This window comes from Archocentrus centrarchus, chromosome 11 (assembly GCF_007364275.1).
Source record: "Archocentrus centrarchus isolate MPI-CPG fArcCen1 chromosome 11, fArcCen1, whole genome shotgun sequence".
Lineage (NCBI taxonomy): Eukaryota > Metazoa > Chordata > Actinopteri > Cichliformes > Cichlidae > Archocentrus > Archocentrus centrarchus.
Genome location: NC_044356.1, coordinates 22,126,115 through 22,188,848, shown reverse-complemented (window position 1 = coordinate 22,188,848; position 62,734 = coordinate 22,126,115). Strand labels below are relative to the sequence as shown.

General features: G+C 41.7%; 4 protein-coding genes across 4 annotated transcripts; all 4 read left to right on the top strand.

Moving 5' to 3' along the window:
- Positions 1–3,218: 3,218 nt before the first annotated feature.
- Positions 3,219–5,539, top strand: hoxa4a (homeobox A4a). The gene is given in 4 exon segments (XM_030740616.1): positions 3,219–3,717; positions 3,719–3,884; positions 4,410–4,460; positions 4,463–5,539. Coding segments are annotated over 4 exon segments (744 nt in total). The 5' UTR covers positions 3,219–3,471; the 3' UTR covers positions 4,744–5,539.
- Positions 5,540–10,365: 4,826 nt separating this feature from the next.
- hoxa3a (homeobox A3a) lies at positions 10,366–19,615 on the top strand. The gene is given in 13 exon segments (XM_030740611.1): positions 10,366–10,659; positions 12,020–12,080; positions 15,820–16,054; positions 16,057–16,201; positions 16,203–16,402; positions 18,594–18,662; positions 18,665–18,727; positions 18,730–19,011; positions 19,014–19,133; positions 19,136–19,204; positions 19,207–19,257; positions 19,260–19,325; positions 19,328–19,615. Coding segments are annotated over 11 exon segments (1,236 nt in total). The 5' UTR covers positions 10,366–10,659; positions 12,020–12,080; positions 15,820–15,936; the 3' UTR covers positions 19,381–19,615.
- Positions 19,616–21,290: 1,675 nt separating this feature from the next.
- Positions 21,291–25,851, top strand: LOC115787858 (homeobox protein Hox-A2a-like). Its single transcript, XM_030740613.1, is given in 3 exon segments — positions 21,291–23,866; positions 23,868–24,210; positions 24,808–25,851. Coding segments are annotated over 3 exon segments (1,077 nt in total). The 5' UTR covers positions 21,291–23,845; the 3' UTR covers positions 25,521–25,851.
- A 3,750-nt stretch (positions 25,852–29,601) lies between these two features.
- hoxa1a (homeobox A1a) lies at positions 29,602–31,840 on the top strand. The gene is made up of 2 exons (XM_030740618.1): positions 29,602–30,207; positions 30,677–31,840. The coding sequence occupies exons 1-2, from the start codon at positions 29,605–29,607 to the stop codon at positions 31,058–31,060; spliced, it is 987 nt and encodes a 328-aa protein (XP_030596478.1). The 5' UTR covers positions 29,602–29,604; the 3' UTR covers positions 31,061–31,840.
- The last annotated feature ends 30,894 nt before the right edge of the window (positions 31,841–62,734 follow it).

The following is a 62,734-nucleotide window of genomic DNA, read 5'->3' as shown; positions in this document are numbered from 1 at the left end:
TGTAGTTCCCCTTGAACTGCATGTCTGACTAAATTAACTTTTAAAAAATGTGATTCTTAAAACATTTTTGCAGCGGTGGGTCCGTGGATGATATTTCTTAGCTTTTAGGTTCTAAAATTCCATTCCCAGCTGCAAAAGCCCCTTCACGCACAAGACTAAGTAAAATGTCCACAGTCTTTCCAAAGAATGTACTTGCTCATGAACCCATTAATTCCTCAAGAGTTTGAGTTCCCTTTAAGTCTAATCAAAATTAGCAGCTGTAGGTGGAGGTAAGTGACTGTTCTTAGTACTAGTCCCCCCCCCCCCCCCCCCCCCCTCCCGTGTTATGGCTTACGGCGACAGTCACATGGGACATTATAGGCTTTAGCATGCATTTATTATGAGCGTTTACCAATATCCAAATGTTTCCATAATAATGGGGAAAAAAGGGGGGGAAAGCATTTTTTTTTTAACCCGGATCTTTTCACGTCTTGAAGGCAGAAAGATTTTTTTAAACTCCATCGTCATTCAGGGCTCCATGTAGACAGGAGACCTTGTGAGTGCCATCTGCAATCTGTCACCATTGTCACAGCACTTCTCTGATAATCTAAATTTACAGTAACCTGTCAGTAAGATGTATATCGGTCAAACAGACCTTCTGTTCGGTGAGTATGCTCTGAAAGCACCCTGCCCTTGTAGTTTGCTTATTTTGTCCGAAAATAAAATCATGCAACGATTTCTGGAACCCAGTGGGCTTTAAATTTAAAATTATGTTTACAACGTAAGTTGGTGTAACATAATAACCAAATGCTGTCCATTAGTCCACTGCCCACTGCATATGTTGACTTTATACTGTAGCAGGACCTTACAAGGCTGCCCTACATAACAGAGATATTGATAAGTCCCCTTATCTAGGACAGTTATTTACATATTTTAAAACTTTTATAAGAAAAAAAAAAGGTTTTCATAGAGTAATATTAAAATGTATGTAGCAACAAGTAGAATGACCTGCACATCAGAAGTCGTTTTTCACGCAAGGATAACTTATAGTAAGTGGATAATAGCCGAGCTGCCCTGGCCCATATTTATACAAGGTATATATATATAATAGAATGGCAGTGGACTGTAAATTTAGATATCATGTGAAGTCGTCTTACCCGTTGACATTATGTTGACATATTGCCTCTCAGGTGGTCTCTTGGCCATAAGGATACAGTGGATCTTTGGCGTAAAGTACAGCAGCTGCCATTTACAATGAGTTAGGTGCAGGAGAGCCTGAGATACATAAGGTAGCAGCTCTGCCTGGCAGCAACAGTGTGCTAACAAGAAAAGAATGGCAATTTGTTTCAAGAACAAAAACCCGAGGCCTCCGAGTTTTCAGTCCTCTGAAAGAGCATATCCAAAATCTAGAAGTTTGATGAGAAAAGAAAAGAAAAGAAAAGAAAAGAAAAGAAAAGAAAAGAAAAGAAAAGAAAAGAAAAGAAAAGAAAAGAAAAGAGAAAAAAAAGAAATTTTACTGCTTCATCTCATCTGCAGCTGATCTCTGTAGTTTTAGGGTCCCTCTTATAAATGCAAACTTCTATCTTCTGATCTATCTCACGCAGTAGTAGTTGGACGTGTGAGCTTCTTAAATAGCTGTAGGCATTTTGCACATTTTAAACTCTTTTGGGGATCTTCCTGGGCGCTGACCCGCGCTAAGCGCTCCCCCTCGACACCCCAAAGCTGAACAGAGCCTGCAAAACTGAAGTCCAAGTCCGGGGTGAACCTCGGGTCACTGCGTCTAACAGATATGAAAATGTCACTTCTTTGGAAAAAGGGCACGCCTTGTTGTTTAACAAAGACTGTCAATGGGCAAGATTAATCAGAAACAAAATGGAAACGGTGTCACTTTGGGGTCAGGCAGAAGTTATCTCTGTTTAGGGGAGCGAATAGAATAGAGGGGGGACGAGGGAGGGAAAAAAAGAAGTAAAAGAAAAAGGGAGAGAAAAGAAAGCTTAAAATATTTCCGAAAATTTGGCCTGTGGTTTCCCCATGCAGAGGCCTTGTTGATGTGGACAGTGCGGATCAGCTTTGTGAAGAGCTGCTGCATCTTCAAGGAACAGATAAAGTGTGGAAGCCACCTCGATATGGAGAGGAAACAGGACCTGAATGTGATGGCTGCCGGCAAGAACGGTCAGAGATTTGAATATAATCTAACGAGCAGTTAGGAAAAATATTTTACATTTTACGTTTTATGATACCATATTCTTCTTCTTATTATTATTCTTATTCTTAATATTATTATTGATCATGTTATAATATAGTTATAATGTGCTACATCGACGTGACAGTGCGCACACTAGATTTTTCTTTAACTAACAGGCTACTGTGATGCTGCAGGACTGAACTGAAACCTTTGCATATTGTTTCTGACAAAGCTTTTGAAATGATTCCATAATTATTCAGAATTGGAAAAATTGTCTATGTCCTAGATATAAATCAGTTTTTGCTGTGCAGACTTGCTCAGTCTGACAGTTCTCACTGTACGGGCAGGTATAAAATCCCAAGCTTTGTTTTGGCATCTGGCTGTAATGCAAGACAGGTGCCTTCACGTGTTTGTCCGCTGTTTGGACGCGCTTTTCACTGACATGTAACGCGCCGGGACTGTTGAGACACAGTGTGCATGCAATTAACACTTAGTAGGTTGTAACGTGATATTATCGAACAAACAGAACAGAAATAGCTGCCATGTGCCGGCAAACCAGATAAAAGTGCATTTTTGCATTTAATGCATCAGCATTTGCCAAAGGGGCGTTGTGCTTTTATATACATTTGTGCAACTTGATAATCCGGTGCTTTTTTTTGCAGCTTATGTGTGATCATCCAGGTTTTTATAGACACGCAAGCTTTATATGCAGGCTGGGATGTTCGCAGAGAAGCGGCTCGTCGGTGCTGGGTGTAAAGCTTTGATGCACTCACTGCTTTCTTTGTGAATAATTTGAATAGGCTGTAATATGCAGCAGTACAGTTTGCAATGCTGTGTTGGCCTGTTCCCCCCCACAGTGTCTTTTTATTAGGATGCAACAGATTAAAACTCCAACAACCTCTGTTCTCGTTTGTTGGAAGCGGTGCTTTGTTTACGAAACCTTTAGGGTTTGAATATCATGTGCACTTTCTGTTTCAGAGGAGGTGGACTGTTTTAAGCGCAGAAAGCCTCGCCCGCATAAGTTTGGACCCGTGCAGCAAACAAGTTAGTTGATTGGTTTTGCTTTATATACTGTGATTTAATAAGGAAAACACTAACGTAAGCCAGTCCAAGTGGTGTTGGTGGTACCAGTGCCATGCTTTCCATTGGTTCCTGTTTACATGATGCCCACAGGACACGCCGTGATTGGTGGCTTCCTCACACGTGACCAGGCAACTTTGTACATTTGACAGGGAGTAGGAGGGTTTTGTGGAGATCAGAAAAACGACAGCGCGATAAAAATTAGTATTGTTGCACTTCACAAATTAATGACCATGAGTTCCTACTTGATAAACTCCAACTATATCGAGCCTTCCTTTCCTCCATGCGACGAATATCAGCAGAGCGGATACATCCCCAACCCTGGTGATTACTACGAGCGGCCAAAAGATACGGGCTTCCCCCATCACGAAGAGCCATCCTATCCGAGGTCAAACTACACAGAATCGGGATATGATTACGGTAACGTCCCCGCCACCGGACTCGACGATTTCAGCGATGGGCACCACGCACAAACCGCAACCAGTTCCACAGAGCCACGGACCTCGCCTCACCGCGGCCCCAGACGGTGGCGCAAATGCCAGCAAAGACTGCAGCCTCGCCACTGAAGTATATCCCGGCGTAGCGAAGGGCAAGGAGCCGGTGGTCTATCCTTGGATGAAAAAGGTCCACGTTAGCAACGGTGAGTTATCATCACGGTTAAATAACTGAACCACTGAGAAACAACCACTGGAACACACGCAAGCCTATTGAGGCAGCACTAGTAGCAGCCCTTACAACAGCAATTTACGACTATCGAGCAGCAGGGTCGGTAATTAAGGACCCTCGTAAATTTTATTGCCTGTGTTCGTCTGTCGGGGCCATGTGCCTTTGTTGCTTTTTAACCCAAACTACCTCCACCGCTGGAGCCAAGCCAAGGTAATATTCAGCCCCGCTGTTTTTGTTAATCATTTCTAAGCTTGATCTGTCCCTGGATGCGAGTACTTGTACACTCGGCATCTCCACATTAAGGTCATGTCCGTAAACTGAAACAGAGACAGAGTGTAGAACAAGCGGCTGCAAATTTCCACCAAACCCAGAAATATGTACATAATTTTCAAAGCTATTATGTGTCCAGTGGCCGGATTTAAGGGTTTGGAGTAAACGCAATCAACCTGCATGTAACACCTGCTTGCCTCCTTGTGTATGGCTTTTTTCCCCCTCCCAGTCAGTGCCAGTTACAATGGAGGAGTGCCCAAGAGGTCCCGCACTGCCTACACCCGCAGCAGGCTTTGGAGCTGGAGAAGGAGTTCCACTTCAACCGGTACCTGACCCGGCGCAGGCGGGTGGAGATTGCTCACACCATGTGCCTGTCCGAGCGCCAGGTCAAGATCTGGTTTCAGAACCGGAGGATGAAGTGGAAAAAGGAGCACAAGCTTCCCAACACCAAGATTCGCTCCTCAAGCTCGGCCTCAGCCTCAGTTTCGGGGGCCCAACAGCAGCAGCAGCAGATCAAAACAGGCCAGCAGCTTGTTCCCACGCCGTGCACCGCAGGTCTATAGTGCATGAATGAACCCCATCCCCGAAAACCCCAATCCAGACTGAGATGGCAAATGACACAAGTGGAATTTGATGGACCGATTCTCAGTATTTTACACACACGGTGTTATCTCTTTCACCTTGCCTCTGCTATTGGGCCCCTGTCACGTCCTTTGTACCCTTTCCCTTTCCCGGCCGTCCTCGCCCTCTTCATATAAGCTTGAAATTCACCTTTAATTGCCACGGTGGCAAGCGAAGTGTTTATATATTTGTTTATTATTATGAAAGAAGGATAACGCACATCAAACTTGGATGAAATGTATAATTTCAGTTAAAATTGAGTGAGGTAAAAGTAAGTTGACCTCATTTTTCAGTGTTCTCTTTGATATTTTTTCTTTTTTTCTGTTTTTTTTTTCTTTATTGTTGCTCATGGAAAAGTTCTAATATACTTGAAAGATATTTAGCGAGACTCTATAGATGCCAGTTAGAAAACCCACACGTTTTTTTTATTTTTTTTTATTTTTTTATTTTAGAGGCATGGCATCAGTCAGAGTATAGCAGCGTAGTATGTGTGTTTGAGTGGGTTGGTTTACTGTTGAATGTAGTCCAGGTGACTTTCACATCTAATGTACATAGACAAATCACAATGATGGCACAATAAGGAAAGCGTTTCGTCAAGTAAGTTTATGTTTGTTGGTGTCGTATGGTCTAGTTTTATTTGTGCTAGTGCGTCCATGTTTGTGCTGTGTTCTAAACTGTGAATATTTGTATATGTTGTCTCAGTAATGGCCGTTGTGATGTAGGCTAGTTTAGAATAAATCTGTCCTTGTGAAATAAATGTGTGCTTCACTTATAAGGCTGACATGGCTTCGGATATTTTCTCACCGCAAATACGGATTTCACTTCACTGCATTCAAGGGGCCTACTGGTTTTAAAATTCATTCCTATTTTTATTAATTTATTTTAGAGATTACAATTTTGTTCCTAAAATTGTTCATTTGTTTTTCCTTGTCATTTCAATTCAGTGTGTGGACTATAACGCCCTAAAGCTTTTGGTCAGCAATCCAGCCATTTGTGGCGCGTGCACAAAGTGCTCATATCATGTTTGAGTCCCCGAACAATTTACCGTGCAACATGTTGGCAACATATGTTTTCCGGCACTTTTTTAAACTCTGCGAAAAACATTTGCTGTATAATATTGATTTTACACATAGGTTTCTTTTGTTAATATTGCGCACCTCCACTTTAATACATTTATGACGAGGATAAGACATTTTCAGATTACGAATGTGCCAAATCACTTTCGAGTATGTCTTAAAAATGCAATGCCGTGCACAAACTTGGACCAAGTGTAGGTATGTCTAATCCAATTATGCCCTTTTTTCTTTTTTTTTTTTTTTTTTAAAACTGCTCAGTGTTACGAGCGTCATGCGCGTTTTCGTGGATTAGGCTGAGCTGTGGCAGAGTATGTGTATCAGGCAGGTATCAGCTGTTAGCTCCAAAGTTTTATAGGCTGTACTGTCACGGGAATCAGAAACAAACCTAAATTGTTAAATGTATCCGGCTACGCATATTGTTGTCACTTACCATTACAGGGAGTGCACCAGAGTGTGAGTGTTGGTCACTACCTGCTACATCCAAACAATAGAGAGTTCAGCTGGGGGACACGGCCGGCACTGGCCAATCACCGGCTCAGAGTACTTCTTCTGACCCTTGACCTTTCGACACACACAATGTTAAGACCATATATCAGCAGCGCGAGCTCCGAGAGCTTTTTCTTCTCATTTACGGTTTACCCAAAGAGGGCGAGGAAACAAAAACTGTGATTGTGGATGTGAGTCAGAGGCATGACACCGCTCTCCTGCAAATAATCACTGGAACATCCCTGACAGAGCATGCAGACAGGGAGCAAGTATAAGCAGAAACAAGCTAAATGTTATTTGCTCTGTTGGTACTGATGGTTTCGGCTCATGGATTGTGTCAGTAGCTACACGTTGGCTGGATCTGTAATGAAATAAATCCAACATTAATTGGAGTTTATTTAAAAAAAAAAAAATCCAAAAATAAATTCCATAGAATGATAGACTCATACAAATAACTGATGTATATTTTCGTGTAACCATTTTGCTTCTTTCGTGTTATCAGTTACCAGTTTGTTGCAGAAATGCTTAAGCTCACCATTACTGAGCAGCAGTTGCTTCAGATATGAATGCTGTGCAGGAGATGACGCTGAGGCTGACTGGCACCAATTTTGCGCAGACTCCAAGAAGTCCAATTCTGCATAAATTACAGATTTCAAGTCATTTGAGTCGCGAATAGAGGTCACTTCCAATGTACTGAAATTTTAATTCGCCCGTTCACGTGACTCGTTGAATAATGAATGCCCCGGGGTCAGAAATAGATCTGAAATTCTGACTTATTTTCATTTGAAGTGATCCGCAGGGTGCGAGTCAGATCTCTTCTCCTCTGACAAAACTCTATCCGCTGGACCGTCATGACTTGTGAGTAGATTTTTGCGACTCCTTTTTATTTTATCTTTGTAGAGATATCACAATACTGCATAAAATATCCCGGAAGTGGCGTTTGCGCCCTGATCATTGTGTGCGTCTTACTGGATATTGAAACGCTGCCTGTCTTTTTGTTGCTAAATGCAACATTGCTGCCCCTTAATATCGCATTTCGCTTTGTATGAACCTCAAACAATCATAAAATAATTTTAAATTTTATTTCATAAAAATTGTAATTGTTGAAAAAAAAAATACACGTTTGGCGTACAGGGTGGTCGTATATAGCTCAGGTATTAGAGTAGATGGGCCACTAATCGTAGTGTTAGAAGTGCGATCTCTCGACCCTCCACACGTGTCCTTAGGCAAGACGCCCTAATCCCAAGATGCTTCCAACTGCAGGCTAACACCTTGCATGAGATGAGGTGCCAAATTGAAAAACAATGCAAAGATAACCGCTAAGTTTACGGAGTGCTATAAGAGTGCAGACTGGACCTCCTAACACATGATTTAAGACAGCAATAATAATTTTACAGTATTCATATCGTCAAACCAGAAAGAGCAAAAACATGGTCACATTCAATCTACAATTTGTTTTTAAAACTTAATTTTAATGAATATTTTGGAAAATTTGTTGTAAAATGAAATAATGCACATCTAACTGCAAAGGTAAAATCTTTTCTCTCTTTCTCTCTTGCTTTCTGTGCGTGCGTGTGTGTGTGGTGTGTGTGTGTGTGTGTGTGTGTGTGTGTGTGTGTGTGTGTGTGTGTGTGTGTGTGTGTGTCGGCTGAAACGCTTCTATGCAATACAATTTTAATGAATAGCACCAAAATAAACAGCCAGTATTTGTGTTGGCAACGTTCAGCTCCAAATAACTGTATGCACTAAACCATGCGTCCCAATAAAAAAAAAAAAAAATACACAAGTGAAATAATATTAATAGCAGTCTCGAATGATGACAGCAAATTTGATTGTTAAACAGCTTTGTTATTACATTAGGTTAAAGTCTTAAGTATAACAAATAAAGGGACCCTTCAGTGAGCGTGAACACAATAACCAAGTTAGATTAAATTTAGGCTATTATTATTATTATTTTATTTATTTTAAAAATTCTTTTATTTTATTTTATTTTATTTATTGGACTTATTTCCAAAATTTACCTGCAGCTAAAGCCCACTGGGTCATTTCTAATAAAGAGCCAAGAGTCTGTTCAACATGTTAATTAAAAATATCTTTATTACAACAGTCTTGTGCAAAAACACATCAGTCGTCCTAATCTGTCAGTGTCGGTCTGGGTTCATGAGAGATGGCTCCTCTCAGCTTCAGGCGTTGAATTTGCTTTAGCCTTGATGTTGGGTGGTGTAAACCTCGCAGAAAGAGTTATCTTGGTCTGAGAGTGTCGGTAACCTAAGACTGGCTGTTAAGAGCTCCCAGTGTCAACATTGTGGGAAGATATGGCTAACATCCAGAGGTCTCTGCCTCTAACTCCTCTTCGCTGACAGTGATAAGGAGCCTTGATTTGTGTAAATACCTCTGATACAGTTGTTTAATGCGAAAACAGCCGAGATTTAAAACATAATCAATCAGCTACTTTGGGCTGAAAGAGAACGTTTAACTGCTTTTTTTCTTCTGAGCAAAAGGCAAATCTGGAAAGTAGTAGATCAAAAAGTGAAAACAGTAGGCTACCAGCTGAGGGCCTTTGATTTCCACCTTCTCCTTGTTTTGAACTCCAAATAACTTTCCACTCAAGACTCCATGCCTCTGTCCGGGTCAGGGAAAAGTTCAGGTGCGGTGGCAAAAGGCAACGTAGGATTGTCTTCCAGAGCAAGGTCATGTCAACCCATGTAATCCGCTGACAGCTTCAAATCTACAGAAGAAATTAACAAAATCAATATTTAGTTTAAGACAGGAAAAAAAAAATCGCGTATCTCTTCGCATTTATGCTTCTAAAGCCTGTGCTTTAAAGTTCTAAATTTAACCTTCGTTTTTCCACCTTTTTAAATGTGAGGAAGGTGAGCCAATACGAGGGGCTCTGCCTCTGTTCCTGCCTTTCAAAGTTTACCTCTCAAGTTGTAGTTTGAGAGGACAAAAGCTGATGTGGGAGTGGGATGCTTTCTATGTCCGCCCCAAATGATTAATAGTTGTGGTGGAATTTTTCCACGCCGCTGCTCAGTGTTGACGGAAAACAAGCGCCAAACGGTGCCGTGAAGCAGAGAAGCTGTTTCAGGCTAGGATTCTGGCAATACCTGTAATATCTGAAGGCAGATATATATTTCACGGTGCCACACTATGTAGATAGAAACTGGTTTGTACCAAGGCGAAATAAAAGTTTCCCTCAAAACCCTTAACCTTTGCTCCAGCTTGTAATTTCAACCATCACTCAGCTGTTCATAGGAAACGCGTAAGTGCATGTAGGTCTAATGGGGGTCCATGTACTGATCAGCAGGGTCGAGCAGCCACACTTTGGTTACCTCGCCTCCACTTTCCGCTCACTGCTGACTGACAGGCAGCCCTCACAACCACCAGGACGCTCAGCCTTCTTATGTAGGACAGGTAAATGTGTAACGTTTTGTTTGTATTTACCCAGCAGCGTGCAGACGTTGCTGATGGAGGAGCAGAGCCTGACTAAGTGGTGCTAAAGCACAAGTCTGACAATTAGGACGGGGGCGATATTGAGTTGAGTTTTCTGTAACACTCCTCAAACCTGACTGTGTTGTACGGAGAAAGCAGATTCACTGCAGCGAGGAGTAATTATTATTCCACTCTTAAATTGTATTTAGCGGGGGAAAGCCATCTTCATCTCGCATAGCGCGAATTATCATGCTGCAGTGCAAACACTCTCGTTATAATCTGGCTCGGGGCTGCGTCTGCACTCGAAACTCAGCATAATACAGCAGGATTAGCTCTTCAGCTGCTAACAGGCACCAAATATATGGCACTTTAAAACTGACACAACGTCTTACCCCTGAATGGGCGACACGTGGAAAAAGCTGCTTCTCTGTGAGAGGCTTGCTCCTCTGCCAGATACATTGCAGTGTCAACATACCCCCTTTTTTCTCTCCCTCCAAACTGATCCGTTTCTCCTCAGGGGCAATGACTGCCTCCATTAATGATTCACGGGCTCAATAAAGGGATTTAAGTTGACGTTGCGTCACGTGAGCGCGGCGCATAATACTGCGTGGTGTTATGGCACTGGGAAGAAAACCGGAGCCCTGGTCTGGCCATATGATGCAGATTATATGCGGGTTACCCCACTTTTCGCGAGGGGGGAGTCCTGGCTTTGTAGTTGTTTATCCAGGGAGAAAAGAAAGTAGAGGCAGTCTGAGAGAAAGAGGATTCCGGTTTGTGGATGTATTCTGCTGTCACGGACGGATATGTTTTTCCACGCGGACGGATTCAGAGCTCGAGCTTTGGGAGGATGGATTTTATTTTGAGGTATTTCCGCCGATTGTTCATTACTGTCGTGAGTTATTGCTGCGCGAGGCAGAGGTCAGTAACAAAGGGTCCAGGGCTTCTTTGTTTTTTTTTTTTCTTTTTCTTCTTTTCTGCAGGGCGATAAAATAGACATATCAAGAAGCTTCACTTATGTATTAATATCTCAGGTATCACAGCTAGCACAGCAAAGCAAATACCTTAGCTCCAAAAGCATTTTAAACACATTGTACTTATAACCATTAAGGATTTGTCTTGGCCATTAAGGTTGAGACCTTGTTCCAGTTTATGCCTCCTCGTCCAACGCTATGATAAACACAGTTTAATTCCAGTCTAAAGTGAAAGAGAAGTACTATAATGAGGAATATATCGGTTTAATTGCAGCTTTAACAGCATGAGCTACCATTCAGTTAAAAAGGCCTCTGTTGCTAAATAAAGCAGCCATTCAAATATAGGTTTCCAAGCAAAAACCCAAACAGAGCGCGGGGCTCCTCTATATAAACAAAACATCTCGTTGCTTTACGTCCCTTTTTTTGTGCGTAAATCATACATCAAGATGGGCTCCATTAACAAAAAAAAAAAAAAAAAAAGTATGGGAAAGCGGTGGGGTTGTGTCGCTCCGCCAGGGAAACGAGGATATAATGGAAGACGCGAGTGCCATCCAGGACCGGGCGGCCGCTCTGATGGTCACGGCGCTCCTGCTTGATTTATGGGCGCGGGGACTTGGGGAAGATGGTGCGCCAGAGCTAATGACTATTCGATCCATTTGTGGAGAAATTGCTTGCCGGTCAGCAGGGAAACAACAAATGCGTTATTTGCATAGGCCAATTTTCATGTTATTATGATAGTATGCTGATACCCAGCAATTTGTGACTGTAATGCTGTTTGTCCAGAAGAATATCTGAATTTTGGCTTTTATTCATTATTTTTTTTCCCTATTTTGTTCATTAGTTTTTCATAGACTTACATTGTGGTTTTTTATGTTAAAATGAATTAAGACTTGCTGGTTCCTTTAAGCTGTAAAGATATCATTACATAAATAATAATAGTACTTTAATACATTGCCTTGGATGTTGCAGTTTAATTTAAAAAAAAAATCCCCAAATGAAATAATCGTCAAGACGACTGGATAAATTTTTCTTTAGATTTATATTACACTTTTGTTTTTGAGTCATGGCGCGCGGGCCTAAACAGTCACGCATAACAACAATAGCCTTATTATTTATAATTACATTCGATCCTAGCAGTATATTAGACCCTGAATTTAAAATAAAATCCAGATTAATTTAATTTACAAAATCGTTAAAAATGTTGGCTCATCCTCCAAAAGAAATGAAAATTTTTATTCCACTCCTTGTTGCAGAAATCCAGCTCAGTAAATTCTGGCCAACGCACGGTCTCCGAGACACCTTGAACTCCCTTCGGTAAGTCCATATATCTTTATTGATTTGTGTTATGAATGCTTGATGGTGATATCCTTATTCAATTTCTAATAAGTACCACACCACGCCCACCGAGCACTCGCAGGGATAGAGAAGCAGCCTATGGCTTGTACGTTTCCTTGTAGCGGCAATATGACCAGCCCGAGAGCAATAATTCCTTCTCTTCCACTTGTCTTTGTGGTGCAATTTGTCACTATAAAAGTGACGAGAGGAATCGCAGCTCTTGGAGCGGTGCCTTACTCATTTCAAAAACCACTTTCTGTGAAAGCCATCTGCTTCTAGCTGCCATAGTTTACTGCACTGAAGTTTTTTTATTTTTTTTTCTTTTATCAACATTTCAGGCTGCTTTTTTTTTTCTTCCTTCCCACGTTTTGCCCCTTACTATGCACGGCACTATACGACTACAGGCTCGCTGACTTTTAACCCTCTCCTCAGGGCCAAATTAAAGAGAGAGTCGAATCAGCATTTTAGCACAACACAAAGAAGTAAATAATTATACAGACTGGCTATTTTGGTTGTAAAGAGGGGGGAAAAAAAGGCGAGTTAGCTTTAAAAAAAATCCTCACGTGAATTTTTGTCCCACTCCACCTCCCACGCCGTCCGTGTGTTCAACAGGTTTTAATTGTGTCAACTGAATTTTGTCCCAGAGCCTGAAACCAGCAGAGAAGCTGCAGCTCTGGACGTGTTTACAGCCCGGGGAAGCTGAGAGGACATAAATCTACTTTTCTCAGGCTTTCTTTTTGGCTGCAAAAGACAACATTAATATGCTGAGGGATTCCCCCTGCTGCCGCTCTCTTTTCCCCTGGTCCTCGCTGCATGTCCTCCACTTTGCCTTTTGGTGATGAAACTTCGGCCCATTTTTCACACCCTGCTCCTAGTGGGGTTGATATAAATCGAATACAGCTTTGATCAGCCATGCTTTCAAATCTCAGCTATTTGAAAGCACAACTATATATATGTACATATGTGTGTGTGTGTGTGTGTGCACACAGTATTCCCGTGTATTAAGATATTTATTTTATTCTTATGTCAAAAGCCATGAAGGGCATACCTGGCGCAGGAAAATGGAAACGCATTGTTGTCTCCTTTTGCCAAAATGTGCAGAAATTCGGGTTAATGATTAAGCCGTGGATAGAAGCCCTTTATGTCCCATGGAAATGGAAACGCAGCATGGTCGAGGCCTGATTATTCCTTTGTATTCGCCCTGTCTCTCCTACATCTCATTCACTAGGCTCATAATTCCACTGCAGGCCATGGAGTAAATAATAAAAAGATTTAAAACACTTTAGGGAAGGACTGTGCTATTTGTAGCGATGTATTTTTTTCTCTTTTTTTTTTTTTTTTGTGGACGCACTCCCTCATTTGGTTGGGGGAGGAGGAGAGGCAACCACTTGATTTGAACAGGCTTTCCAAGGCGCTACTTCATTTGCATAATTTTTCTTGTCTATGGTGACGCTCTGGTTCGGGGCAGTTCACTGGTGACTGCATGGTACTAGTGAAGGATCACATAGGCCAGCATAGCCTTGACTGACTTTAATATTGCTATGAAGCACTGGCTACTGCTCTATAGCAAGACGATCCATTCAATCTTGGGACTAGACAAGTCTTATCTCGTTGACCCGACAGCTCACGCCTGCTTTCGTAATCTCGGTTTACCCATCCACGTCGAGTAGGGGGAAAAAAGGAAAAGAAAAAAAAAGGGGGCTTCTCCCGGCTCTTCCCTTTTTGTTGTGGCTGCTAATGCTTGGTGTATGGCAGGGCGCAGTCTCCTACCGCTGCTTCACCCAGTCAGCCCTGTCTTTAAACTTTTCTCTGGATTACTGCTTTGATCGATTTCGTCGCTGAATGAGAAAATATTGCTTGGTGCTCTGCATTCGTCGTAAGAGGATAAGGTAAGCAGGCCAGGAATAGGCTCCCTCGGTTGTAAATGGCTGAGTTTGTATGTCGCGCGGTGATTTATCACCGTATGACTTAGATCTCGGTTCAGGAAGAGTTCACACACACAGTCAGGCAGCCAGATTTCTCCAGCGTGGAGCAGAGGGCTGCGCAAAGAGCTCACGTCTGTCTTTTGTCTCTCTTTCTCTGCCATTTATGACTATCGCAATGGTTCGCCTGGAGATACACACCACAAAGCGTTGTGATATCTTTTCCCGGTCATCATGCGTGCAGACACAGTGAAGACATGTGCTTTCACTCTGTGGTTTAGCAACGCTGAGGGCATTTTAAACTGATTTGCTTTTTGCTATTGTATGCAAAAGAGTTTACAATCCACAATTGTTCTACATTTACATTTTCATTGTACTCCTTTTATGATAATGCATTACGTAGTTGTGCCTCTGTTTCGGGGCTGAAGATTCTGAAATATACAAGTTTTTTGTAAAAACTCGATTTTTTAACATTATTATTATTATTTTACTATCAGACATAAAACAACCCGACTCATCTGTTATAATCTCAATAATGTTGCATGCAATATGTATTTTTTTTGTTTAATGTATTTATTTGTTTATTCACTGCTCCCTTATGAGGCGACGGGCCAATGGCTAAATCTATAGAATTTATAGAGCAGACAACAGATGCATGGATTCAGAACCAAATGAAAAGTGAATGGGAAAATTGCATTGATGTTGAAAATCTTTAGGTTAAAGGTAATAATAATAATAATAATAATAATAATAATAATAATAATAATAGTTGAAAAACGGTTGAACCCACTATTTCACTGTTAATGTCACATTAAAAAATATTTCCCCCAAACGAGCAGTTATATGTGTCTATAATAGTTTATAGTCTCTCCAGTACTCCCCGAGGTTACCTGCATGAATTATGGCGTTCTAGCAGCAGCCTCTAGCTGTGCCATCCCCGGGTTTCTGTCTGCCTAATACTTGCTTTGGCACGGCTTGGCTGCTCACCGGGTCGCTCATTCCGAGCTGGCAGTCCCGGCCCACTGATCCCCATATATCACCGCGACCGGCCGCCGCTCAGACAGCACCGACAGCAGCCATTACTATGGGCCTACTGGAACAAAGTTCAAACCATGGTCATAGAGATGCACGGATGCCGGCCGGTTTTTCAGGTTTTTTCGGGGCCTTCACATTTTTTCCATCATTATGAGGAAAGATAGAAAAAAGAGAGAGAGTGAGACTAGGTCGCTGTTGATGCTCTTCGCACACACAAGCTCAGGGTATTATATTCTCTTATAAACGATTTATTTTTTCTAAAAGTGAAAAATAAAATGGGTTAAAAGCTTGTGGATCATAGGGAATGTTTTCACTAGCTATATAGGAAATTAGATACAGTGTTGACAGCCCTGTTGGTAGAATAACAGTGTAAAAGAAATATTATTTTCCTGTGTGGTAACCCGCTAACAAGCTATTTCCACAGCACATTTTCCCCCGCATTTCTCCATAAGGCCTACTGTAACTATATTTTGTTTCACTGTTAGTTAGACTCAAAGATTTAAAACGACATCCAGCTTCTTTCATGTTTCAAAATGATTTGACAATCTGAATTGCTTTTAAAAGGTTTTATGTTTGGCACAGATGGTAATACAAGGTTAGTGCGTGCCTCTGTGTCCCGTGTAAGCCATAAGGTAAACGGTAATAGTCCACAGAATTGTTGGCCCTATCTTGCCTCCATAGTCTCCAGTGTCAGGGCTGCATTGAAAAGTAAGATGGATCGCCACCATTTCTTCTCCTCACAGTGCTTCTTGTAACCCTAGGTTCACCCAAGGAGGCCATTGGCGGAGAGGCGTCACGTGACCACGGGGTGCCAATGTTATTCTACAAGGGTGTCAAGACCCTGTCAGTTTCTGAAATAAATATTGGGAAACGGCGAGATGCAAAAGGCAACCTACTACGACAGCTCTGCAATTTACAGTGGCTACCCATATCAAAGCGCAAATGGCTTCAGTTATGATGCCAATCAGGTCCAATATCCCCGGGCCTCTCATGTGGAAGTGAGTACCATCGACCTGCCTGCTCCCTGCAGTCTCCTGACGGCTCCGTGGCTTTGCAAAAGCCGGGGGAGATGGAGGAGAGCTGCGACAGGACCACAGCCATTCAGGCGGCACAGTCCAAGGTTCATCCCGAAAGCAATCAGCCCGCAGGTGCCGGTGTCAGGCCCACCCCCTTCCTCACAGTCCCCCGGTGCTATCAGCCAAAACACAAGCAACGGGTCCAACCAACCAGCCAGTGCCAAGAACGACTCCCCGACCTCTACTGCTCGCAGCAAGCAGATCTTCCCTTGGATGAAGGAATCCCGTCAGAACACCAAGCAAAAACCCACCAGTAGCTCCAGTTCAGGTACTAAGAACCTAAACACTACTGCCTCTAACATCCTCAGATCCTCCAGTCTCATTGAACATTCTGTATAATGACAACAAAGGCATTCTATTCACACACTTTGATAGTCTCCAGTCAGAAAGTCAAGTCAATGCACAGGTGGTGAGCAGGTAAGGGGTTAGGAGAAAGGGGTGGGGGCAAAACAGAACAATACTTCCCCTGGGAAGGTCATAATGATCTGCTTTCTGCACTGTGACAGAAAGCTGTTATATGTTTTAAAACATTATTAATCCGGGTTTTGTGGTATTATGTTGCTATTGCTGCAAAAATGTATAATCACTGCTATGATCCCAAATACCTTCTAATATTAAAATAATTTATTTTTACACTGCAGTTACTCAGAAACTGCAGTGCAAACTCACAGACTGACTACTGTACAGTGTAGTCAAAAACGGTAAGAATTTAAAAAACAAATCTCTTTAAAGTTTGTAGAAATGTTACAAATTATATATGCAATGCAAAGTTGTAGATACTGAAAAAACTGTTTGCCACATTAGCAGTGGATTCCATTTGTTGTCTCTTTTGCCCTGCACCTGACCTGTCCTACTGTAAACAGACATATCCACTGATCACATAATGGTCCTGGACAGACAACAAACACACAACAGTTGTTTCAGTTTGTCCTGCTGTTTTGATTAGCGAAAAAAACTCTGTAGGTCAGTGTGCATGTGTGGGAGTTGGTTAGGGTGTATTTACCTTAGGGCCAAGCTAAACCTTTAGAAATACACATGTTCCCACGAACTTATTATTATTTTGTAAATTTAGTGGTTGGTGCTATAATTGAGGTATGTAGGTTATAGCACATTGAATTCAGCAAAAACGCGTGGCTCGATTAGTATTTGGGGACGTGTTTTTGAGGGTGTTTTTTTTTACGCACGTTTACACACGCAAGCTAGAATCTGCTGTTTTTCTAAGTTAGGTTGTAAGTGAAGGCGTAATGGTCAAAGCAGTATGGTAGCCTTCTTTGTTATGTTGTTAAGAAGTCTTTATTAGGGCGTATCCAATGGATAACGATCCATACCTCACTAACAATTTTGGAAAACTCTTCACGCACGTTTTAAAGCAGGTACTAATTCCAGATGCCGCTTTGTTTAGTGGACAACACGGTGGATCAGAGCGGTATTTTGGGGGTCTTTATTACATAGAGACATCTAAAAATGCAGGGCTTTTCATCTTTACTTTGCCTTCTCTGTTTAAGTAGTTTAAATGCAAAGCAGACTGGTTTCAACTTGAATTATGATGGAATGTGTTTTAATTAGTTTGAATAACGCCTGGGGTTTTAGCATTTATAAGAATCTGCTGTACATCCCTCACGCACGCAGGAAAGGTGCACAGCGCTTAACGTATACGTTACCATCCGCGTCTTTCACGAATCTAACTAGCCTTTTGAAAACCAGTTCCTAAAAACTGTTCCTGCAATCATCGTGTGATTCACGACGTTCGTGTAATCCACATTTCATCTATGACATAAGAAACTGGGCCAGATTATGTCATGCGGCAATCCTATTACTTGAGGTCTGGGCGACAGGTAGTGATATTTATTAAATATTGGCCGCCTGCCATAACAGTAAGTAGACCAACACCTTGCAATTCGGCAGCCAGATCCAGCTTCTTAAGCTTATCAGCGAGGGCAAGGCGAACTGTTTTATACACCCTGAGGAATACATAATGCTTGTGTTTGCATTATGTTTGTGCTACTGTGCAACTATGGGGGAAAATGAGGGTCAGGATGTTTTAGTAGTAAATCTGAGGGTACCCGGTTCCATATCAGGCACTGACCCACTATTCTCCAGTTACACTGCTTGCTTTGCAGGTTTGTGTAGCTGTGTCTATACACTGATTGTAGACTGACTTATGAAGCCTTGATGATAACTCTTGTGATTCGCTAACAGGGAGAGGGTTTATTAAAATGTTGAGATGTTTGCACCACATGCACACATGCACGTTATTAATGTTATTGGTCCATGATGATATAAGTGGGTATATTATTTGGTAAACTCCTCAGTCAACACCTCCGCCCCCTCCTGATCGCAGTTTGCTTACAGCTATGTGTTGTCACATGATTTCACTTTCACTCTCCTGTCTTTGCCTCTGTACCTCTCTCTGTATAACGGATTACTGACTGACATCCTCCTCTCCTTCATCCTGACAGTGGAGAGTTGCCCCGGAGACAAGAGCCCCCCGGGGTCAGCAGCATCAAAGAGGGCCCGGACAGCTTACACTACGCTCAGCTTGTGGAGCTAGAGAAGGAGTTCCACTTTAACCGGTACCTCTGCAGACCCCGGAGGTGGAGATGGCTAACTTGCTCAACCTCACAGAGAGACAGATCAAAATCTGGTTCCAGAACCGCAGGATGAAATACAAGAAGGATCAGAAAGGCGTCGGAATGATGCCTTCTCCCGGTGGACAGTCCCCGCGCAGTCCCGTGGGCCCCGCTTCCGGTGGTGCCGGCGGTGTGGGAGGCGGATACCTCAACTCTATGCATTCTCTTGTAAACAGTGTACCATATGAATCCCAGTCGCCGAATTCTTACAATAAACCTCATCAAAATGCATACGGTATGCCTACGTCATACCCCCTCCTTTAAACAACTCCCTCAACAACTGCCCGCCCTCCCAGAAGAGGTATCCCGGGAACGACTCTGCCACGCCCGAGTATGACGCGCATCCCCTTCAAGGAAATGGCAGTTATGGACGCACATGCAAGGCAGCCCTGTTTATGTCGGCGGAGGTTACATCGACTCAATGCCCAGTTCTGGGGCCTCTGTTTCGGTCTGACCACCTACTCACCACCGTCCGCAAACATGGAGTATAATGGAGCATCACAATGGGTAACAGTCAGCATCACGGAGTGTGTGATCCGACACCGACTTACACAGACCTAACGCGCACTACTCTCAGGAAAGAATCCAGGAAGCGCCCAAACTGACGCATCTGTAGCAGTGGCGCTGCCTGGATCACTCCGCCCATTGTCTTATCCACCTCCAGACATATTATGCTTTGTTTCTGCGCTCCTCACGGCTTCCACCTTCTCTCTGCTTTTGTTTATGTTTTCTATAGGTTTTGGTGTGTGAAGTAGCGTAGGATAAATAATCATGACTTGCTTGAATTTGCTCGTGTCATTGTCTCGCAGAGACCTTTATCTGGCTGTAGGAATTCTAAAGCGGGAGGGAGGGGGGTCACAGTATATGCATAGACTTATTTAATCTTTTTTATAATAATGTTCTAAAATCAAAACTCAAACAGGGTATTATGAACACATGTTATCCATTTTCAATGTGAATTTGTCCGTCTTTTATTTATCCGCAGTGAAGAATTATGTTTTTTTGCATTTTGTTGCACTTGTGTAAGGATCCTTCAAGAGCCACGAGTTGGGATTATGAGGGAAATACATTTTCAGAAGCAAGGGTCATGAGCTTACACGCAACCTCCCTTGCTTATGTTTTGTTCTATTGGACTTTCTAATGTTATTTATTTTGTTTGATGTAAAGATAAAAGAGTTTTTTAGTATTATTTGACACCCCCTCCATCTTTGTGTGCGGAGAAGGTTGGTGGGAATTCGCGTCTCGGCCCTTTTTCAGCCCATCCATGTAGTCTGCATTAGCTCCTCAACGCGGGAGCAGCAGAAAACCATGTTCCGCTTATAGGCTATGTTTCCTATTTTTCTTCTTCGAAGGAGGTGTTTTATTTTTCTCAGCGAATGTAAAATCAATCAGTCATGCAATAAGAGTGGAAAAGAAGGACATACTACGTTAGCAGTTTCTTTATTGAAGAAAAAGAAACAAACTTTTTTTTTTCGATGTCATACATTCCATGCTGCTCCAGTTAGAACAATAAATAAAAGAACTGAAATATACTGAAAGCATAGCCTTCGATTTAATTTAGACGTCGCAGAAGCATTGCACATGGTCACAAATCAAAACGAAACAATCTCATAACGCAACTAAAAAATATAAATATGTAACTCTAGGTTTCTCTGCAAAAAATGGAGGTGAAGAAAAATTCCAAATATGTAGTCAGGTAATTAGGCATAAAAAAGGCTAATAAAACAAAAGGTTCTAACAATGATAAATCATAGAGAATATCACACATACAGTGGCAATCTATTTGCATTTTTTGCATAAAACACACGTGGAATATAGCCATAAATATTATCCACTAACATTAAGGGAAATACTTGCAGATAAAGTAAAAAATACTGATAAAGGCTACTTCATTTTTTTTCTCTCCCCTTCATTTGATTCGACGTGAAGAAAACTCCAGGGTGGCCCTCTCCCCTCCTCTCATCTGCGTGGGCACATCCATAATAATAAAAATGTCACCGGGGCCCGTGTGGAGATTCTGCAAGAAGACACAAGCTAATGAGAAATCGTTTAAAAAATAATTCGCTGATATTTTCAGTCAGTCAAATGCGGTCAGAGAGGATACAGTCTGAAGTAGAATCATAACCCAGCTTATTTGTCTCATTATTCTACAGATTTGCTGATGCCAGAGTGGTAAAGCCAGCTCGGTACGAAGCACCTCGGTGATGATGATGGCGACAACAAAAGAATGATCAATTGGAAGCTTAAATATATTCATTGTGTTTTAATTTATTATTTATTATTATTATTATTATTATTATTATTATATTATTATTATTATTATTATTATTATTATTATTATATCTTTCTTTAAATCATTTGCCGTTATTTTCAGTATTTATACATTTCCAGTATACATCAGAGGCACAGCTGGAGCTACAAAGCTACACTTAACTAAATATTTCTGGAAAATGTAGACTCATTACGTTTAACATGCTGCTTTATTTCTAAACCAAGCAGCGTTTATTTCTCCCACCCCCCCCCCCCCCCCCCCTACAGTTGCTACATTATTTGTTCTTTTAATTTTGCACTAAAAATAATTCTGCCCGAACTGATTGATATAAGTGGGCATGAACATTACTGGCCCTGACATATGGCTAGCAGGGAAAACTAGAACAATTGAACCATGGTGTGTCAGTGCAAAAAAAAAAAAAAAAAAAGCTGATGGATTGAGTATTTCTGCATCCAGCACAGCCACACACACAGATCCACGCGCACACATGCACACGCTTTAACAGCAAGGCAACGACTTAACCATAAGCGCCATAAACAGGTAGCACGTTGATGTAGTTTTAAGTGAGAGAGAAGACTTGCGTATCTTCCGTTGCATTTACATCCGTAGGAAAGTGGTCCTAAATCAATCCTGCTATAAAGATAAGTGTGTAGGGCAGGCTGGGGTCCACTAAAATGCAACCACCCACACACTTTCTTTCACACAAAGCCTGCGCGTATTTCAAAAAAAAAAAAAAAAAGCCATCCGTCTCTTCCCCTAGCAACTCTGTCCTTCACCACGCTTTCTGGTCCGCTCACAAACCTGCTACTTAAACGAAAAGTACATGTAGTGTGAAACGCATTCAGAATTCAAAGATAAAAGCCAGGTAACACGCTGCTTCGCCATACTCACCGCTGGCGCGTTACCGCCTCCTCAAAAAAAAAAGGAAATGGTGCATCTTGTGTAGCTGGATTCTTATTTATCTTTTAAAACATCCCTCCAGCGACAGCCAGACTATGTCTGTGAACAGAAACTGGTTCTAATCTGAGGGGCCAGTGTTTCTCACCAGCTTCCTGCCTGCAGTTGATCCGGCGGAGAGTTAGAAGCCTTAAATGTGTTGTGAGGGCACCGAGCTGTCAGACCTTTTGGCGAGTAAGATTGATCGCGCGCAGGCTTCCAGGACTCTTTGTTTGGTATATAAGCAACAAACTAAGACAGGCCTACCACTTCTCTTCTTCCATCTCTTACTCACTGAGCCACTTTTTTTTTTTTTTTTGGAATGAAAATACTGCATGTGCTGCCTCACGAAAAATATCGCAAACGTGGTTTTCACAGATTATTCTGGAAGAGGTATGAAACCAAACACTGCGGGGAAGGGCAATTCAATAACATTTCCATCCACATAATAACGCTGCAAATGGATTCGTTGTAACTGGTCGATTGTAACTGTGTTTGCTTCATTGCAATTTCAGGTAGAAATGATAATGGGAATACAATGAGAGGCTTTTCTCAGCACTGCAACCAGCGTCCTTCCAATAAACCCAAGTTTAGCCCAGTGGCTTCCCACTTAATATGAAAACAGAGCCATTTCAAATTTGTAGGAGAAGGCAGTAATATTATGGTAGATTTTAGTTATCGAAAATTGTGACCACCACCAATAATAATAATAAAGCAAAGCGCTCCTGTGGGTTTAATACAGTATTTGTTAGTGGGTGCACGCACACGGGCGTGCATGACCTCGCTGAAATACATTTTTTTTTTTTTTTTTGTGGAATAAACGAAAATGATGTGTGCCTTAATATCATTTCTATCAAGTCAGCATAAATCGCCTATAATAAAACAAGACAAGACAAAACAAAACACAACACTGTTTGTAAGTGCATATGCATAACACATGACTGTGTATCCCTGCACACATTTCTGCACAATAGCTGTAAATGTTAAACCACTGTTTATGGGGTGAAATGGCCTGAACGTGCCATATCTGTCAGTATTAACTTAATGGATGGCGCTTTTATTGCAACACATGCCAACGGATGCACTGCATATGTCATTATTATGCACCTTTAAAGAATCACATTCATTCTGGTGTCCACACTCACCTCACAGCGAATAGACTGATTTGTTGTGGTTTGTTTCTGTCGAGAAATCTTAATATCAGTTTTTCTTTTACAATTTTTTTCACCCCCCACCTCTGACTCTTGATCGTATGAATAGCTGGGCTACTGGCGTGAAATGTGTGTGTGTGTGTGTGTGTGTATGTCTGTCTGTCTATGTGTATGTGTGTGCGGTGTGCGGTGTGTGGTGGGGGCGTTCTCCACTGACATCCTCAAACAATACGAGAAAGAGGAGTGCACGAATCCGCGCACCCCCAAGCAGGGCTCCTTCCCTGTAATAGTGAGCGCGTCAGCCATTCTTAAAAAACACATTTTGTAGCTTAGTGGAGTGGACTGTAGGGCGAGAGGAGGATAAACTCAGCAGACAAAGATGTAAATATAAACAGTCGTCCCCAGCTGAGCGAGGCGTTCTTCACCAGAGTTTTGGATCAATCAGGCAGACAGTGGCTTCTTTTGATTAAACCCCAAATTGTCATTGGGCAGAGGTAATCATGTGACAGGCAATTCGGTCCAATTTCAACCTTGTCTCCATGAATTCAATAGTTTAATAGTAGCTCGGTCCCCATACGGCCGTAATCAGTTAAATAAAAAAAAAAAAAACCCACCACGAGGAGATTTTTTTTAATGATTTTTTTTACTTTTTTCGTCATCACTGAGCTGCAACATTTTAAAAAATACGCGTGCAAACTTTCCTCGGCTCTCAGGGAGAGGAGATGAATTACGAATTCGAGCGAGGAGAGCGGTTTTATCAATAGTCAGCCGTCGCTTGCTGAGTGCCTGACATCTTTCCCCCCTGTCGCTGATTCATTTCAAAGTTCATCAATCAAGAGCTCGACGCTTTCACGCCCGACACTGATTCCTCCTCCCTTTGAGCAGACCATTCCCAGCCTCAACCCGGGCAGCCATCCGCGGCATGGCCGGCCTAGACACAGCCCCGATGGATGCAGCCCGCTGCCCACCGCCTCCTTACCCCCGGAGTACCCATGGATGCGGGAAAAGAAAGCCTCCAAGAGGAACCACCTGCCGACCTCCACCGCTACTGCCATCTCCAACGGACCTGTGTGCTTCTCTCCGAAAGGTGGGTTATTTCAAACTAGAACTAGCTGCTGTAGTATATCTTTAGTCTCTGGTGCTAAATTGAAGACCCACAAAGGCCCTTCCTTAAAGCAACAAATAGACTTTAGGTGTTGCATTCGGATAGATTTATGGTTATTACGTTGCAGTTATTGTCTTTAGCGATAATAATAATAATAAAAAAGTTTGGGTAAAGTTGGGTGATGTAAGATGATTTATTCCCCTAGCCGAGGCAGAGTTTTGATGTGTGACAGTAATGAAGAGTGATGGAGTGCCTTTGCCGAGGAGGGCAGCTGGAGCATTCATTAGTATCCCACACCAGCCTGGACCTCACTGCTTTTAAAGTGCACTGGGTTTGGTTCACGCTCATGCTGAGCTTTATTTTATCTATAAAACAATCTGATTAAGATCTTTATAGTGCAATGATCTTTGGATAGACGATATATAGGTTTGGTTTCGTAGGTCCAGCGGCCATTTTGCTGCAGCGTGTTGTGAGCCACTCTCTGGTGGATTGTGATAGCCATAATGTTAGATTTATGAGCAGCAGGGTTATGTAACTGTTGTGTCCCGCGTTTTTAATCCCACGCTACTTATTTTCCAGGCTCGCCTGAGATTGTGGAGAGCGGTGGGGGAGGAGGTGGCTCCCGTCGGCTGAGAACAGCATACACCAACACACAGCTGCTGGAGCTGGAGAAAGAGTTCCACTTCAACAAGTATTTATGCCGGCCCAGGAGGGTGGAAATAGCGGCCCTGCTGGACCTGACCGAGAGGCAGGTTAAAGTCTGGTTCCAAAACCGACGCATGAAGCACAAGCGGCAGACCCAAAGCAAGGAGAACCACAACGGGGACGGGAAAGGGCCGAGCGCCGAGGACGGCATCCACAGCGAAGAGGAGGACGAGGGCCCCCAGTACGAGCAGAGCGGGGCCCTGCTGGAGAGAGATACCTGCTCTTTTCAAAACAACACACAGCAGCTCCACAATGGAGAGTCGATGAGCTTTGCTGCTGCGCCGCTGAACAGCAATGACAAAAATCTGAAACATTTTCCCAACCCGTCACCCACTGTTCCGGGCTGCATGTCAACAATGGGCCCCGGCTCGGCATCTGGCCCGGACAATGGTGACAGTCCCCCGGCCCTGGATGTTTCTTTACACGATTTTCAACCTTTCTCCTCGGATTCCTGCCTGCAGCTCTCCGATGCAGCCTCGCCGAGCTTGTCAGAGTCTCTGGACAGCCCCGTGGACATTTCTACGGACAGTTTCTATTTTTTCTCGGAGTCTCTAACTACAATCGACTTGCAGCATCTGAACTATTAACTAAAATCAATCAAATAGCTTTTTTTTCCGGAACAATAAATATCAGGCTACAACAACATTAACTCCGATGTTATTTGTATATTCGGCACATTTATTCTGTTGATATTTGACTTGACGATTAATACAAGGTAAGGATGAGATTAAATCACTGAAGCAGCTTAAACGTGGCTTGTAATTACCATAACAACTTGTTCTCTTGGAATGGAAATTATGAGTGTTTGTGAATAATTATACAATATTAGGCCTATGGAACCTGGTCATTTTTATTTTTGTATAGCTTCCAATGTCTTGGATATTTTTGTTAGAATACAATTAACTTGCTACAATCTTCTTTTTCTGGTGTTTGAGTGGTTTATTTAACCTATTTCCAGAGTCATCGGATTTGCTTGAATTATTCATGTAGAAAAATATACGTAATAAAAAAAAAAGTAGGGCATGGAGAGATAGAGACGTTATGCAAATTTTACAACAGGTTGGCAATGAATATAAATAGGCAAGGCTTAGAAGTTTTGTTGAAGGCACACACGGTTGTCCTTTAATTTTTACATAGGATCCAATTTCCACATATCCAGAATTATTTTTTGAAAAGTTTGCCGAACTATTAAAAATTAAAATCGATTCCCTGAAATCTTGAAACTTTGGAGGTAACACTTTCTGTTTTGATTTTAGTAAAATTACTTAACTATGAAATATACCAAATGCAGGAAAAGAAACACAGATGCAAAATAGTAGCATTTGTCTTGCTGGAATCTTCTGGGTCATTTGAATTTGCACACAAACATAAAAAAAAAAAAAAAAAAGTTGTTTGCCTGGATAAACACCAACACAGATCATTTCTCTTTTCACCTTCAAACTTACTTCGTAGAGGGGAAAAAACAGCAATATGGCAGCACGAATCTAGGCATGACAGGGCTCTTAACATTGTATGCATGTTGCAGGCAAATACGCGAGCCATGTTTGCCTTCAGGAGCTCATAAATCACTCCGTGGCATGAATGAGACGGACATTAAGGAGACCAATTGTGGCGTAATGTGCACAAATAAAACCCCACTTACATTTTCATATGGGACTCCCCAATTCCTAGGCTAAAAGGGGCTGATTCTCTGCATGCGTTTGGCAATAATTCATTTTTATAGCTTGTTTAAACACGGCTCTGGCTCGGCGACAGCAGCAGCGGTAGCAGCCTGCTCAGGTTATGAGCTGCACTCTTTCCTTGTGTGTTAAAAGCTGACTAAACTCAAAGCAGACTACTTGTGAAATAAATGCGATTCATCAGATAAATAATTAGAGCCTCCTTCCTGCACTAAGCAGTGGCAGCCATCATGGCTTACTTTATTATGAAAGTGTCTGTATTTGGGGGATTTTACAATCACTTCTGCGCTTTTTTTTTTTTTTTTTACAAAGGGGTTATAAAGTGTCTTGCTGCTCTATAGTGTACTTGATTTGACTTTTGGGAAACAATTATTAGCTCAACTAAAAGAAAAAAAAAGTTATAGTCGACCTTAATAGGTTTGTATGCAAAATGGTTAAAAAAGAAAGGAGAAAAAAGTGAGAGGTTGCTGCTCCATCCTGCCTGCCTGCACTGATCGATCCAGAAACTCATCTACACGTGCGAGATTCAGAGGCTCCAACGTTTATCGAATAATCTGGAAGCCATAAGCAGCTCATTGACTGGCTGAACATTAGCCTCACTGAGCAAGTGGTCTGTGTTTGAGTTTAAGGAGAGGGGGGGGGGGGGGGGGGGGTGTCTATGGGTAAAAGCGGGGGCAGATCTTGCACTCTGACTAACCACAGGGCCAGTTTAACCAAATCATTCCAAGACAGCGCGCCTTTTCTGCGCGCATGTGTTCACACAAAGAGCCAAGAAAGCTCCGAGGCCTGGAGAAGTTTCCACAATCAGGCAAGGCAGGATCCACTGCGCCCACTCACAACTTTTTCACAGGCAGCTGGGAAGACAGAGAAAAGGGAGAGGAATGATGGGGTGGGGTGGGGGTATTGACCCTACTGCGTGCTTTGTTTTTTTTTTTTTTCTAAGTGGTGGGAAGTTTGCACCTTTCAACTTAAAAACGTTAAGTATCAGCATTATGGCGGTTATTAGTATGCATATATGTCTCATGTTTGTCATACCAACATCGACATAAGCAGAAGTGGTATAATCATTCAGATCCTTTACTTGAGTAAAATTAATAGTTCCAAATTGTGTTAAAACTCGCAACATCACATCGCATTCAAAATTTTAACCAGAATAACTGATTTCAATGAACATTTCAACACCTCCAAAAAGTGTTTTTTTGTTTGTTTGTTTTGTTCAAAGTATGATATCGCTACATAATATCTTATTGGATTATTATTATTATTAATAACAAGTAAGTATCGTTTGAATGATGTGCTTTTCGAGGTGGGGCGCCTTTACAGACTGCTGTATTATTTAATTAAAAGTGAGGCGTAAACAGTAGGCTCCAATAGTCCCCTCTGACATGTAGTGGAGTAAAAGCAGTGCGAAGAATTGTAAATAATTCATAGACTGACAAAAGAGCCAGCTGTGTTTGATTTATTACCACTGCTGTGTAAACTATTCACATAGCAATAAAATATATCCATGAATACTATCATACATTTTCTATAGACGCTCAAAACGTTTTGAGTACATGACCACATGCGACCTTTGGGGGCGCTCATCCCTCCATGCGATCCTCTCTCCCTCCCTCCCTCCCTCCCTCCCTCCTTCCCTCTTCATTCCTTTTGCTTCCTCAGTGAGAGGTTGGGCATCTGCTGTCGTCGCCGCAAGTCTCCCACGCACATGCTCTCCCCCTTCTCAACGCCGCATTTCGTGGGCATTAATTTCGCCAACAGCTTTATTTGATGAACTTAACAGGATAATCAGCCCACACTCGCACCTCCGGCTATGTGGATGCATTAGCTCCACGACGGGCCTCGCGTTATGAGATCATTTGATCACTATACATGCATAATGAATACATGTGGGAGTGAAATCAGGGTGGATAGCAGACCCTATGACCGGAGCGGGGGAAAAAATTAATACCACATCATCTTAATGTTTAATGTGTTGTCTTGTCGCTTCATCACCTGTGACCTCCCGGCAAAGCAAGCAGCCGTAAACATCTAATGCGACCTTGATGAGGAAACAAAGTTGTTTTTTTGTTTTTTTTTTTGTTTTTAAAAGAGAGGGGTGGTGGTGGTGGTTGGGGAGGGGGGGGGGGGGGGGGGGGGGGGGCTTCCTGTGATGGGAGAGAAGTTTTCTGTCCGTGTCAGCAGTGAAGCCTTCTTGCCTCCCGTTCACTGTCACTCTGTGACAATATTTGCTAAGAAAATCTCTCAGTGTTCAAGCGTGAAACATTTCGCAATAGAATGTGACATTGATAGTCCACAGATAGCCCGTGGCAGTGGCACACACACCTAGCCATCCATCCCTCTATCCAGAAGAGAATGACAGTTATACGCGGAATCACGGCTGTTACGCGCACATGCACGTGCCACCACACACACACACACACACACACACACACACACACACACACACACACACACACACACACACACACACATACACACACACCTATTCGCATCTCTGGTCCAAAAATACTTACCTGAGGTCAGAATGCTGGGTCGTCCTCATGGTGAGGGTGCAGAGGGATAAATGTTAATCTCTCTGTGGCGGAAGAGCGCACAGTGGAGGTTAGAAGAAATGGTGTTTGCAGTGGCCCCGCTCTTCATGCGACCCCGGAGCTGTCCACCGCCGTCTGCCTTCCAGCTCATTGTTTGCTCGGCCAATACATTAGTGGCGACGCGCGTCACCTTGATCGACGAGCGCTTGGAATTTAAATAGCCCCTCAAACACCAATCTGTCACCGGCTAAGGGGATAAGGACAAGTACCTCACTGGCTGACCCGGGCCCACGTGACAGCACCCGTTCATTGATATCGGCCCGTGCGACCCCCTCCCTTCTCTGATAAGATATAGGTAAAGGTTGGCACGGTCACTCGGGGTAAGAGGGGAGAAAGGAAGAGACCAGGGGGTGTCTGTGCAGAGGACGGTCCCTCGTTCAAGTCAGAAAAATGCTACAATGAGCAGTTTTTTAGACTACACGGTCATGAGCGGTGAAGGTGGCTCATGCACTGTCAGGACATTCCACTCGGACCACGGGATTACAACTTTCCAGTCGTGCGCGGCCACTGTTAACAATTGCGGGGCGGATGACCATTTCATGCTGAGCAGGTCTTCTCCTGACTGCATCTCTCATCAGCCGGGGTCGTACCAGTCTAATGCCACCTCTCTAGGTCTCCCCTATGGAGCTCACCCGGCCTGTAGTTCTAACTACGGACCCCAAAGTTTCTGCGCTACATATAACCACCATGCCCTCGCCCAGGAAGTAGACGCCACAGCTGCGTTCCCCCAGTGCGGCCCACTGATGTACTCTGGCAACATTTCCTCCTCTGTGGTTTCTCAACATCGCCATGGTTACAGTGCCGCCCCCCTGGGTCAACTGCAGTATAGCCACGCTGCCTACGGCGGCGGGCATGAGCAAGCGCCCCCTTATCCAGGGTGTTCAAATCCGCTGTCACCTCTGCATGCAGCTCACCTGGAGACTTGCTGTTCACCTCTGTCTGAGGGCGCATCGTCTGCACAGACTTTCGACTGGATGAAAGTTAAGAGGAATCCACCAAAACAGGTTGGTGCCAAGTATAGTGTATGTATGTGCGGGTATGAGGGATGGTTAATGGCACAAAGTCTGTGAACAATTCTGTCTTGTGAATGATCCGGAGAGGCAATGCTGGTAGACGTTTTCTCTTTGGGATGGTATCGTGTGCATGGGCGTATAAAACACACCTAATATCAATGAACCTTATTTTTAAGTTAATACTCTAAATCCTTTCATGGTAACGAAACCCACCTGTGTGATAATGCATGTGTTATATAATATTTTAGTCTCTTCCAAGACCTTTGCTGCACATTTTTAGAGTAGCTGATGCTAATTGGCTCGTACCTAAAAGTTGAGTCTTGTTGTCTTGTTAGCCTCACAGTAGCCTCACAGCTTATGCGCAATGTAATCAGAACCAACCAAACAAACAAACAAATAAACAAACAAACAAACATAACAACCTTCTGCAGAGTTAGAATGATTTGTTTTCCTGTTTACAGGAAGGTCTGGTGAATATGGTTATGCTGGTCAGCCGAACACGGTCCGGACCAACTTCACAACCAAACAGCTGACGGAATTGGAAAAGGAATTCCACTTCAACAAATACCTGACCCGGGCGCGCCGGGTAGAGATTGCAGCTGCGCTCCAGCTTAATGAGACTCAGGTGAAAATTTGGTTCCAGAACAGGAGAATGAAGCAGAAAAAGCGGGAGAAAGAAGGGCTGCTGCCAGCCAGACTTACACCCTCAGACACGACAGACAGCAGTCAGGAGAAAATGGACGATGCAGCATCTGAGAAATCTGTCTCAGCCCCATCCACTCCTTCTCCCACATCCTCCACAGTGTCTTCCACGGGGGCTGATCCTTTCTCTTCCAACTGAGGGCCAGCTGACCCTTTGCCTCTCCAGGTCACGCTGGCCTGTGTGCCAAATTTCATACAAGTGTATCAAAGGCAAAATTTTGTTGATGGATGACAGTTGTGCCCATACATGATGCGAATAATGCACTACTAGTGAACTCTGGACAAAACACGGACCACTTCTGGACCATATTTGTTTTATATTGTGTGTTGTGGTTGCAAGATCTATAGCTTTGCTGCCCCCAAAAGTGCTTTGGTTATATATATATATATATAAAAAAAAAAGTGTCCATTTGCTTTTGAAATTTGGCGTAAAAATTGTAATTCGCCACAGTTATGTTGTGCAAGTCAGCGCCCTCTTTATGTCTGCCTTCGACCAATGCTGCTACATGTGCCAAGTGTCACAAATCTACGCACATAAATACCTCAAATGTACCAAAGTTGTGCATCCCAGCCAGTCTGATTGCACTGGATGCCATCAATTAGGCATCACACAATCAGCGAGAATACCTCGGTTATTAAACCGCTAATGAGTTCACTATTATAGTAGCTACTTAATCACTGTCTCTTCTGTGTTTCAGGTCTGTGTGTGTCAACTGTTTGTTATGTGAGGCTTGCATGATGCGTAACGCTTTCATGTGTTATTAGTGAGGCGCTGAGTTTTATCAGTTGCGTAAAAAGTCATTCATGGCTTTGTATGTATGAAGCTTTTGTCTGCTAGCTGTTGAATCCGGTGAAGCACATAACTGTTTTGTCCAGAGAGACGTTTACGGGTCAGTCATGTGTATTAAAGTGCGTTTACCTCTAAAGATTTTCTTCTGTGTCATTTCTAGGGGGAAATCGTGCTGCGGACTTTCGATTCGATGTTAAAGCGAATGTAATAGTTAAATTCACCCATCAGACCTTTTCCTAAACCCAGCAGACAGAAAAACAAACCTATGTCCATTTCCAACCCCTTGAGAAACTGCACGTGTCTGTTTGACTCGCCCCAAAGTCTCTAAATGTATGCAGCCCTGCGCACCACTGTCCCTGGAGCAAAGATTTACTGGCATAAGAAAGGCATGTTTATCCAGGGTAAAGATGAGAGCGAGGACGTTAGCGTCATTTGTGATGACAACCTTATCGAGCACTTGGCTTATTGAAGGGACAAAAAGAAACTCTATTGATTAAAACATCGAGGTTAGGCTATTGACAAGTATGGTGCCCCCGCTGGTCCTGTCAGAGTCAACTCCTCAGTTCCCCAAGTTACACGGAGGTGTCATCATTTCCACGTGATGACAAGACGAACTGTGACAACTTGCAGCATCGCATGCCATAAATGTGTGCGCACAGCATTACTTTAACGAGAGTAAAGCAATTTCAAGCTTCTACCAGCTGTTATAGGGCGAGAGACAGGTCGCCAGTCCACCACAGGGCTCATTTTATTTATGTTATTTAATAATATCGAGGTTTAATCCGATATCGATCTGCACACATAAATACCTCAAATGTTGCTTTTAAAGTAAATTCACGTTATGAGTGCAATAAATGACCCTTGCAATGATGCGTTTGAAGTGGTTTGTTTGTTTTTTATCTGCTCTTTTTAAGGTCACAAATATCCCCATTTTCAAACTAAAGGAGGGTTTCCTGATTCTTTTGTTGCTTTAATTCCTGGTGGGCATGATGCGAGTCCATTCTACCATAAAAGGGCAAGGAAGCGCCAAAAGAGCCATGATTAATGAGCAACATTCTCGTTTACCTTCGAATCCACCTGCAGGAGCTGCTGTATTTGAGCTGCGGAGACCTGCTGAGGCAGCAGCACAGGGTGCTCTGTCCAATTCAGCCTTAACAAACATGGAGAAGGAGAGTAAGTTACGTAGACAATGTCTTTTATTCGCCTCACGTCTATTTATTTTCGGCAGGCGGTGCGTTGTGTTTTCCCGCGGAGGACAAAGGATGTTTTGTATAAAACCTAACAAGGTTATTTTGGTAACTACAGGTACCCTCATTTTGATTTTAGAGTAGCTGTTTCAGTATAAATATTGAGTACACAAACTTGCTGCTCGGGACATGTTTGGAATCCAGTCTAATTGAGAGCTGAAGGCTTTAGAGGAAAAACACATACCACTGGAAATATTCATTTTATTTGCATTAGAATTATTATTTTTTTTTTAATACTAAAACCACCTACTAGCGTTCAGTGTTGATTTAAATGAACGTTAATGATAGGCCATCCTTTTCACTTCTACAATTTTAACCGGAGATTGGAAAGAAAGAAATAACACAAAATTAAGAAGTAGTTAGGTACAGTGTATGCGCATTTCTGCTTTTTTGTTAAACAGCTTAAGCGAGCACACTGTTAAATAAACATGCTGTTATGGATATCGAGAAGCTTTTAGACTACTAGGCCAAATTACAAAACAAATAATATTTTCGAACTACTGCATGAGTTTCGAGATGGAAATACACATTTTATTTCAAATTTACAAGACTTCAAAACGTTATAACATATTTTAGACTAATGCTTTATTCAGTATTAATTAACTTACTTTTATTTCATAATATTAAGAATGTATCTTGTGTACCACTGAGGGTTTTAATAAGTACGTGTGATTTCCTTTTTTTAGCTGTCTTATTTCTATTTCCACAGTGGTTCTTCATGTCTGACATCCATTTGTTTTATATTAAAATATTTTCGTTTTGGGGTCCAAAATGTGACTTTAGTGCTAAAATTGGACTACAAAGTTTATGTTGTAAATTAACAATGAATAAGCTTTACTTTTTATACTTTTTGTCTTAGTTTACCCTCATATCGGGTAAATCACGCATGGGAAAGTATCTGTTAAAGCAGACCCTTAAATCCATTAAAGGACCCTTGGGTGTTCATGGAACCCAGATTTTAGGTTCTCTGAAGCTCCCTGCACGACCCCGCGCACCCTAGGAGCCATACAGAGTTGGGTGAAAAACAACAAAAACCCCAGGGTCATTCCCCGGTCACGGTTTGACTTTGTTGTCACAGCACCACCCAAAGCTAAACAACAGTTTACAGACCACACTGGGCAAACAAGCACCTTAACAATGCAGTCACAGTTCAGCTACGTCGCCCTGTTTGACCCAAACACTTCCAGACTCCGTGTTAAATTCTAAAAATGGCCTCAGCGCTGTGAGATAGGACGATTTTACTGGTCCGACAGTCAGAATCCAGCACTGGGCGGCTGATGGTTCCCATTAAGGGCCTGAGATAAACACATGGACGATGACAGATGGGGCTTTGGTGAGGATGTCTAAAGGTTTAAAGCTTGTGTCTTAACGAACTGATGCAGAGATCCCTATTGAAATGTGGCTGAAACAGACGCCTTGTAGGCTACCAGCCACATCTGTGCCAGTATAAGGACTTGAATACAGCATATGAGAAAAAAAAAAGCAAAACGACTTTTTTGCCAGAAATCGGCGTGACGTTTAAGCTCTTAAAACAGCTATAGAAATAGAAATAATTATAAAAAAAATAACTTTAGATTTCGACTGAAATATCTGGCGGATCTTCTTTAAACACATGAGCGCTAAATGTAAATAGGAATTTAAGAAGCTGCAAACAAAACAAAGCAAAACAAAAAAAATTAGTAAAGAAATTAAAATTAAAATATATGACGAGGCACTAGGAAAGAACTATTATTAAAAATAATCTACAAATTGTGAGCAAGTTTAACTTAATATATAAATAAATTTAACTTGTTAAAAACATTAAAGGTGTTGTTAATATCGGCACAAACATTCGTCAGTTAATAAATTTAAAATGAATTCGAACAAAAAGAAGGAGCCGAATTACGAAACCAGTGAAAAAGCAAAATACATTAATCTGTCTTTTTGTTACTTTTATTTTAGATATTTATTTTAATTATTTGACTACATTTTGGCCGAATTAAGATATTTGAAAGAGATTTTACTATTAACCATATTTTTTTTCTGGAATATGCATTTTTTGCTTACTCTTTCTTCTCTTAATAAGATAATTTTAATGGCCTTCTATTACAACTTATTGAGAGCATGTCTTAATTAGTATGTATTTTTAGACAGTTTCAGGAACCAATTAACCTCTGATTTTTTTTTTTTTCAAAATCTGCAAGCAAACTATAAAACAGACATTTTAAAAAGGTGCTTTAGTGTGTAAAAGCTGAAGTACACTGACTGGTGCTGAGTGACAAAGACTTTGGAAACACTTTGGGCTCTTTCACTGTAATATTATACTAACTATGTGCTCCTTTAAACTGAATCATAGCAGTTTAAAAATAAGCAACTTGTGATGATATAATCCCTTTCCCCCTGCATGATTTATGAAACTCAAAATGGAAGCAGAGTTGATGAAAAAAAAAGAAAAAACTCGCAGGCTACCAACCCGAGAGCAAACGAATCTATACATACTTTAACAGCCACAAGGAAACAAAGTGATGTAGTGATGTATATAAGAGATATGCAGTGAGACAGTTTGAGGGTATTAAGGGATGAATTTGCATGTGCACGTACATGCGCGCACACACACACACACACACACACACACACACACACACACACACACACACACACACACACACACACACACACTTCTAAATATAAAAGAAAAATTAAATCAACTGTACACATGAGCTACATTTACACATTTTGTGTGTGTGTGTGTGTGTGTGTGTGTGTGTGTGTGTGTGTGTGTGTGTGTGTGTGTATGTGCACAAGAAAAAGTCATAAAAAGGACTATTAATTTCTGATAAACATGATAAAATCAGCAAAATAGAAAGATTTGGTTTAAAAAAAAAAAGCACTTTGTAGAAACTTCAAAAGCTGGATCATTACAACATCCACTGTATATCAAAACTTGTTGATCAAAGCCAGTGTGATAGAGAAATCTCTAAGTAGCCTATGCAAATACAAGGGAAAGGGACATAACCACAGAAGCAGATACTGTGTCCTCACACTCTGCAATTAATTTGTTGATTTTATTTTCAGGTTTTTAACGTGTGTGTGTGTGTCCACGCGCACATATTTGTACATCTGTGTGCACACATAAAAGACATTATAGGATCAGGAAATTAAAAAGACTAGACATTAACTAGGCCTCGCAAACAATGATACAGGGATGTGACCACAAACGATAATTTTCTCTTCAAGGTCAGTGAGGATGATTGTGGAGCTCTACATATGAATGAATTGAACGGACTGTGCTGTTACACATGTGAGAAAGTTGTAGTTTGTGCATGGTCAGCCACAGCAATATGCACTGCACGCACACACACACACACACACACACACACACCCACACACACACACCCACACACACACACACACACACACGGATACAGAAAGAGCAAGAGAGAGAGAGCACTTTCTTCTTTCAGACAGAAGGTGCTGGAAACCCAGAGAGACAAAGATGCAGACAGACAGAAGTCACTCATCAGGTTAGTCGAGGTATTGGCACGTCTGCACTCATTGACCACTCCCCTGTTGTGATTGGCAGCCAAAATGAATTCCTCCATCGACAAACGTGCATCTCTATGTGCCGATAAAGGGACGGAGCCGATGGAACGATTGACAGAATGATGGTGGAAAAGAAGGAGGGGAAGAAGAAGAGAGGTGACATCATGTGGTTAGTAACAGTCTGTCATGCCAGGCATGGTTGACCATGGTAGCTAGGGTAGTGGAGGGAAGGTGGGATGTGTATCATCATGATAAGAGGTAGGAAAAGTAGAGGTTAGATGAGTATCAAAGGCTGGCTAAAGTGCTGCACAGCCACATTTTGACAACAGAACTCACCTCAAAGAGATGTCTGTAGCATTCGCTGAGCCCCTTTTGTGTGATGAAGCACTCCTACTTCGAGTGCCAAATGGACTTATACAAAGAGATGTGAAAAGAGAAGAGCACAGCTGGAATACTTCAGCAGGTCTGAGGCCCACAGGAGGAGTGAAGACCGGCTAGTAGTGTAGAGACAGTGGTCCATCCATCACACAAGTCCTGACCCCAGGTTGACCCGAGCATGGCAGCCAATGAGGCACCCCCAAACCTCCTAAAGAAAGACCCCCACAACACATACGCACACACTTATCTAGACGCACACAGAAGAGATCGGGTGTCGCTGAGAGGAGTCTTGATGCTCTTTGTGTTGGCCATCATCTCTTCCAAGAATCCTTTGTTTTAAACATGACTAATGTGAGTACCAACACCTGACAGACAGGCTGTTCATCCTGTGTCTCTCGCTCTCTCTCACACTCTCTTTCAAAAGCTCCCATACACACTCCCTTCAGATCAAACAGGAATTACCACAGAGCAACATACTGGTTGGAAAACTGTCAGTCAGAGTAACTGTCTGTCTTACAATTAAGACAGACTTGCAATAGTGAATGTAGAAAATTTTAGTCCCTTTAAAAAAAGGGTGGGGTGGGGTGGGGGGCAGTAACCACTTTTTGTTAGTAAACCAGGTAGGAAAATAATTAAGTTCAGAGGTTTATTGAGTCTCAAAATATGTGTAAATACAGACCAGGGTGCTGCATGGTCCAATAGGAAGATTGTGACGCTGCTCTGGTGACGAAATCTGTCCACAGACACACAGACATGTTAAGACCTGCCAAACAGCCAAAGCTGCCTTTGTGGTGGTTTCCACTACAGTAGGTGTGCCAGCATTTTGCCATGATCACACACGCTCACACTATCATTAAACATTTTAAACACCAAAGACCTTCAATGGGATCTCCAGCTGTGACAATAATTAAACACCCATCTCCAAAAATACTACGTCTATGTTTATATACAAGATAAAGTTACTTCAAAGTTGAGGTCAGGAGTGGAGGGATTACACATGCTATCATTTATAGTATTACTGTAAATATAAATACAACCATGTGAAAAAGAACATTTTCACAGGATTCCACAGAGTCCTGTCAAAAATAAGTGCACCTCATGATTCTGCAGCTTGTAGTACCACCTTTAGCAGCAATAACTTGAAGTAATAGTTGTGGATTGTTGTGGAGGAACTCTGGCCCGCTCTTCTTTACAATGTTGCTTCAGTTCATTGAGGTTTGTGGGCATTCGTTTGTGCACAGCTCTCTTAAGGTCCTGCCACAGCATTTCAGTCGAGTTGAGGTCTGGACTTTGACTGGGTCATTGTAACACCTTGATTCTTTTCTTCTTCTGCTGTAGATATGCTGCCGTGCTTGGAATCATTGTTTACACCCAAATCCTCACCCCTCCACCACTGCGCTGTTTGTGCTGCTTTGGTTTTCTCCATGTGTTGCGCTGTGCATTATGGCCAAACATCTCCACTTTGGTCTCGTCTATCCAGAGGACATTGTTCCAGAAGTCTTGTGTTTATTCAGCTGCAACTTTGTAAACCTATGCTGTGCTGCTATGTTCTTTATAGAGAGTAGAGGCTTTCTCTGACATTTCCAAACAAGACATACATGTTCAGTCTTTTTCTAATTGTACTGTCATGAACTTCAACATTTAACACATTAAATGAGGCCTGTAGCATCTGAGATGTGAGTCTTGGATTTCTTTGCAATTTATCTGAGCATTGCACAGTCTGACTTTGGTATGGATTTGCTGGGATGCCCACTCCTGGGAAGCCTGGTGGCCATCTTGAAATTTTTTCTACTTGTGAATAATTTTTTCTCACTGTAGAATGATGGGCATCAAAGTGTTTGGAACTGGCCTTACAACAATCAAGATCTAAGGTCATTGCTGAAGACTTTCCTTCTTGGCATTGTGTTAACACACACACCTGAATGCTCCAGAGCAGCACACTGCCAAAACCTCTGCTTTCATAGCAGCATTATTTTGGGTGCCCCACTTCCACCACAGTGTGAATGTGGTTGTGAGTTTGGTGGTGGTCGGAGGGGATGTAGGCGGCCACGTTTCTGTCAGACTGCCCCAGGGCAGCTGTGGCATTAGTAGCTTACCACCACCAAGTATGATTGAGGTGCGAGTGAAGAGTGGAATTGTAAAGCGTCTTTGAATACCTTGAAAAGCGCTACATAAGCCTAAGGCATTATTATAGAGGTGCTCACACTTGCTGATGATCAGTTAATCAAATGCATTTGATTAGCAGTGCCTGGCTGCTACTTGCACTCTCACTTTCTAAGGAAGCTGTGTGGGTGTACTTAGTTTTTCACATGACTGCACAGTCCTGTGAAAACTTTCTTTTCCCCCTGACTGTACCTGCCAAACTAGACCTTAAAACAGACTTCTTGGTAGTTGTTTTGTTTGTTTGTTTATTTTAGCAATTATGGCAGACTCACAAGGTGAAACAAGACATGGGTTGTACCATAACCATCTTAGATACTGGCCTTCAGTTTGGTGTGAACTACATGTGTGAAGGTGTACCTTTAAAGTTTAGTCACTGGATCTTGCCCACTTGTGTTGTACTGTATGGTGACAAAATGTGTCCACATTTAGATAAACATCTGCCAACGGCACATTTTGCCATGTTCATATACTTACACACAGACAAGGTGAAATAATCCAGCCAAACACTCATATCTGGTAAAAAGATTGTCACAGTTACTGTCATCAGTCCATACCACCTTCTTTTAGATACTTGAATGGAAACCTGGAATAGAAATTTACAGCTAATCTATTACTCATTACTTACTATTTCCTTGCTTGTAATATAAGTAAGGTCAAGTGTAAGACCACCAGGTATGCTACATGAAATTAGTAGGCTTGTTTGTTCTACTCAGTCATCTAAATATGTATTTTACATGCTTTGTCTTTTTACATGTTGTGCTTACCCATGCCTTTTGTTATGCATCTTGTAATTTTTCCTATTGAACCAAAGATCTACTGTAGGGTCAACAGACAGAGCCAGAGCATAATCCCAAACTCTAAACTGCATGGCCAGCAGTGCTTGTCAATGCAAGTAGATCCTGAGCCAGGCCTTTGATATCAAGGACTTTGAGCCTTTGGTTTCATAAATAAGTAGAGGTAAAGCAGCAAATGCTGAAACGGCCTCAAGCAGGTAATTGCTAAAATATCAAAGAAAGAAACACAGGGGTACAGTCATGGTTTTCACTAAACAGCTTCGAGGCACAAGGCAGGTTTCAACACCTCAGATGAAATGTCTCTGTGTCAGCAACTGTCTGGATGTTTGAGCTCACCTGACACCATTCTACCTGAGAACCACCTGTCAGCCCTCCCCACAGGAGGAGCAATGGTGCTCATGTGCGTTGTGACAGAAGACCATTGGAAACGCAATATGAGAGAGATTAGAGGGCAATTTGTGTATTAACTGACACAAACTGAAGCGCTCAACCACTTTGATGGTTACTGACATGTGTTACGAGATCAGGTCACATCAAGGAATTTTTTCTGCATGTTTTGACTCAGTCGCTGGAGTCTTCTAGATTTCTCCTCTTACATATCTCAAGGGGAACTCACCATATTTTGATATTTCTGAGCCGGATGATACGCAGCTCCCTCAAAGACAAGTTTACTGATCCCAGCTACACAATTGCTTCAGTGCACTGTTTTGATGCCAGAAATTACAGAGACACAGCTGTAAAGCCAGGATGGGTGTTAAAATAGGCAGCAGTAATACAGGAGATTGTTATTGTAAGGATGTTTAAGTGATAGATGTAAGGCATAGGGTAACTCTGAGCCTCTAGTTTGTACACACCCTGAAGCGCATAACACTGTGGGATTCTAAGAGCAAGAGTGAAACTGCGCCCTGATAAGCTTGTCCCCTTTAGGCAATGAGCAATTTAGATATGAGACTTGTAACTGTAAGCTTAGCGAGACAAATTGATTCTCAGTTGCATCTCTAACACACTGCATGCAAGCACAGAGCATTTTCTTTGCTTTTTCTTTTCAACATTGTTGGCGTGAGATGCTGACAGAGCAGAAGTTGGCTGATTCCATGTTTTGTATTCCAGGTTAAAGACTTTCTCAGCTTATCATATATAATGTCTTACATTTACAATTTGTCATCAGTAGCCCATTTTCAAGCATATGTAATTTGTCCTTTCCTTCCACTATTTTTGACAATGTAGCATTTCTATATCTAGCTTGTGGTACGATCTGGACTGTACATTGCTCAGACTGAGGAAATTGTTTTTCAGATTGCTCATGTTTTATTTAAAGCAAGTTTGGCATATATAAAAAATGTCATTTTATTGATTCACTTGTAATTTGTCTATTTTCGCCATTAAGTTGAAGAAACCTTGAAATGTGCACAAATATACCCAACACATATTGTACATCCAGCGACTCACTGCTCCACATAACTTTACCATTTCACTCTTCTTCTATCTCAATCAGAGATAGAAGATTGATGGTAGAAGTAGCCATAATGGAGTCAGCCACTAGTTTATAAACCCCTGTTTTGAAGCTTTAATTTCACCATTTTTTTTAAAGCCAAAAATGACCATATTTGTAGTGGAGTACTAAATTATTAGCTACAGCTAGCTAGCCTAGATAGCTCGCTGTATCCAAAGACTCTCCTGGTGTAATAGACACACGCATTTACCTGCTAATTAGTTATATTAAATGAGAGACTAAGGAAATAAAGCAAGCTATATTATTATAACTGCACTAAACATACTTCTAAAGGCACACAATAAACACACAAGGGAGAGATACAGTTCAGGAGCTTGATTTAGCTGAGGTAAAGCCTAGCAGACACCTCAATGGCAACTATTTGTCACTTAAAGTGGCCAACCTGGGCACTTTAACATGGGAGTCTATAAAGACTGACTCACTTTTTGGGGCCAGCCTCAAGTGACCATGTGAGTAACTGCAGTTTCTGGCATTTCGTCTTTGGCTTTCTTTTTTTTTTTCCTGGAGTTTGCCACGTGGTTGGCAGCAACTTATTATGCCATTTTTGTTGTCAGTGTCATCCCATACAGTTAAGCTATCAGTTAATCCTTTAACTTGCAGTGTGCTCTTTGATGTGCAAGATTTGTCTTTTGAACCTTTACTGTCTGTGGTGTCATTCAAACAACAGTATTCATGAGAATTTTTTTTCAGTCCCGACAGATAGTTTAATATATACTTAGGAGTACTTTGATGACCCAGACACACCTGTCAGCCATGAAATGTCAACACCTCTCACTGCGTTTGGAAGCTTCTAAAAACTGTCATCACGGGATATGATCTTAATTTATGCTTAAGGGTAAAATCTGTCAATAGGATATAACTGATCAAAGCGCACCAGGCTCCCTTTCCTGCTATCACTTTGTTTATTTAAAAAAAAAAAAAGATGCAGCAACTTGTTTCCTCTGATGGTTAGTTTTACTGTTCATAATTCCTTGGTGTGTGTGTGTGTTGTATATGCCACGTAGTTCCCGCTGAATCCCCTGAATCTATAATATTTTTAATTTCAATATAAACCTGGAAATTCAGATATATGATTTCACACTGTTAATGTTAAAATTGGAAAAATAAACTGGGAGGAGAGACAGGAGTACCCCGTGCCAGAACCACTCAGCTGAGGAATAGCCTTTTCCCATTATCTGTTTCACTACTGAACTCCTCACTGAACTCCCTCTACACCATACCACCACATCAGGACAACTACTGCCCACATTGCACACACTGGACTAACCTTACACTCTGTTCACTGCACTGTAAAAAAAGTACATAAAAATGACAGTGGAAAACTGTGAAATGGCAACAGTAATAGACCGGAAAATCAAAAACGGTGTATTTCTGTAGCAGAAACATGTGATTACCGTAAATCAAAAAACAATACATAACTGTAATTTCCACTGCCATAATGTGTTGAAATGACAGTGAAAATCTTTTTCCTGCACTGCAAAAAATGTTTGTAAAAAATACAGTGGAAAACTGCCAAATGGCAACAGTAATAGACCGTAAAATTTAAAAGGGTGTATCTCTGTAGCAGAAACAAGTGGTCACCGTAAATGAAAAACAATACATAACTGTAATTTGTACTGTCATAATATGTTGAAATCACACATTTTCACTGTGAAGATCTTTTTTCCTACACTGCAAAAAAGTCTGTAAAAAATACAGTGGAAAACAGCCAAACGGCAACAGTAATAGACCGTAAAATCGAAAAGGGTGTATCCCCGTCGCAGAAACATTTAATCACCATAAATCAAGAACCAAGATATAACTGTCAAAATATGCTGAAATCACACATTGTTACTGTGAAAATCTTTCTTTTCTGTAAAATTTCTATAAAAATGACACACTCATACCATAAAAATAATTTCTGTCTGAATTATACATATTGCTGAATTGTACATTTAAATGTATTTCCCAGGTTGACTGAAATTTAATCAGGAACTATTTGAAATAATAGTTTGTTTTTTCAGAAAAGGAAATGCAAAACATTGTATTGTTTTATTATTCTGTGTATCAACTGCGTCTGAACTGTAAACGGAATAACTGGATTTAGATTTCATCAGAGGTGGGAAGTAACGAAGTACAAATACTTCGTTACTGTACTTAAGTAGATTTTTTAGGTATCTGTACTTTACTTGAGTATTTATTTTTCTGAGTACTTTTTACTTTTACTCCCTACATTTTTACACAAGTATCTGTACTTTCTACTTCTTACATTTTCAAAACAGACTCGTTACTTTTTAACACGTCAGGGAGAAGTTTGCGTTTCCGGTCAGTGCGCCGTCAGTCATCAAGCGATCTGAGCCTAAACGGAGGAATATTAACATATAAGAGACAATCGTACTGGCGTATCCTCCATCACCGGGGCTTATCGGGTACAAAGGGATTAAATACACAAACCCATGTAATTAATGTCTCATTTATAGCGCTATAATCAGGGGTCACAGCGGGCCGGTCCGAATCCGTAAGTTACGCTCGCAGGACATAAACAGCTTAGCTAGCGCTACTGAAGAGGAGCGAGCATGAAGGGAGTAACGTGTGGCAGGTAAATGCAACGTTTTTAATGCTCAACAAATATCAGCAAACACACAAAGTGTGTGCAGTTTGTCACACAGTGTGTCTACTAGCTAAAAGAAGAGCTGCTGCATTTCAGGGAGAGCAAAGAGAGAGAAGTTCACTCAGAGATGGAGAAAGAGGACAGAAGAGGAAGAAGAGAGGCTAGAATTAAAGGTAAGGACTGGAAAATAAACTGAAGTATGCTGACTTTGTGTAATTCAAAGATTGTATGAAAATACTGCAGTTTAGTACGTAATAAACAGGTTATCTTGTTGTACTGTATTTACAGTAAAGCTCTGTGTTGGTGCACTTTGTGTTCATGGTCAGAGTTACAGGTTACATCAGTGCAGCAGAGATGAGTTTGAATCAAAGCTGCTGATGCTGAGATTCATTCACTGAATCCAACATTTCTACAGCCTGTATGCTGTCAGTGTAGGGGATGGAGATCAGCTCAGAGAGCTGTGAAATACTGGGTTACATCTTTGTGAGTTCAGTTCATCCACACAGAGCAGTAAACCTCAGAGCAGCAGCAGCAGGTCAGCTGATCACAGCCTGCACACCAACATCATTTACTGGAGCTCACAATAGAAAGCTGTGATTCTTCTCCCCATGCAGAGCCACTACAGCTGATCTTAGGGTTCCTCCACCTTCTGAATCCCACTGTAACCCCTGAGTATCCTCATGTTTGTGTTTAGGTGGAGACACAGTCACCCTCTACTATGGAGGACACAGAGAACAGAGCTGTGTTTAAATTCACTTTAACAGTTTGTTATTCAAGCTGAGTACATTCATTAGAATTAAAATTTAGATTGGAATAATGTTTGTGTTCTCATGTATTATTTTATATTTTTACAATAATATATAATAAGGTTCAGTTAGCTTTACACAAAAATAGCAGGTAGAAACATCCTCCAAAAAGCTACTTTTACTTTCTTACTTTGAGTAAATTTCAGAGCCTGTACTTTTTTACTTTTACTTAAGTAAAGAAGTTGAACCAGTACTTTGACTTTTACCAAAGTATTTTTTAACACAAGTACTTGTACTTCTACTTAAGTACAGAATGTCAGTACTTTTGCCACCTCTGGATTTCATCATACAAATTTTCTATTCATGCACCTCGTGAGTGGTCCCAAAATATTCAGCTTATTGCAGAGTAACCTGCTAATATAAAATGAGACTGAGGGAGATACATGCATGTGTCACAGACAGTATCCAATCAGCAGCTTCAGACTTAGCCATGACTGAGCAGTTACACTCACAGGTTAGCACCTTTTCTGCCCTCTCTGTGGGATAAACGACATTACTACACGATGGTACATCATCCTGCCCCAGGTTTTACTCCAGTTTTGTGTCAACTTCGCAACAACTAGTTATGTCACCACGGTAAGGTAAGTTACCTTAACAGTACTGATACCATTAGCAGCAGTGAAGACCTGAGCCACCATTGTGGAGGTAAAGCCAGAGTTAACTTTAACCAGTATCAACTAAGGAAATGTTCAGCTGTAATTTTGGGGAAGTTGTTTAAGACATTGAAATGTTGTGTTCCTCACTGCAAACTTAATCAAAATGAACTGTTTATTTAGGTGCATTCGCTGACATGTTGTAGATAAGGAGAAATTTAAGGCTAATTTTTACCGGAGTTATAATCAGGGTTAAAGTGGACCAGAGGATCTTCAGTTAGTGAGTAATCAATCTGAAAGGCAGTTTGATACTTAATACTGTACAGAGGTCAATTTTGTCTCTTTTCCATGGATTCTGTCATCAGGCACTGAGCACAAAACCATCAGCATGCTGGTGGGTTTCAAAAACGGCAGGTTTGATTCTTGTGAAGGAGTCGCTTGCATGACTCATCTAGTGACATCACTGCCTGGCCAATAAGTGGCATGCAGCCTGTTGATGCCATATTTTCTACATTTTCAATCAACTTGGCGCACCTGGAACCGCAGCTGAGTAGGTACTAAAAAAGTATGTAGTAGCACCTCCTGGTCCACACTCCAGTCCAGTGGGTGGTGGTAATGCACCTATAAGCTGGTTTGCCCACTGCCATTAAAACCACAAGAACAAGGTACTAGCGCCCATAGATATACGTCTATGCTAGCGCCTAATGGAATACCCTAAAAACTAAGACAAGCTGAGTCTAGCTGAGCTGAGTAGGTACTAGTGGAAAAGTGGCAGTCTCTGATATCTCCATGCTGACAGCATGGAGATATCAGCTCTGTAACTAGAGCTCTGCTAGCATTACAGAAGGTGAGCAGCATAAACAGAGTGTTTGTAATTGGCAGGTGATTTGAAATGTGTCAAACTGCTCGACAAACTGTGCAGTTAAGACCACAGTGTGTCTGTGAGCTAAAATGTAATAATTGTTATTCAAAGGTTACATGAAAATACCACGCAGTTTAGTGCAGGCTAAAGTAGTTAATTTGAAGTATTGTGGTGACATGTACGGTGATGCAGTGTGTTGGACTAGTGCATAGCAGGCTGTGGTGTTAATGGCCAGTGTTAGCAGGCATCAGTTTAAATTTAAGGACTGGACTGGTACTTAATGCCTGAGTGTTTGAGCTGATCTGTCTGCTTACACCTTGTTGAATTCAGTTATATCCACAAAGAGCAGTAAACCAAAGTGCAGCAGCAGATGTCAGCTGATCAGTGTGTAAAATTCTTCCCATGCTGCATCACTGCTACACCAGATATTAGGTTTACCCAATCTGCCAAACTCATGTTAACCCCAGGACATAGTGTAGGGGTGGCCAACTCCAGGCCTCGAGAGCCAGTGTCCTGCAGGTTTTAGATGTGTCCATGATCCAACACACCTGAATCAAATGGCTGAATTACCTCCTCAGTATGCACTCAAGTTCTCCAGAGTCCTATTTGATTCAGGTGTGTTGGATCAGGGACACATCTAAAACCTGCAGGACACCAGCTCTCGAGGCCTGGAGTTGGCCACCCCTGACATAGTGTATCTGCTCCTGTTAATGTTTGTCTCTAAGACAGCTGTTAACACTTTTAAATGGTTATAGTTAAAGATTTTTAAATTATTTTGTTTATTTTATTTTTATCATTTCTTTATTTATGCTTTCTGTCTTTTATTTTATTTGTATTTGTGTGGCATGCCTACTTCATTGAGCAGTGTCAGTAGACAGACGGGAAACACAGCAGAGAGAGGGGATGATCTGCAGAAAAAGGCCCAAACTGGAATCAAACCTTGGCCAGCGTGACATGTGGTGCATGTACTGTAGTACCAGGTGAGGCCCAACTGTTTATGGATTTGAGTGTGAAATGTATAAGAATGTAATTTGCTACATGTGCAGTGAGCAGAGTGACAGTGTTGATACCTCTCTAACTTAGGAGGATGTTGGTCCTGTCAGTCCTATCTTCTGACCTGCCAGTGGTTCAGATAGACTTAATCAACTACTTTGCTGTCCTACCAATCTACCTGTCTGATCAGAAACCAGTCTTGTCAAGGATAAATAGAGGTAAGTGGTTGGACAGTTCAGTGTGTGTTGACTGAAAATTTGTTTAATTCATTTGTGTAAGAACTATAATATTATCATTCTTATTATTACTGCTTTATTTTATTTTGTTATTCTGGCTGCAGAGAGGATCCTGCAATTCCACAGCAAACACCTGATGACTAACCGGGGTACTCAAGCAGAACTGGTGACACTACAATTACATACTTTTCCCAAAGAATGTCTAAATGTAAAAACTGTTTATATTTCAACAATGTCTTTGTAATGGGCTTTATATGTTATTTTCTCTGTAATTAACCACGGGCAGTTGGTTGTAAAATCTTAGCCACTGGTGTTCTATTTTTTTCTGGGTGAAGTTCTGGCAACAACAGCTGCCACTGTTTGAATGTAATGTTGATTTTTACAATTAAATACTGTTATGTATCACACAGTTGTATTCTGTTTTTCATCGACTGTAATTAGGTTTAAGGTATATCATTTGTATTTGGAATTGTTTATCATAAATGGTTTTAAATTGTCACCGTATTTTATACAGTAAAATATTGGCAACCATAGCGGCCAGTATTTTACCATGAACCCAGCTTACGGTATTGTGCATTGAACCCGGTTTACAGCATTTTGCCGTGGACCCGGTTTACGGTATTTTACTGTGAACCTGGTTTACGGTATTTTACTGTAAACCCGGTTTACGGTATTTTACCGTGGACCCGTTTACGGTATTGTACTGTGGACCTGTTTACGGTATTTTTCCTTGCACCCGTTTACAACAATGTACCCTGAACCTTTTTATGGTGTTTTACCGTTAACCCGTTTACGGTAAAATACTGGCAGCTGTGGTTGCCGGTATTTTACCGTTAACCTGTTTACGGTAGAATACTGGCAGCTGTGGTTGCCGGTACTTTACCGTGAACCTGTTTACGGTAAAATACTGGCAGCTGTGGTTGCCGGTACTTTTCCGTGAACCTGGTTACGGTAAAATACTGGCAGCTGTGGTTGCCGGTACTTTACCGTGAATCTGTTTACAGTATTTACCGTAGAGCAGTTTACAGTTAAGTACTGGCAACCACAGCTGCCAGTATTTTACCGTAAATTCAACGGATTTTTTTTTACAGTGTGGACATTGAGAATATTACAACTTATATAACCATCCTACATATTTAGTCTGCATTTATATTTATCCATAGACTACTGTTTCTGTACACTCCTACATGAATACCTGAAGTAGGAGCAGAGTAAGTTGAGCATATTATCTGGTTAAGAAATAAAAAGTGAAAACTCATCAGACACCCAAATGCTTTGTGTATATTGAGCTGACAACACCACAACATCCAACACCCCAAGCTTACCTGCAGACAGCTGGACAGTCACCCTCGTCAACAACCCCCCCCCCATGCTCGTTATCATTTGAGCTCCGCAGAGACTCTTCTAATGACAGCACTTGTCTATAATGTCGTTGTCACAGCTCGTGTACGTGTGTGTGTTCCCCTGTGTGTGTGTTTGTTTACATTTGTGCACTCAAACTAGTGCATGTTTGCCCTGTAATGACAGCGGCTGTCTATAATGCCTGGTCCTGGCAGGGATCATTCGGTCCTCCCTCTCTCCCACGTCCGCTGTCCAGTGTCACTGATGTCCGGGTGGACGATGATGTGATCTTTAGTCCCCTCAGCGATCTATAGACTGGCATTTGGCTCAGAGAGCGTCCCCCGGCCCTGACATGCATGCTAAAGCTTGCCGCCATTTTACCAATATCCCCCACCCGCCTAACCTCCCCCAGACAGGAAGTTAATGCCAGCCAGGGCAATATTCAGAGGAGTGGCAGTTTGCCACTGAAGTTTGAGCCCTTGTAAGGAAAAGCATAGATGGTTTGTGCATATACACTACTGGGTACCGGATTGTTGATGTGATATATATAAATGATATAACATGCAGCATTTGTGGTTCCATTTTCTCATTTACTTTGTGATAGGAGCAGCAATGGGAGGCTCGTTTTACTTACTGCAAATAGCCATTTCTTGTGGTTTTAGATCGTGAAGGAATTATGGTGAACAATAATAGAAGGTACAGTGGCTGTCCTCGACAAAATGATGCCAGGCGCAGTGCAATTCATGCAAAGTTGGGGTGTAAGTGTCCAAACTTGGCAGCAGGATTACAGAAGTGTTTTACTTTCTGCTAGTGCAAGGACCTGCCAAGGTTTGAGAAGTGCTTACCAATTAATTTCTCCAGTCTCCACTTGTTTTTGTTTCTTTGTTTGTTTGTTTGTTTTTGTAGCAGCTTTAACCTAGAAGTGTAATTACATCTCATGCATCACATCTCAGTGACAAAGAGTTGTTGTTCATACTGAGTTCAGCTCTACAACAATGACTCTGCCAGACTGTTCATTGTGTTTCAAGTCAATTATTTCTCTTAGTACATGCATTTGGTGATCCCCTCCCATTACATTACATTACATTACATGGATAAGATGGTGACCACTAAGGGTGAGAAATGTACAGTGTTCCACATTTTTTGGCCATAATGAGTATCTCATCCAAATACCTATAATGCGCTACATGTAGCCTGTCAGTGTGAGCACTCAAAAAAAGCAAGTGTAAGAACAAAAGGGTGAAATTTCAGACAAAGTAGTTGATTGCTACTAACTGTAGCTTCTGGTATATGACTGCTTCTCTTGACTCATCTGGTTCTCTGTCTGCTTCAACTCCAGCTCTTGCCTTCCAAGCTAGGTTAACTGAGTTGGACCCAAGCTGACAAGATGCAAAGGACCCACACTGAAGTTAATACAATCACAGGATGGCCAGCTCCCACTAATCTGAAGCAGTTACATTACTTTATGAAATTTGCTAGTTTCTATCGTAACTCTATCAGATTGCAGTCCTTGCTGCCAGTCAGTACAACTACTATGTCCCATCCTCTTATTATTTGCTACTTGACTACTTTGGCATCTTCTCCAACTTTACATCTAAGTGTGTCAGTGTCTGCACCTGGGCTCACTTGTAGTCTCTCAAAAAAAGATGGGTGAAGTGTAACAGAACATCTCTGTACATTTTTAAAAGATATCATCCACACCCAGGTTAAACCTGTCACAATAATGCATACATAATGCGTAAAAAGTGAATAAAATACCATTAGAAGATTTGCAGTCATTTAACAAATTGCTTAGTGTATAGGCACATTTGTTCTATTTATTTGTCTGCACATTCACCTAAAATGAAGGCTTCTTTGTCCCCTGTGTGTGTGTGTGTGTGTGTGTTCTGGCTGGAGCGTGGTCCTGAGGGATTGGTTGTGTCCACCTCGGTATCGATGCCATCACACTCTCATCTGCATACCTGACAGCACAGACCTTTCTTTCATCTGTCTCTTTGCTTACTCCAGTGTAACCCTTCAGTATTATTTCTTATTTCCTCATTCCTTTCATCTTTTCTTTATTCACCTTTATTCACCATCAGTCTTTTACTTTGCCTTCTCACCCTCTTGCTATTTTTCCCCCCTGGATCAATACTGTGACTGTTGGGGATTCAGCAGTTGCAGTTTCTAGATAAACACCCTGTTAGCAGGATTATCCCTGTTGTCCTAACAATGTAAACCCGGGATTAGACCTACCTCTCCAGGGATACATGCATGCCTGCTTTTGTGTGTGTGTGTGTGTGTGTGTGTGTGTGTGTGTGTGTGTGTGTGTGTGTGTGTGTGTGTGTGTGTGTGTGTGTGTGTGTGTGTGTGTGTGTGTGTGTCAGCTCACAAATTAAAAAAGGCTTCCCATCAGAACGAATAAGGTCCTAGTGGTAGTTACCCCAAAGAATTTTATGATTTCAGAAAGGTTGCAGTGGCTTTGAAATTGCTGTGAACTTGAGTGCTTTGAGATGACTGTCTTATGAAAAGGCAAATAAAATTGAATTTAACAGAATTACTGTAGGTTTCTGAAAAAAGTGATAAAAATAATAAAAATTAAATAACCCCTAGCACTCAGTAACAAATATATATTTTTATTGTTATATTATTATAATGAATATGAATGCATGTTGGCTGAACCTGGCCATCAGTACAAACCCACATGCTAGTGTTCTGTTTGTTTTTGTATTTGTCAAGACTGAGTACCAAACACAGGTTTAAGACTTGGGGCTGAGCGCACTGCCATGCTATATTGTATCTTGATAAACAAAACCACACACTGTGGTTTTATGGAGTGTTAAATACCATAATTTTTATTGACCAGGTGCAGGAACTTTCTGCTTTCGTGTTCATGTGAGATTTACAGGCAACAGAGATGCAATGAAGTCACTGTACCACATGGCTAAATGCAAGCAGAGACTCAAAAAAAATTTCCATATCTAGAGGGAACCTGACAGTAGTGAGACCACTTCTATGAGCAGCCGTACCTTCTTAGCATGTCATTCCCCATGTTTCTTCATCTCTAATCTAAGCTCATCTAAGCTTATTTCATAACTGCTTCCCTATACTTGTGTGTGCTGTATTTTACTCCTATGGTTACCAATTGTCAATCAGTAAAAGGTAGCCAAACTGTTGGTGAAAGGCTGTGGTGGGAAGCATCGAAAGCAAATGAAGGCAGGGAAGCAAGTAAAGGGACGCTTAAGAAAGCAAGGGTGAGTGCTGTGGTGGAGATGAGGAGGTGCAAGGTCAAAGGTCAGCCCCCCTAGTGATATCTCCTGTGCCAGAGAGGCAGTCACGACCCGGTCAGCAGAGGTTCAGGTGTCAGAGAGACGACTGACTGACAAGGCCGAGCGGGATCTCTCTACAGTCCATCCTGATTGGGCCTTTTATCCTTCCTTCCCTCCCTCTCCCTGTCACTCCGCCATGACCCATCCTTCCCTTCGTACATACGCTGCCCTCTTCACTCTCCTCACTCCCTCTCTACCCACAGAACCCCAGCCTGTGATTCTCTCATCCTTCCCCCTTCCTCCCCCCCAGTCACCTTCTTTTTCACCCCTTTACCTAAACATTGCAGCAGATTTTCACTCAGCAGGCCAGGCTGACTGGGGCAGCTCTCTGTGGGCCTGCATTTGTCTTCAGTTCACTGCCATACATTCACATAGACACACACATGCAGTTATTGCATATACAATGTATGCACAGAGGTTTGCACAGGAAGACATACATACAGGAAATAATTTTTAAAAAAGAGTGCTCAGCTTTCAAATACTCTGTATTTAGTTTTACAAATTTTTCACTGGCTTGTACATATATATGTATATATTTCATTGTGTTATTTTTAATTGCTGAGATCTCGTGTCATTTTAAGTTCCAGGACTGACCTACTGCACCTACTGTTATTGCTATTGCTTCTATTTACCTCAAGTGATTTTTTTTTTTTACACAGATTTTGTGCTTTTGAACAGTAAAACCTTTGTTCATTGCAGCTTTAACACACATAGAGCACTCATTTCCTGCTTCTGACGATCTTTACCAGAGGGAGGGAACACCAGTCATCTGGAAATATTCCCTCATTTGATGTTTTGATGATGCTAGTAGACAACTCTGCTTACCTCAGTCCAAAGTCTCCTATTGGTGTTCAGTTTGCTTGAGATCTGGTTTCCTGTGAAAGCTATATTGTATGATTTATATAATTTTCATGCTCTTCATTCAGTGACCCCCGCAGACTATCGTCCCAGAAGAAACCACTCCCATCTGGATAGAAATGCTTCATGATAGGATGAAGGTGATCACTCAGAACAACTTTGTATTGATTGCAGTGACCCTTGCCTCTAAGAGGACAAGTGGATCCAAACCATGTCAGCAAAATGCCCCCCCCCACAGCATAAAAGAGCCGCTGGATACCCTCACTGTAGGGGTCAAAAGTTCAGGATTTTCCTTTATATGATATAGCATGTCATAATAGTGGATACTTAAAAGTTATTGACTCCTTCTGACCTGTTTTCCAGCCAGAGCTGATAGATTATCCACAGCTGACCGCAGGTCTCTGTAATGGTTTCATGTCATCAGCCTCTGGTGATGGATGAACAAAATGCAGCTATTACTTACTGACAGCAAAACTATGATGCCTATTGTTATCCCACACTAGGAACGATCATTTATTCAGAGATTGCTTGTGGTAAAATTCTACTCAATGGAAGCATCACTATTTAAAGGACTATTTTATTCATCGCTAATGGGGCAGCATAAAGTAGATATCTCTGTTCTTTCTGTTATATACCAGCAGAGTTTAATGACGGGGAGGTCTTGTCTTTATTTATTTGAGCGCATGAACACCATCAATTTTCCTGTGACCATTTCAGGGTAACAAACCAAGTGCAACATGCCAGACCCCCTTAGTTGATTTTTTAGGAAAAGATTTTGGATACAGATTTATAAAACGACTAACCTGAAACCATGAAAGTCAGATGTGCAGTGGGGTCCAGACACCACCCAGAACTGCAAATCTTAATTTTCCTCCCTCCAACATGCACACTGCTCTTTACTGCGTGTGGCATCATCCAATATGGATGCATTCAGACATAAGTTGCAAAATCGTGGCTACATGTTACAGAGAGCCCTTTGAGCTGTCTGCAGAATTGTTTTTGTTTTCTGTATAAGGCTGTTAGTTACATTAATATATATATACTAGCAGCTCTATTAAGAGCTCATACTGGTTCAACATTTTTTAGGGAATGGTATGCAATGTCAATCAAGTAATTCAGCAAGCCTCATTAAAAAGATATTGGATCTCATATTTTAACTAAAGCTTGTGATGATGGGCTCGGAAACACAGCTGTGTTTTTAACACTTAAGAATGATTTTTCACTAACTTTCTGTTGGAGCGGGAGTTTATATTGATAACCATTTCACGTCTGCAGAACGGACTTCACCCTGAGGGTATGAACAAGGTTCTCATCACTCTCTTACCGTCTCATCATCGTGTTGACTGGCATGCCGGAGGCCAAGAGACAGCTTGACATAGGCACTGGCAGGTATGCGCACACAGACGTACACTCTGGCAGGAGCAGGCTGCAGGAAGGGCTGCCAGTCGCTTCTTCATTGTTGCTTTTCATTAAATTGTCTAATGCAATCAAAGACTGTCAGCAAGAGTGAAAGAAGGAAAAAGGAAGAGAAGACAAGGAAAGAGATCGCCTACTTCTTTCCACAGAATATGACTACCTAAAATTAAACTCGCTCTTTCTTTCTGATAACGCTGTATCTTTGCCCTTGGTTTCTCTTGAATGTCCTCGGGCGTTTCGCTCAGACAGATGTATCACATATACACAAATACATAGGTGAGAAAGCACAAATGCTCTGGGCAGCATACATTCTACAGTGTCAGCTCATCATAGCAGAAGCGCGCACCTGCATGTTATGAAAAAGAACCTTTGTTGAAAAGCAACATTTTCAGCCACGCAATCGGGACTTTTAGTGAAATGCCACAGCTTAATGAAATTACGACAGAAAACATTTACCTCCCTGCATAAACCCGTGGCTTATTTCCCTGCTTTCGGGAGGCGCGTCACTCTGTTAAAGGTTAAAGGGAAGATATTCTAATCAGGGACTCTTTACACAACAGCAACTCAATAAGGTCAACTGGTGTCACAACATTCAGCTTGGTGGGAGGAATGTGTGTAAATACAAGTGTGTGTGTGTGGTTACTTTGCAGTTGTTCTCTGCTTCTCTTTATGTTGCTTGTGCAGTCGCTCCAGATACTTTCACTCTTTTCAGTCTTTTGCTTCATTTTTCCTGCTCTATCCATGAAAATACCATCACGACATCACTCTAATACACACACACATTTGCACGCTGAGTCACATGTTATGCGCTGGTGTCTGATGGGGTGATCCGCCGGCCAATCGGCTGTATTGATTATTGAGCCAGGGGAGGCTGGTGGAGCGGCAGCAGTAATTAGGGCTTTTTGGTGTGGATTAGCTGAGAGAAAAGGTCACCTATTCAACATCAGGACCACAGCCAGGAATAGGGAGGGGTGGACAGGCAAAGGAGACTGTCCCCAAATGTGATTGCCACGATTGGCAGGGCCATGTGCATATGGATGCATATGTAGCGGTAGGATGAAAGATAGCTGAAAGGATGCTTCAAAGTATGTATAAATGCTGTCAGTAATATTACATGACACACATCTGATCAGTGTGTTCTCTACGGCAAGTGACATAAGTAAAGTTCAGCCAGTCAGTGTGTAGTGACTGGATTTGAGTGAGTTTGGGTTATATTTGCACTCCTTCGAAAAGCTGTACTTCACAGCAGGCCATACTATTTGCCAGATAATTTAGTTAAAAGGCACCAACACCACAAACACAGCTGAGAACTCCAGTTCAGTGACTCCTGAGCGACTCAAGCTGGTGAACCTTTAATTCAAAGCAGGCATGTCTCTATTTTGAAGCCTTAAAAAAAAAATCAAAATGAGGTATTTATTCATCAATAAATAAATAAAAGAATTAATTTTGGAGTCTGTTGACACTGACACTCACTGGAGGAAATGTAGTTTTTTAAAATTTAAATATTGACTTCATTTTTCAGTCCTGGAGGTTGCCATCAGGTTTGAAAGTAAATCTGCGATAATCTGAGTAATCCTAAAGTCATATCAAGTTCATGTCTTGATGCATGCTTAGAAATCCTGGTAAAGAAATCCCAGAAAGTTGATTCAGTTCTGGACCAAATGTTTTCAGCAGGACAAATGTTCTTTCACTCATCCAAGTGACCTCTTCAGTCTCAGCTGACTGTAATGTTTATAAGGCTGGGGAAATCTGCAGTCAGCTGAAACTGAAGAAGTTATTTGCTTGAGTTACGAAATGTTTGTGTGCACATGAACGGAATGAACTTTCCAGGAAGTCAATTTTTATCTGTGGCTCGAAATCACAAAATAGAAATTTGCCTCTAAGGGCTTTACAATTTGTATATCATACAATGCCATTAAATCTTGTGGAAGAAGTTCCACATCAAGTGCTTAAGGACAGGCCAGCATTAGGGCCATTACCCAGAAAAAGTAATGAATTGTGTTACTTATTTAATCCCTGATCAAAGTCATTCTTTACATTACTACTATGTTATGGCATACACTGTCACGTAAGTACCAGCTAACAATATAAACTTTAAGCTACAGTCCCACACACTAACACTAATCCCTATCCTAATGAGGATGCACACATAGTCTTTCTCTCATTGTTTAAGCTTTAACACAAAGTTGTCAGTGAAATTGGTAAAAACTAGCCCAAAGGGCACATCACATAAAAATGTTGTGGCTACAATTATTCTACTGTAAAAAAACAAAACAAAAACAATTATGGGTAGAAATGGAAGCTACAATGGTACAAGCCTGACTGCTTATCACTGTTTTTGTTGCCTGTTGAAAATCAAGCTTTGGCTGCTTGGCCAGGATCGTCATACACTCTGCTTTGACATCACTCTGAGTTCTTTGCCTGGTAAGAGTCAGCGCTGTGTTTGCAGCAGTGAATTCTGGTGTGCGCACAGTTTGCACTTTACTCTTATGCTCTAGTCCTTTGGTGAAGTAAAAATAATGTTCACATCGGCACTCTTCAGAAGTTGTAGACGCTACCATTTCCCCCTCCCTGTTTGCTCTGCTCATTGTACAGTAAATTGAAGAACTTATGTAATGCAATTAATGAAATAACAGTTTTCTTAGTAACTGCAATGCGATTACTGAATTGAGTCCAGTAATACATCACTGACTTACAGAAAAATGTAATGTGATTGCGGTAACACATTACACCCCACACTGGTATGGAATCCATAGTTTTCAAATTCAGTTCAATTTATGGAAGCTAACTGATCCTTTAAGGGACATAAACTATGCACAGAAATGGAAAAAATATTCATTGGGTGAATGAACACGGTTTTAAATGGAGCTCAAATTTAACCATATTAGTGCTGCTTTATGTTTTTATGAGTAACAAAGCTTTCTTCTTTTTTTCTGTCTTTAAGACATGCAAGTTAACTTCTCAGTGGTATGGCAGGTCTGAGTGTATCTAAAGAGGTCACGACCCTCTGAGGCTGACCTGGACAAACAGGACCGGGGAGCTGCAACAGGACATGGAATGTCTCTTTTTTTTTTTTTGTTTTGTTTCACTTTTTTTTGAAAGAGAGGATAATTTCTCTCTTGCAGGTAGGAGAACCAAAAATGGAGTTGATGAGTTTTTGGCAAAGAATGAGGCAGAGTTTATACAGGAAACATTGTGACAATAGCGAAAAAAACAGAAAACAAAAAAAAACATAAGAATGGTTCTATGTTGCAATTTTAATATGTACTGTGTTTCTTTTCTCTTTGTGATTATCGTGTTCCAAGTCAGTGAGCGCAATTTATTTTAAGGGCTTCACTATTTTTTATGTTTTATTTATTTATTTACTTTTTGTGACATATTTTTGGTGTTGTTATCTGCACCTACTGCTCTGTCTTTATCTGTACTTTCCACATTATATATGTTCACTGGTGCAATGTGGAACCAATTGTTCCTTAAAAAAAAAAAAAAAGAAAGAAGAAGATGATAAGAAAGGTGTCTGCTTGATTTCATTTTCTGGGTGTCAGCTCCCCCTCTTCTCCAGCACAGCAGCGCAGTGTGAAGCAGCAGCAGCAGCTGTGGCAGATTTAAGAGCTTTGGTTTTGTGCAAAGCTGCAGCACTCCTAGTGGTGAAAACACAGAACAGGTGCTACATTTCTGCAAAACCATCCAGACAGGAGGAGACAAGTGCTGACTGAGGGAATTTATGTTGATAAGTACTGCTGTAAGCCTACGTGACTTCTCTGTCTGTCTCATCACACGACAATATGTTTCCTCCTGAATGTGTGTACGCACGTCACTGGTGAAAACTCTGTAGCACTTTGATATCTGGGCTCATGCTGTGTGCATTTGACCTTTTTTTATATGTATGAAACTGCATTCTTAACTGGTAAATGTCAGTGGAGATGGCAGGCCAGCGGAAGATCTGAAGAAGTGTTTTGTTGTGCGACAATAAAGGACACACACATAACTGAGAGGCAGGAAGCAAACACATGAGGGGCAACAAACCTTGAATCCTATCTGGGTCCAAAACAGACGGCCTGTGCCTTTGAAATGAATGTGAAGACAGTGAATGTAGCAGATATCTGCTTGTATCTGATGTCAGAATCTGACATCTGGCTGGTGCGGTGTTTTGCTGCAAAATATTATATCCGTAAGCTCACAACACTCATTATATAACACATAGTCTCGGCTCACAGATGATGATTAAGACTTTGTAGAGATTTTGTTTCCTGACCTTGTCTGACTGGGTCTAAAAATGTGTTAGTTGGTGGACGGTGACCAGGGCATTAACTGAACCTATAAGGTACACATAGAGGCAGGACAGTCAAGGCCGGTCTATCCGGCCGTTCTACAGCTCATGGAGTTCACCACAGGGTCAAAAGTGTCACCACATACATCACAGCTGTAGCAGAACGGCACACACAGTTGCCATGGTGATCAGCCATTTTTTTCCCCCTGCTGTGCTAAGCCAAACAGTGGTGGGTGGCTGCCAAGATACAAAAAAAAGGACAGAAAAGGATTGTGTGCTCGGCCTTATGTATTTTTCAAAGCATGTATGTAAAGTAAGTGTGTTTATTTGGCCAGGCGTATTTTCGGTTGCTGTTTGCGTCGCGTGTGTGTCTTCCTTGTTTGATCTGACTATCTGTGGTCTCAGCTGTACTCATCAAGAACGCTGTGCAACAATGGCTAAGGTACCCGTGGTGGGAGCTGCACAGCATGATAAAGCTGGCAAAATGGTGGTGTCAGAAGCTCCATTGAACATAATCAGGCGGTAGTGGATGGGCTCGGCTGTTGGGTTTGGGACCATAAGTCTGGCGATTAAACATGCATGGGGAGAATCCTTCATCACGGGGGCGAAACAAAGCCGCCCTGCCCTTCCCACGTGCTCCAGCATCGCCATGGAAAAAGCTTGTTTCCTTGGCAACCGAACTGGCTCTCTTTGTCAGAGGAATGGAGAAGGAGGCAGTGAAGGGAAGGGGGGAGAGCAGGGCAGGGGCATGACACTCGATACTGACCTCCACCTGACCTCTAGGTGAAAATGCCATATCGGTTTCCTGGTTTCCTGAAAAGAATATTTTGATAGGTTGTTTTTTTGTTTTGTTTTTTTCTTTGTAATGAGTTCTATCACCTGAGCGCAACAAAATGTATGTTTTGGTCGCTTTGTAAACTACTGAGTGTCATGAAAGTCAAAAAATGCTTCTGTTTGAACTATCATACAGGTCTATAATGGAAAGGGAACAACAAAACATTCTAGGCGAGCAATAGGAAGGTCATTTACACAGGCTGTCATTACTCTGCATTGACAAAGAGTACTGTCTAAATGCTGTTCTAACAGAACAGACATCTTTTCTTCTACTGCCCCCAGTGGTAAAACCTATATCCAGTGAAGGTTAAAGGCAGAAAAAAAAAAAGAGCTGAGTGAAAGAGAAATGACTCACAGTGAGGAAATGGAGGATGCATTTCAGAAAGCATAGTGGTGAGGGTGAAAAAAGACAATGGCTAGTTAATACAGGCAGCCAGACAAAGAGAGGAAGCGAGACAAAGTGAGACGCCGCTTTTATGTCGACCCACGACTGTTCCCATAGCAAAGGCTGGTACTCTGGCTCTAATGTTAACCTAGTGTTTCCCTAATGGGCTTAATGACATATGGAGCACAGATTGCAGCAGGAGCCGTTTCACTTTGAAACCGCTGTCGCCTCCCTCAGGGCTTCGCAGGCAGAACATTAAGAAGACATGGAGACCGAGGACACAGGTCATGTCTGGTGAACTTTAATGGTTTTCAAATTATAACTGAAAAGCAGCTTTTCATGAGCTGAAAGATCTTTAAATGTGACTGTAAATGACTCGCAACAGGTGTGTTTCTTTTCTTTTTCTGCTCCTGAAACAGCATAACTAAAATGCCAAGGATTGTTTCTCAAAAACAGTCATTATCTAAGACGACCCGTGATGATGCGTCTTACGCCGTAAATTCTCACCACTGGCCCGCGTGACATCTCGCTGAGCATCTCCTTGCAGCATATCGCCTGCCATTTTGTTTCAATTTGTTCCCATCACCGATATCTCTTCGTTCTCTCAGCTCTTTTAGTCTGTCCACATCTCACTTGTCGTCTGGCTGTCATCTTCTCGTGGACTGTTACTGATGATATCAGGTTGCTGTTGGCTTTACGATGCTGGAAAGTAGAGCTAATGGGCTTTCAAATGCTTCATTGTGAATGCAACCTGTCAAGAGGGGAGAGATAGGATCAGATTTGATTAGGGGGCGACGGCAGCAGAATAAAATGCATTTAAAAAAGCGAGGGAAGTTTGTTTTTCTGCATGTGAGAGACAAAAGAAACGAGAAAGTGCATTATGTATATGTACTAATTTACTGCTGTGAACAAACCTTATTAGATTTCATGAGTATTTTTAGAAGCCTTTACATCCCTGCTTCCATTCTCTTTTTCAGTTTCCATTTTCTGCATGCATCTCGCCCCAGCGAAGTAGAGAGTAACACTGCCTCTTTTGGCCGGATGTGGTAAATGTGTTTGTCTCTGGCAGATGAATGATGTCAAACAGACATATTTATATTCATTTAGGACTGAGGAGGAGGAGAACCCATCTGTAACGGATGTGATAGGAACCTCTACGCCTGAGCGTGCACTTTTAGGGGTGTGTCTATGTGCGAGTGTGCATGTTTGAGTACGGCTTCTAAGGTATCCATCGTTTGTGAAAAATGAATCATGCTTTTGTGTGAGCTGAATCCGTGTTTGCGGACTGGTGTGTCTAACAGCTTGTGTGTCTGTGTGTGTATGTGTGTGCGTGTACAACATGTGCGTCTGCGTGCTTGCGAGGTCATTCCCCGGTCACTTGTTCAGGCTGTGTGATGAATGAAGAGGAGAGGTGCCTGCAAAGCCAGAGAGATTTGGGAGAAACATTGTTCCACGGGGTTAAAAATGGTCTTGTGTTATGCCAGAGGCTGGGGAAACATTACTAAAAAAAATGTAAGACTCCAATTAAAGTGGATGTTCATCATATCCTGCATTTAATATCAATCTTGGCAAAGTAATAAACTAATAAAATATTCATATTAGCCATTTGATTATGCAGATTTGCTCAATGAGAGATTTTGCAAGTAAACAAAGTATCCAAAATTTGCTCTCACTGTATGCATGTCCATTGATTCTTTCCTGCAGGAAAATTCAAGTGGAAGTGGCTGTGTTTGGTTTGGACTGCAGGCCAGTAAGGTCAAAGACATCTCATTCAACAAGGAAGAATCGGGTTGCAGTAGACAGGAAGTCGGTGAACCAAACAGGAAGGACTTTACACAGAGGAGGCTACTGAAAGCCATCATTGTCTGTTAGCACAGACCAGAAAGTAGGACCAGGTATTATTTATCTTTTTACAACACTAAATATTTCTTCTTTGTGTGGCTTCAGCTATTTTTTTTTTGTTTGTTTTTTGTTTTTGAGATATTTTTTAAAGAAAAAAAAATGAAGTCATTGTAAAGAGATCCGAGTATTAACACGATGATGCTGTAACTAAAGCAGTGTGTTCAAGGCAGCAGTTATTTGTTTGGATGTTGGCTTGATGGAGGTCAGCTCTATTGTGAGGAACTTTTGAGGATGATGTGTGTGTGTGTGTGTGTGTGTGTGTGTGTGTGTGTGTGTGTGTGTGTGTGTGTGTGTGTGTGTGTGTGTGTGTGTGTGTGTGAGAGAGAGAGAGAGAGCGCAAGAGAGACAGAAAGATAAACAGACATAGAGACTGTATGCCTTGGACAGTGTGGTCAGGTAGAAGTGCATTGTGGGATCGATGTCCACACCTTGTCCTAAATTATTCATTCTGTCAGCCGGCCTGTCCACCATCTCTGTGGAAACCGCTGACCAAGAGCTTTACCTCCATCCCTGCGGATTCACCTCTTCATCCCCTCCTCAGCCCTCACTTCCTTTTCTTGCTCTCTCTTGCTCATTATCTCTTCCCTGATTCGTTATTTTACAACATCTTTCACCCTCACTCCTCCTTTCAGTCCTTCTTACCTCTCCACTCTTTTCATCTGTCTCTCTTCTACTCCCCTTATTCAGTATATCTGTCTTACTCATTAGTCGTGAACTCCCACTGACACAGTTTCTTTTTTTTTTTTCTTTTTCCTCTTTCGTTCCCTGTGCTGACATTCTCCCCTCTGCTACTTCTGTGTTGCTGACTAAGATTATAATGTGTTGGCTTTGTAGGATGTTTATGTTTGTGTCTTTGAAGACTGCCCCAGTGGCCTTTTGGAAGACAGCCATAATCCTAGTGCGCTGCCAGAGGTTGTTCTGCATGCCGTGTGTGTGTATGTACGTGTGCATGTGTCTATACATCCCCCATACATGTGTGAGTACATGTGTGCACATGATCAACTCTGAGTGC

Bases quoted from the DNA above. Each gene is read 5' to 3' on its own strand.
- hoxa1a (XM_030740618.1), top strand. From the start codon at position 29,605: ATGAGCAGTTTTTTAGACTACACGGTCATGAGCGGTGAAGGTGGCTCA. The intron at 30,208-30,676 runs CAGGTTGGTGCC...GTTTTCCTGTTT, and splicing joins TTAAGAGGAATCCACCAAAA to ACAGGAAGGTCTGGTGAATA.